General features: G+C 50.8%; 3 protein-coding genes across 4 annotated transcripts in view; 1 reads left to right on the top strand and 2 right to left on the bottom strand.

Moving 5' to 3' along the window:
- LOC100338042 (serine protease 52) overlaps positions 1-10,503 on the bottom strand; it is an 11,947-nt gene extending 1,444 nt beyond the window's left edge. Inside the window, exons 1-4 of the mRNA XM_051831710.3 lie at positions 10,422-10,503; positions 4,203-4,398; positions 3,135-3,382; positions 1,783-1,925 (exon numbers count right to left, since the gene is read on the bottom strand). Coding sequence (XP_051687670.2) covers positions 1,783-1,925; positions 3,135-3,382; positions 4,203-4,398; positions 10,422-10,503 — 669 coding nt within the window. The remainder of the gene's footprint in view (positions 1-1,782; positions 1,926-3,134; positions 3,383-4,202; positions 4,399-10,421) is intronic.
- Positions 10,504-14,182: 3,679 nt separating this feature from the next.
- On the top strand, positions 14,183-51,780 carry PRSS55 (serine protease 55). 2 transcript variants are annotated; one of them, XM_008248975.5, is made up of 5 exons: positions 36,252-36,306; positions 39,689-39,878; positions 41,117-41,367; positions 43,005-43,147; positions 48,975-51,780. In XM_008248975.5, exons 1-5 carry the CDS (start codon positions 36,252-36,254, stop codon positions 49,290-49,292), a joined length of 957 nt encoding a protein of 318 aa, XP_008247197.2. In that variant the 3' UTR covers positions 49,293-51,780. The 2 variants fall into 2 exon arrangements, 1 of the variants encoding a protein (XP_008247197.2); XR_016229901.1 differs by lacking the exons at positions 36,252-36,306; positions 43,005-43,147; positions 48,975-51,780 and adding an exon at positions 14,183-14,687 and having other exon boundaries at positions 39,689-39,759; positions 41,117-41,253.
- Positions 18,684-30,196, bottom strand: PRSS51 (serine protease 51). Its single transcript, XM_051831692.3, has 5 exons — positions 29,925-30,196; positions 23,561-23,753; positions 21,803-22,062; positions 20,819-20,961; positions 18,684-20,634 (listed from the first exon to the last, which is right to left on the bottom strand). The coding sequence occupies exons 1-5, from the start codon at positions 29,983-29,985 to the stop codon at positions 20,338-20,340; spliced, it is 954 nt and encodes a 317-aa protein (XP_051687652.3). The 5' UTR covers positions 29,986-30,196; the 3' UTR covers positions 18,684-20,337.
- Positions 51,781-69,886: the final 18,106 nt, after the last annotated feature.

Here is a 69,886-nt window from a genome sequence, read left to right as displayed (position 1 = left end):
TTCATTGTACACACATTGTACCACTTGAAATTTTTTTACCATGGATTCAAAGAAACAAGTGAAATCAACAACACTTCTAATTCCACTCTTGTGGAGGAAATTTCTATTAACATCTTCAAATAAAACTTTTCCATTTCTCTATGTGCAAATGTGCACACATCCTGGTTTTACAGAAATAGAATCAGGTCGTACATATTGTTTCACAGCTAACAAAGCTGTATTTTGGAAATATTATGTGACATACAAAAAGTTTTTTAAAAAAAGCCACCACCACTCGTGCTAAAAATCTAAATTCAAAACAAAACAAAACAAAAAGCCCTCAAAATAGAATAGGCTTATTTGATGTTTTAAAATCAAATTGTTATCATGAACACATTGCTATGTCCAACAACTTACTTCCAATCAAACTGTTCTGTACAAAATGCTTTGAAGTCATTGGAAAGTCAGTGATCTTCCTTTAAAATGAAGAATTCTAATGACTTCTCTGGAGAAGGGGAAGCAGTGTGAAACACATCACAGGGGACAGCGATGGCCAACAGACCTTGGTCCAAACTCCAGTGTGAATATTTGGTTGTGTGAATTTTGAGCATTTTTCTCAAGTTATTTGAGGGCTCTGATTGTATGCAGATAACAACAGGATGGCTGTGTGAGTGAAAGGAAGTGACCAAGTCCAGAACCTGGTATCTAGCAGGAGTTTGCTCAGTGGGAGCCCCTATTATTTTTGTGGTTGTCGGATCAGGCCAATCTGGCATGGTCAGGTTGGGTGGCTTATTTTACCAGGACCCAAAAGTTTGGTGGAACCCCAGCGGCCAGAGTGCCGTTGGTAGGATTCTGGTCTCCTCAGCAGCCTCAGTTTCCCTGTATGAGGTAGGTCTGTGTCACAGACCTGATTCACAGCGCTCCCATGTGTGTGTGGTAACAGTGTGTATTCTACTGGGGACTGATAGGTGTAAAAGTGGTGATGAAAACAACAGCTGTAACATTCAGTGTTACCTTACTTACAGTACTTCATGTGTGTTCATTCTTGTCATTCTCACAGTGGCCCTAAAAGGTAGGAACTCTTAGTATTCTCATTCTAAAGATGAAGAAATTGGAAAAGTCCCAGGCACAGGAGGAAATCACTTGCCTAGATCACAAGAACAGTGAATAGAGGAGCTGGGAAGGGGAGCCAGGGCACCTGATTTCAGGGCCCGCACCCCTCATCACTACCGCTTGCTGCCTCCTTTTGGTTACAGAGTATCTGTCCTTGTAGGATCTTACAGAGCACCTGTACTGGGCTGAAAACCATCCTCCCCAAATCCATGTCCACTTTGAACCTCAGAATGTGACCAAATTTGAAAACAGAATTTTTGCAGATGTAATTAGTTAGATTAAGATGGGGTCATAATGGACTAGAAGGAGCTCTAATCCAAAGTCTGGTGTCTGTATAAGAAAACGGGGCGGGGGGCACACCCATAGGGGAGAAGGCCATGTGAATGTTGAAGCCGAGATTGGAGTGGGGCAGCTGCAAGCCATAAGTACCAAGGATTGTCAGCGACCTTCAGAAGCTATATGAGGCAAGGAAGCACCCTCCCTTAGAACCTTAAGAGGGAGTGTAGGCCTGATGACATCTCCAGAACCATGAGAGAATAATTTCTGTTGTTTCAGGTCACCTAGTTTGTAGTCACTTCTTATGGTAGACCTGAGAAACTAATACCACATCTAATCCCAAGGAGACAGAGGGGAGTGAAGTATTCTGGAGGTGTTGGCCAACCCTCTACAAGCACAGGACAAGTTCATTACCTGGCAGGAATCCTTTCCACCTTGAGAATTCCTGGCACACAGCATGTTCTTGGTGAACATAGGCAAAACAGAGAAGCACGTGTCCCAGTGCATTAGTTTGAGGTCAACTTTCTGTAGCTTTGAAGATGGAGCACCTATAGATTCTGACTCAAAGGAGAAGCAAAGGGAGAGAAAGCCATGAGCCCAAAGTGATCCCTTTAGGTTGAAGTCAAACATCTGCCCACGTGGGTGCTCAGACCAAGTGAGGAGGGAGTCGGAGGGGAGCCCACCCTCTCTGAAGCCAGAGCCCTGTCCTAGATCTGGGTCCTTGCTCAGTCTCAGCCAGAGTCCAGTTCTCACCACCCTGCTGAGGGTTCCGGTCTCTAGCCAGGATTCTGAAATGATGTATTGTCCAGCCCGGTAAGAATGCAAGGAGAGGCCTTGGCCAGTTACAGTCCGGGGTCTGTGACAGGTAAAGATAAGCTTGACTCCGGTCAGGGTAATTACAGCTCTCACTGCCAATTGAAGAGGTGAACCTGACACCTAGCGTATTCGTTCCCCAGGTGCGTATTACCGAATCCCCAAGGTCTAGGACTCCTGGGACAGAGAAGAAGTCCCATGAATATGTGTTGAGTGAAGTTTGAGGAACTCTTAAGTTAGGAAGGGAACCTCTTTTTGAAGCTCAGGGAAAGTTTCTGTGGGCAATTCCTAACAAGCTCCGAGCTTTGGGGTCACCCTGGATAAATGGTCAGCCATTTGGGGGCCTGCTTGGAAGAGTAGCACTGACTGGGATGTGTCTTCTCTATCTGTTGATTATGGGGTGAGACACATTTACAAAAAAGACCAAAGACCAAAGGTTTCACTTTGTGCATTGACTGGGAGGGGACAGCAAAGTGCATTGCAGGTTGACTGTGTAAGAAATGTTTATATTCAATTCATCCCCTTCTTCTTTGGCCTGGATCTGTGATTTTCAAATCCTTGTACAACAAAGGCATGGCAGGAGAGCAGGGCTGGCACCAGCAGTGAGAACAGAGCTGTTCTGGCTGACACCAGGGCCAGAACCCAGTCCATAGTGCCACCTCTTTGCCCATTAACATGTCCCTGAAAATTCCTCCAAGTCCCCCCACCCCAGGCTTGGACAGTTTCTGCCAGGGTTATTTCTGAGGACCTCTTTAGGGTTCCTGGTTCACAATCTGGGCATATGGCTTCCTACAGCAGTCCAGGAAGGCCCAGAGAGTCTGGCTGCCCTCTGGACTGAGGACACGAAGTCCCCAGATCTGACAGATTCCCCAGGGCCAGCCAAGCCTCCAGAGCTGGCTTCCCATTCCACACATCAGCTAGATGCCACCCCACACTAGTTGGTAGAAACTCACTGGCACGGGTAACGCCCCATCCGGTCACCCAGCAGCCACTCCACTTCCGTATGTTAGTGACCTTTGAAAGGCAGATGGGTGTACTCTTGACATCCAACCTTAATGGGGATTTGAGCAAGAGCAACGCTATGTCATTATCCAAGATCCAGCTGTCAAAACCAGAATGCATAATTAGCTTGTCCACCTGCACCTTCTTCAAATTCGTGCTATTGAAGTCATCTGTGCCGTGTACGATTGACAAGTTGGATCTTATTTCAAAACAAAAGAAAGAGAAAAAAGATAGGTTTCAGAAGGGCCAAAGGTGAGCCCTAAGAGCAAATAATGCTAACAGTTTGAGGCTGTGATCACTAGCGGTGGGAGTGTGGAGGCATCTGGGGTCATGTACACACCTAACTCAGAGAGCCAAGGAAAGAGCCCCACCTGAGCACCAGGAGACGTGAATTCTGGTCCTGCCCCCTTGATAACCAGCTCTCAGCCCAGTGGTCTCCTACCTGGGTGAACTAACTTGCACATTTCATCAACCGTTGTCAGGACGTCACGCTATGCATAAATAACCAAGGGGTCTTGACCTTGACTCACAAGGACTGGACTGGTTATGGGACAAGCACCTGGGAAACATCTTTAAAATTGTGATTTGTGGACTTGGGCACAAAGCAGGAGCCTCTCTGGTTGATCAGGCTGGAGGCCTGCCCTTGGGTCCCGATTCCTTCGAGAACTCTGATTCCAGGGGCATAGTGAGCCAACTAAATTTCCAGGTGAGACATATGCTTAAGAAAGTACTTGCCAGACATTTGAACCAGGATCACATGGACTTAGCAATAAGCAAAATCCAAGGAATGTTTTTTTTTTCTGCAAGTTAGGAGACATACAACAATGTATAAAACACCCTAGGAGGAGAGGAGCTCACCTCCCATCTGTAAAGTAAAGTATTCAGCCACGCTGGCCTGTATTTAGAAATCTGGTATTTTATTTCATAGCTGACAAATGTAGGTGCAGTTTTCAGGAAAGGGAGCACTTAGGGGAAAATTCTGTACCACACTGGTTAAAAATTCTGTTTGAAATACTTACTTGTTTGCTCTGATGAAGCAATGAGATGCAGTTAGAATCCACCACTCACTGAGGATGGTGCCTCCACAGAGATAATACCCTTGGCTAAGAATACCCACCTGCCATGGAAAATCTGTAATGCTTGCAGGTTCCCCGCCTATGACTCCAGACATGTTTAGCTTCTCAGATTTGGCAATTATTCTGCGGCCACATATTGCTAAAAAAAAAAAAAAGGAAGAGGGAGGAAAAAGCCAGAGCCCAATAGTCACTGTTAGTTGGCTTGGAAGGAATTTCAGTAAAAGTTCTCCTCTCCCTGAACAGACAACAATGGCTTAGCCAGGTTAACAGCATCCATCTGACAAATGTGACTGTGTCCCCTCTATGACTGCAGAAGGCACCACCACTGTGGGGTCTGTGCCTGTGAGCAGCCATGGTGGCATCTTGGAAAGGTCCCCCCTCTGAGAGCCTGAGGGGAAGGACTCTCCAGCACCAGCCCTGGGCTCACATCTTGCTGTTGTACCCGTCAGGAAACCAAGGTGAGAGCATTCATTTATTTGAAATTAGGCCACACCATCATATGAAAAACAGAGCCTCAGGATGGTGTTGGCATGAACCATGCAATCCTTCTCCTTGGCTCTGGACACATCTTCCTGGGCCTTTCCAAGAGGATATCTCTAGGACACCAGACATTGCACAGGCGAAGGGAAACTGGTCACCTCCCACCCCCACCCCGCCGGATTCCTCTCCTGCCTTTCCTACTGTCATCAGGGGACCAGCTTCCGTCCACTTTTAATTCTAGGGGTCATCCTATCCATAACATGAGGGGGATAAGAATTTTGGCATTTCCTGTGTGAGGGGGTTATTTCGCCATCTTCTAATGTCTTTCTCTTGCTCCTTGAAAAATGAGAAATATAAGTACAATAAAAATCTAAAATGTGGAGCATTTACTATTTGCTGGGCACTGTTCTGTTTTATCTGATTTAATTCTCACACAAACCTCATGAGAAAACTGAAATTGTCATGGCCCCATTTTAAAGGAAAGATGACAGAGGCAAGTTTAAGGTTGGGGTGTCTGGCCAAGACACAATGGCAGAAATACACCTGAGCTGAGACTGGAGCCTAGGCAGTCTGGCTCCAGAGTCATTGGCAATGATACTCCAAATTTTACATAAGCTTCTAATATGAAGAGGCATTTCAGTTCCAACCATCTTCACATGACGCATCACAACCACCTACTTGTTCCATCATCACCTCTCACCATGGCTGTACAACCCTAACACTACAATACCACCAACTCACAATTCTGCCACCACACAACTTTATCCCTTACACACCTCGCTGCTGCACAAGCCGTCACAAACCTCACCACCACACAAGACCAGTAGCCCACAAACCATCACCACACAACCCATCACACAATCCTTCATGACACAAACCCACAACTACACGACCCCACACCACTAAACCTCGACACTGCATAAGCCCGTTATCACAAAAACAATCATCAGATACCCTAGCGTCACACAGCCCTACCAGTGCAGAACCCCCATCACAATACAAACCTACCAGGACACACTTTACCACCCAACCATATAACCTCATAACCCCACCACTACACCTCCATTCACATATTCACCATACAATCCTGCCACCACACATCACCCCATACCCCACGCACACCACCAGCACCACCACCACCACCAATCACAGCCCTGTCACCACTCACCTCTGCCCGTCAATTCCTCTTCCAGTATCACTGGCCACCTTTCAGCCCCCAGAAATGCCCTCCTCCTTCCTCGGTCAGGACCCTTGTTACGCATGCCTCTATCGGAAAGACACGCCTCTCCCTGATCCGGCTCACCCCTCTTCGCTTATATAATTCATGTGTTTCCTTTCCACCTTAGCTCAATTAGAAAGTCACTTTAGAAACGGGCCATCAAAGAAGGAGGTACCTTTCTCTGAAGGGAGGAGAGAACTTCCACTTTGACTATGACCTTGTCTAAATAAGATCGGAGTCGGCGAACACAAGAGGCTTCCATAGCCTTGGCAACTCATGACAAGAGCCTAGGGTGATTCTGACACCATAAACAAGAGTGTCAATTGTTAAGTCAACAACAGGAGTCACTGTGCACTTACTCCCCATGTAGGATCTCTGTCCTTAATGTGTTGTATAATGTAAATTAATGCTATAACTAGTACTCAAACAGTACTTTACACTTTGTGTTTCTGTGTGGGTGCAAACTGATGAAATCTTTACTTAATATATACTAAATTGATCTTCTGTATATAAAGATAATTGAAAATGAATCTTGATGTGAATGGAATGGGAGAGGGAGCGGGAGGTGGGAGGGTTGCGGGTGGGAGGAAAGTTATAGGGGGGGGAAGCCACTGTAATCCATAAACTGTACTTTGGAAATTTATATTCATTAAATAAAAGTTAAAAAAAAAGAAAGTCACTTTAGAAATCTTCCTGGCCTTTCAAGATTCTACCAGGAACCCCCAGTATTACTTTGACATTAGATACTGTCTTCCCCCTGGGAACAATTATAGCAATTACTGATTAAACACTTGTGACACTGTTAGGTTAAAATCTCTTTGCCCGATCTCAAAGCATCACCCAGATTAGAAGCTGGTACATTGCAGGAACCCAGCATGTACTCATGGAGTAAAAGGATGGATGGATGGGTGATGGATAGGCAAAAAGACCCTAACATCAATGGTAAGAATTCCTTGACCAATCAATAACCTGTCTAAGTAATCAGGGAGTTGATGAACTTCAGTCAAAAGCATCTGCTCTTTGAGTTCCTGAATCAGGAAGCCTGGGGTGGGGGGAGAGTAAGTGGACTATAGTGGTCTCGTCTTATTACAAGATACAGAGTGAACAAGTAGCTGGTGCCCAGGAAAACCTGCCTCACGCTCGTGGCTGATGTCAAAAGAGACATGCTTTGGCTTTCCCGTTGGAAGATCACACAGTGTAAAGCACATACAACCTAATCACAAATGGTCTTGTCTTATTTTGCAGGGCCAACAATGGAACCTTGGAATTGAAATTTAGTGAAGCAGTGTTGGTCCCTGGGAGATGTTAAATATTTAATTAAAGTTATAATTTGTGAAAGTTTAAACAAAAAGTTCTGGTTGGATTCCCAATTAGAAAGCAGCATCATATTTGTCCCAGTTTTATTTTTGATACATGACACCTACCCCCTGCTGAGCATCCACTTGTCTTTATATCGTGTGTGAGAGACAGATATTTAATAATCCCAGCCAACCTCCAGCATGTATTTTATCATTCTCTTTTTACAAATGAAGAAACCATCTCTGAGAGGTCGTTTAACAACCTTGAGATCATTCAGCTCATAAGAGGCAGATTAGAGATTTGTCAGTCAAGTGTGTCTATTTCTGTTACGATCTGAACAAAATTTGGCTCCCTAAACTCATGCAGATATTTAAACCCTTAACGTCTTATGTTAATGGATTAATGGTTGGTGGATTAGGGTGAAGGCTTGTCTCAATAATGGTGTCTGGAAGTAAGGCTTTGGGAAATGATTGGATCAAATTATGTTGCTAGAGTGAGGCCCCAGGATCAAATCATAACGGAATTATTAAGGAGAGGCCACACAGAGGGAGGAAGAAGAGCGTGCACACCACGCGATCATTCCTCCACTGTCCTCCAGCCTCACCAGATGCCTGAACCAACGGGGCTGCCCATTCTTGGACTGTGAACCTCCCAAACTGCAAGCCAAGTGAAGCTTCCTCCCTAAGAATCTAACTAATGCAGAAAATTGGTACCAGGAGTGGCGCTGTTACTATTAACTATAGCTGAAGATGTAGAGCCTATGGAATTCGTTTACTGGATATAGTTGGAAGAGTTGGAGAAATGGGCTAGAGAATGTTTAGAATGATTTACGCAGAGCACTGTGGGTGGTATCTGATGGGGGTTCAGTAGTCTGTTGGCAATTTTTGCTGAAGGTTAGGAGGTGTCTGCAAGGTTTATGATATCAAACCCATGCTAGCTCTACTGGATGCCTTTCAAACTTAATGGATAAAAAGTCATCTTAAGTCTTGAAAAAAGTGCATAACAATGCATGCTGTGAAGCTGAAGAAGCATTGATGTAGGTAACAGAAGCTAGATAAAAATAATAATAATCTTGCTAGACCTGAAACTTGGGTCTGAAGCATCCATATCAAGCATGAAAAGCAATAGTCATTAAGAATTGAAACTCTACTTAGAAAACAGTGAGCCCAAAGCTTGAGACTGTGAAAGGAGCATTGCCTTGGAAGATCTGTGTAAGCAAATGCCAAACACAATGGTGGATGAAGGCACCTGACTGCTGAGGCCTCACGTCATAGACTGCAGCTCCTGAATGGTTGTCAGTACTGGGCCCCAAGGGGTTGGGACTTTGCTGAGTAACCAGCACACCGGGAAGAACATAAAGGGAAGAAGACTCAATGGGCCTTCAGATCCCTGTGGGATGTTCTTGAAGATGAAGGATCTGGCTTGTCCAGACCCTTTATCCGTGGTGGAAACACGGGTTAGCAAGAAGAAACCCACAGAAGTGTAAAGATCATAGCAAGTTCTTATGTTCCACTTGGTTGGGAATGACAAAGAAAGAGACTGATATGGACCATCTGAGCTCTGTGGTTCTCAACTTTAGGGAATTCCCTGCGAGCCACAGGCATTGGTGCATTCTTTAATATCAAAATGAGCTTTGTGGAACTTCCCTGTAGTGAAACAGGTTATCTCTAGGATCTTCAGGAGGACGTTCAATAGAATCATCTTTGAAGTTCTTTCCAGTTCTAATACACTGTACTTTTATAGTTCAAAATGGTGAGAGAAAATATTTCTACTTAAATCACATTAATATAAAATATAATTATTTAAATTCTTGTATGTATATAGAAACATTTTAAATTTTAACTTCCTATTCCCTTTTTGAATTTTAATTTTTGATTAACCTGTAGCACTTGTTGATTTTGACTTTCAACATATGTACACAGTGGAAACGGATCAATCAGGTCACTAGCGTTTCCATTTCCTTATCTTTACTTTTGGAGCCTAGGAGCTCCTCTCCTCTTCAGTCTATCAGGAGCCAGAGGCTCTTTCTAGGTCCCTCTCATGTCTCGCTCTCTGATGGCTTCACTGTGAGCAGAAAACACTCAAAGTCCTTCCTGTGTCTTTACAAAGCCTGGCAAGACCTGGGCTCTGCCCACCCCACCCCACCCCCGAGCCCGTCTCTGTTCAGTGTCTCCTGCCCATTCACCTCGGCCATTGAGCTCATTCCCTATGCAGGGCCTTTGCACTCGCTGCCACTTCCACGTGCAAAGGTGTCGCCTCAGCAGCTAGCTCTAGCCAAGTCTTGTTGTCTCAGAAAGCACCTATGTGATCACCTCAGTGGGGGCCGGTGCTGTCGGCCACCCCAGACCTTCCGTCACACAGGCCCCTGGGGTCTACTCCACTCCACCCAACGGGAACCAACTTTCTCTACTCATGTACTTTTCCGCTTCCTTGTTTAAGGAAGTACCCCCTGACTAGCTAGTACAACTACTGCTGAGGTCGGAGTAGAAACTGCAGGGGACATTTTCTGCTGTAAACCCAGCTCCTGAAACAGCGCCCAGCAGAGAGTTAACGGTTGTTGACCGTCATATGAACTGACCGTGAAACAAGGCTACCTCAATTCCCAAGACCCAGTTGATGAGCCCATACTAGAGATTACTACCATGTATGGTGTGAGGGTTTGCTGGAGACCAAGCGGGCTCCACGGAATACTTTAGGGTGTTTCCAAAGTGAAAGCTATAGGAAAACACCTTTGAGGTGCCTACACTGGCTTTCAAGCTGCCCAGCGTGGCTAATGGGCCTCCGTTCCCTGGCTGAGCAGCTGGTAAGCTCGCTCCAAGGATGTACTGGCCTTAGGCATTCACTCTGGAAATCTCTGCTACCTAGCACAGAGGCTGAATTCTCTCTCTTTCTCTCTCTCTCTCTCTCTCTCTCACACACACACACACACACACACACACAACCAGGCTTCTCCAATGGTAACTTTGTCATGGGGAAGCATGGTTGGAATCTGGTCAGGGACCACCTGCATCAAGTTCACCAAGTTCCCCAGGTCCCCCCGCACAGCTGCTGAACCAGCGTCCCTAGAAATGACGCTGGACACAAACTCCCCTGTTGATCCTCCTGCCCACAGAGGATTAATGCCCCTGGTGCGACACATCCACAAGAATCCCACAGACACCTACGTTCCAGGGAACCATGTGCCCAGGCCAGCTGCAGGGCCACCCACAGCAGAAGTATGGCTCTTCCATCTCGCCATCCTTTCATTGGCCCTGGTCTTTACATCAGTGGCAGAGAGGCTCCAGGGAGGGTAGAGGGATGAAGGGCAGGGCTTGCTCACAGGTTCTGCGAGCCCACAGTCCAGCCTCACTTCTGACATCACAATAGGACCCTGGGTGGAGCTGGCACCATCCTGGCAAAGCAGCCAGGTGACATCCCGGGTCCTCTAGGGTGTGGTGGAGCTGAGGTTGAGAGGTGAAGCAGGGGCAGACCCTCGGCTGGTTCTGCTCCTACAGGTGGCTCAGGTGCGTGAATGTGTCAGGACGAAAGAGCAGAAGGCTCTCCCCGGGAGTAGCCTCAGTTAAGGGGGAGGAAGCCGAGGGCTGATCAGCATGGGTCAGGTGACACTGCAGGGAGTATGACAGGGATGCACACTGGAGAAAGCTCCCCTCGTCACCCTACAGGAGTCACTCAGAGCCTCCGATGGCTGCTCTGTAGAGTGGGGGCAACAGCACATCAGGACATTGATGAGAGGATCATGAGTGAATGTGGGCTGGCGTCACGGCTCACTAGGCTAATCCTCCACCTTGCGGCGCCGGCACACCAGGTTCTAGTCCTGGTCGGGGCACCGGATTCTGTCCCGGTTGCCCCTCTTCCAGGCCAGCTCTCCGCTGTGGCCAGGGAGTGCAGTGGAGGATGGCCTAAGTCCTTGGGCCCTGCACCCCATGGGAGACCAGGAGAAGCACCTGGCTCCTGCCTTCGGATCAGCGTGGTGCGCTGCGGCCACTGGAGGGTGAGCCAACTGCAAAGGGAGGACTTTTCTCTCTGTCTCTCTCTCTCACTGTCCACTCTGCCTGTAAAAAAAAAATGAGTGAATGTGTATATTCTAGCAGTAACAAAACCATAATTCTAGTTTATTTTTCAATGTTTATGGATTTATTTATTTTACTTGAAAGATGTATGCGTGCACACACACACACACACACACATCTCCCATCCTCTGGTCACTCCCCAAATGCCCACAACAGCTGGAGTTGGACCAGGCTGAAGCCAGGAGCCTAGGACTCCATCCAGGTCTCCCACATGGGTGACAGGGATCCAGGTACTTGAGACATCACGTGCTGTCTCCCAGGGTGTGTGCGTGGGGACCCAGCCCCTTGAGCCATCACTGCTGCCTCCCAGAAAGAGTGTGTGTTTCTGTAGGAATCTGGAATCGAAAGCAGAGCCAGGACTTGAACCCAGGCACCACAGTCTGGTATGCAGGCATCTCAGCTGCACCAAAGCCTATGACTTCAGTTCTGTAATTTCATCCATACTAATGTCTTCTGCAAAGGAGGGCACCTCGACCAGCAGTTTCTATGGCTAAGATGTGCCTGAGATAGATGCGCGCCCAGATCCCCTGCAGGGTGGCTTTCGGCCATGCATTTCTCCCTTCATTCACGAGGCCACTCAGCATTTCACGGAGCTCCTTGTACGTGCCCGGCATGGAGAATGAGGCAAAGGTGAACATCAGATGTTCCCTGTTTCCCCTGAAGCTCATAGTCATCTATTAGAGAAACGCATAAGCAACGAGACTAGCTCAATACAGCTGGGAAGGCGAGTGGTGAGTGGTGGGTGGTGGGTGGTGGGTGGGAGTGGGAGTTCTCAAGGACTTCTCTAGGAAGTGAGTTCTGCCTGACCACGTCAACCCACATGGCCTTGGGGAAGCGTGGGAAGGTGTTTCTATGTTGAAGTCCTAACCCCCAGACCTCAGAATATGACCTCGTTTGGAAACAGGGTCATTGCAGATGTAGGTAGATGAGGTCATGCTAGAGTAAGATGTCCCTCTCTGGCTGATGTCCTTATAAAGGTGGGAAATGGACACAGCCACCCACACAGGGAGAAACTAATGCAAAGACTAGAGTTGTGCAGCCACAAGCCAAGGAGCTAGCTAGCAACAGCCCGCAGAGAGGCCTGGAGCCCAGCGCCCCCTAGTGCCTTCAGAGGGAGCACAGCCTGGACCTCCAGAACACCAGACAGTGCAGCATGTTTGCTGCTCTAAGCCACCCAGTTTGTGGGACTTCGTCACAGCGCCCTTGCCAAGTAATACAGCATTCCGGAAAGCATGTGCCGAGACCTGGAGATATGGGGACTGCAGGCCCTTTAAAGTTAAATCAGGGAGTGCTCAATAATAGTAGAGTATTGGCAACTTTGAGTTGTGACAATGGACAAGTGTGAGTGGCAAGCAGAGGATCTGTTCATTGAATGAAGCTCAAGTATGAGGACGTAGCCTTCCCTGCTTGGGGCCCTGAGAAATCCTCATAATAAACTGTCATGGATGTGACAGGTGTGCTGTATGCGCACCAGCTATGGTCACTGATCATCAGCAAGGGACTGTAGTTGTAAACATTTTCCAGACTTGTGGCACAATTGATTTCCGTTTTAAGGAAGATGACTATGGGAATTTTTCTTTCACCATCTATTTTGTGGCTCTGAAATTTATCTTCACAACTCTTAGAAATATTCCATTAGAACAACTTCAAGACAGATGAAACAGTAGGTAGTTGGTTCGTATTATTGGATGCGGGATTCTATCACCACGAACATCTATTTCTCAGAGCTGTCAGCAAAGCATTAGAATTCATCAACCAACTCCTATCTTTTCTCTGCTGGGTGAGGTCTGAAATGAAAGTCTCCTTACCTCTGTTTTTTAAAAAACATCACAAGTTAGAGTAAAATGTCCCATTGGGTCTACAAATGTTTGCAAACTCTTGGGCGCTGGAGGACAGGTGTGTGGTTGAGAATAGATGAAAACTCTCGGTGTTACTCACATCCTGCCCTGCTGGACCAGAGCTTCCATGGATCACCCCGAGAACGCAGGGTGAATGTACCAGTGCATTCTCTTCACGCAGAATCCAGAAATTTCAAAAGCCCTCCAGCACATCAGTGGGTGAATTCACAGTTTTATCACAACAGCATTGTATGAAAATATATATCCACACCAGAACCTGTACCCAATGTTTGTAGCGGCTTTCCTCATAATTGATAAAAACTGGTCCCGACCTCATTATCCATCATCAGGTGAGTGGCACGTCCACTCTGCAGCAATACCTTTCAGCAACTGGTACCAACAGCAACGTGGACCTCAGATGCATCATGCTGAGAGGGAGGAGCTGGGTGCAAACTGTCACATAGCATACGACTGCATTTATATGGCCTTCTGGAAGAATCCAAACTACAGGCACAGAGAACCCTTGAGTTGTTGCTGGGGTGGGGGTGTGGAGAAGGGCCTGGACCATGACGGGGGACGTTTGGGGATGATTAGAATGTTCCAGGTCCTCATTGTGGTGCTGGTTACATAGCCATTTGCTTCCCCCAGAATTCACAGAACCATCCACCTTGCAATGGTGAATCTGCTGAGCAGACTTTTAAAAAACGCCTTTGCACTTGGACTTGCCACTGATGTGAACCATGAAGGAATCGCTCCATTTATTGAAAGCATTTTTAATGGAGCCTCAAGGGTGCACCATGTGGGGAGAAATTATTTTTAATGCTGTCTTTGTTGCTCGGGCTGTCATAACAAATACCATAGACCAGGTAGATTAAACAACAGACATTTATTTTCTCACAATTGTGGATGCCAAAATTGCTAAAGTCAAGCTTTCTGGGTGCGAGTGCTCTCCTTGGCTTGCAGATGGCCGCTTGATAAGGACGCTGTCCTATCAGTCAGGACGTGTGACTCCAGTTAACTTACAGTACTTCCGTAGTGGTTCCACCTCCCCAGACAGCCACATTGGGAATTAGGGATTTAGCAGGTGAACTTGGGAAAGGGGAGAGGAACACGAAGCCTGGCCCTGCACCCCCAGCACAGTGAGGTTTAGGAGCTGCAGGTGGGTGTTGTGCATAGCAAAAAGCTGGTCCTGCCAGGATGTCAGATGTCCAGAGAGAGAAAGGCACCATCAGGGACCCGGTGCCGGCCAGAGGACTTCTGGGGAGCTGGAGCGGAGAACAGCCGAGGGTCCTGGAGGACCAGACTCGGCCCTTCCCAGCTGGGTGCTTCTGGTCAGGCACTCACCTCGCTCTGCGTCAGCCGACTGGGAAATGAAATCAGGTGTGGCCCAGGTTTTTTGACTCTGTAGTTTGTGCTTCACCCACCACCTGACTGCGGCCTCCGTGGCACGTTGGGAGCCCAGATTTGGACCCTGGGCGTCTATTGGAAAACAGTCCCAGAACTACCCCCAGCAAAACTGCAGGTGAGCGGCTTCCTGGCTGCCAGAGGAAGAAAGGGCATCCTTGAGCTGTCAGGAGCAGGGCTGCAGGGGGAGGGGGGGAGGGGCGGCTCAGGAACAGGCCCCAGCCCTCTCTGCGCCTCTAGCGAGTGGACACCCTGCCCCGATGCCCTGGCGGACAGGGACTCAGGTGGGGCCTGGGCTCTGGACTCAGGCTAGGGACTGGGAATCAGCCAGGTCGGGGGAGGACGTGGCCCGAGGGCTGCGGCAGCTCCTCTCCGGCCTCTGTGACCTAGTTTGAGCGCTGATGGCATCTGCCGCCCGCCCGGGGAAAAAGCACATCCATCCACCCCGGCGCCGGCGGAGAGCAGATCTATCTGGGGCAGGAGACGGATTAGGAAACAGCCATTGCTCCCCGTGGATTTTAGCCCGTTCCCTTTCCCTTTTGGATTTCAGCGCTGCCCTAATTCTCGCTCGTACCGGGCCGGTCGGATCATCACATTCCATGGAATAGAGAGGTCCACCTCCAGAGGCAGTGATTCCGGTCTGGCCAGGGGTGCCTGGCGTGGGCCCTGCACACGTTGTCGGCCGGCAGGGCTGTTTGATGAGAACGGGAATTCATCCATGCGTGTGCTCGGAGGGTTTTTGGCATACCTGAGGTCTGAATGAAGACAGTGCGTGTTCTGCGCTTGTGCGGGAAGGGCTTGTGTGCCCACAGCCTTGGGCTCCTAGAGATGAAGCTCTCCCTGCGGCGGGAAGGGTGGACCCGGCCTTGCTCAGGCTGCCTCGCTTACCCCCCTACCCCGACCCCCACTCCCTGCTCGTGACTCCCTGAGTTCTCGCCCTCCCCTCCAAGGCAGAGCGGAGGAGGCTGATATCTTAATCTGGTAGGCACAGGTGTCAGGAAGGTGACTGGGGTGTATCAACTAGAGAAAGTTCCAGAAGGAAACAGAATTCCATGCTGAACACTCAAACGAAGGTATCTGAATGAAGGGCAGGGGTTACGGGCCTCATAGAGGGGCTCAGCGAGGAGAAGACGGCATCCAGAGACTGATGAGAGCGGAGGTGAGGAGGGAAAACCGTGTCCCTGGAATCCAGTGGGACTGCAGGCCTGGCTGCCAAGTGGGACAAGTGAGTCAAGCAGGGGCCCAATCGCTGGCTGCAGGATGGTCCCGCAGGCCAGGGACAAGGCAGAAATATCTCAGATCTTCTCACTTCGTGCCCTTGCACCTTCTCTCGGTGTCATTTGGGGTCCCGGGAAACACAAGAGTTGACCTACCAGGACCAGGAGGTGCAGCAAATGGGTCTGTGGTGGAGCAGTGGGAGACGAGTGGAAGGGAACAGCTCTGCACCGTCTAGCGTGGAGGGTACACGGCTGTGAGCCCTGCTCACTCTGAGGTTGATACAGAATCCAAGCTCCCTGTGATTGAGCCTTAGCATGCAAAACAGCGCGTGCACTGGACTTGGCAAGTGTCGCCCCACAACCCTCGTGACAGCCCTCTGAGAGGATGACTCCACTTGTTTTCTAGGTTTAATGGTCGATACGGCAGATACTGGATGTCGATATTTAGGACCTGGGCAGCTCTCGCAGGTATCGTGCAGGCCGAAAGCTTAGAAGCCACATTTCTCAGAATCCCAGTCGGCTTCCAGTTTAGATTCTCGGCCAAGTTTTAGGAGGTGGAGAAAAGGGAGCGTGGCAGCTGTGTGCAGGTGCACAGGTTTCGGCCAATGGCGGCCGTGAGGTGTTGCCATCAGCCTTGCATCTCCTGCAATCAGCTCTGACGCTGCAGACAGCCATTAAGATCTTTTGTGGTGGATTCTGCAGTTTCCTCAGCTCTTGAAAGCACGCCTCTGTTTCCTGACCTTTGCACTCAAGGCTTCTTAGTGATTCTTTAAGCATAGGTTTCCACATTTTAAATCCCTCTCTGCTTGAGCGTTCTTGCCTCACGCTCTCTCCTTCTCCATACAAAGAACATAACCAAGCACAGAGTTCCAAGCTCTGCCTGCCTAGCGATTTCTTCTCACTACATCAACTCTGCATGCCTCTGTACTGCAGCACAGTTTTGATGGGCCTCTGCAGGCCCAGGACTGAAAGGTTTTCCTCTCTTGTCAGCTGGAATAAGGACTCTCCTCAAGTGCTAATGCCAGTGGAGAAGCTGTCACTGAGGGAGGTGACATGGGAGTCTGGGCCACCTGTCCATAGACCTTCCTTTGACTTGCCTGAGCCCAACCTTCAATGTCCATCAGAAGGTGGAGTTTTGCTGGTCTGCCAAACCATCCTGCTTGGCAGGTGATGGCAGGCAGCTCCAGTCACACTGTCCTTTGCTGCCCCAGGGCTCAGAACTCAGTGCAGGAGGCACTGTTCTCTCTCTCTCTCTCTCTCTCTCTCTCGACAGGCAGAGTTAGACAGTGAGAGAGAGAAAGAGAGAGATAAAGGTCTTCCTTCCATTGGTTCACCCCCCAAATGGCTGCTATGGCCAGCACACTGCGCCAATCTGAAGCCAGGAGCCAGGTGCTTCCTCCTGGTCTCCCATGTGGGTGCAGGGCCCAAGCACTTGGGCCATCCTCCACCGCCTTCCTGGGCCACAACAGAGAGCTGGCCTGGAAGAGGAGCAACCGGGACAGAAGCCAGTGTCCCAACCAGGACTAGAACCCGGGGTGCTGGCGCCGCAGGGGGAGGATTAGCTTAGCGAGCCGTGGTGTCAGCCTAGAAGGAACTGTTCTACATACAGTAATTCTGTACTGCAGAGGGTAGCTTGCTTCATATCTCTAACCATCGACTAACTCTACTATTCTGACTTGCCAGAGACTCCATATACCGTCAGTATCTCCCATGGTCTCGTGGACGCACACAGACATCAGGATTAGTTGGGTGGTAGGGGGTAACTTATAGCAGGGAAGCAGTGGGGCACACACAAGTCCCTGAGCCATCATTAGTCTAAGCTGGTCACAGATGGGCTGTAAATAGCATGGCCAGTGTTCCAGGAGGCAGGACCCCTGTCCCCAGAATGCTGCTCCTATTGTGTGTGTATTGTGTATGTATTGTATGTATTGTGTACGTATTGTATTATGTATTGTGTATGTATTGTATGCATTGTGTATGTATTATGTATGTATTGTATGTATACAATCCTATGTATTGTGTGGGTGAGAGCAGGGAACATCTCTGAAATTACATCAAAACAGAAGCCTCATGGGGTGGGAAAATTGCCTCGTCTGTAAGGGGGCACTTCAGAGACTCCAGAGCCCAGCAAAGTGTTAGTTTCTTCTTCCACTGAGCTAATCGGACCTACCGAGTCAGCTAAGGGAAAGGCCAGTATGTCAAGTATCCCAGCTGGGAAACAAACCCCTAGGCAAGCAGCAGAGCCCTGGGGCCCAGAAGAGAACTGTAACCCAGTCTCAGTGGCCCGAGAGAAAGGAGCCCACAGACCTCTCCATCCATGGGACAAAGAGCGCCAAATAGAGCAATGAGGGGCAGAGCTCCCTCTGACCAGTTCATGTTTGGAGTATGTTATTTATCTTTTTACTTTTATTTGAGAGGCAGAGACATACAGAGATCTCCCATCCATCTGCTGGTTCATTCCCTAAAAACCAAACACAGGACTGAGCCAGGCCAAAGCTTGGATCTGGGAAACCAGCCCACGTCTTCCACACTGGTGGCAGGGCCTCTGCTGCTTGAGCCATCATCTGCTGCCTTCCAGCAGCAGGATCAGGGGAAGAGCCTGACTCAAGCCAGGTACCACTGATACGGGATGCAGGCGTGTAATTGCTGGTTTAACCAAGCCGAATGCCTGCCTCTGGAATGTGCTACATTCTGTTCAACTCAAAAGACTGTATTCCTGCACACTTTTGCCAAGAATTCCATGAGATGAGACTTTCAATGCCAACTTGGTTAGGCTCTGGCAACCAGTTATATTTGGTCAAATGCCAATCTACATGTTGCCGTAAAGGCAATTTTTAGATATGATTAACTTTTTAAAATAAACAATTTTATTTTTAAAATTATGTTACTTTATTTAAGAGACAGAAAGAGGAACAGAGCACTCCCATCAGCTGATTCACTCCCCCAGATGCCTGCAATGTGCAGGCATCTGAGACCAGGATCCAGGAACGCAATCCAGGTCTCCCATGTGGGTAGCAGGAATCCAACTACTTGACTCACCACGGCTGCCTCCTAGGGTCTGCACTAGCAGGAAGCTGGAGTCAGAGCTGGCGCCAGGAGTTGAACTTATCTATAGAACACAGGCATCTTAACCACTGGGTCAACTGCTTGCCCCATGATTAACATTTATATCAGCAGACTGTGAGTGAACTAGACCCCCTTCCACGTGTGCATGGGCCTTTATCCAATCAGGTGAACATCCTAAGGAGAAGGAATCTTTGCTCCCAGGTGGCTTTTGTATTCAAGACTGCAATATCACCTCTTCCCTGGGTCTCCTGCTTGCCAGGCCACCCTGCAGACTTGAGACCAGCTGGCCCTGACCACCATGGGGTCCAATGCCTTCTAATAAGTCTACCTCTTCATACACACCCCCACATTGCCTGAAAACCTCATTTTGTTGCAAAACATTTGGAGATCCATGCACTTTTCGTAATACATATTTTCCACAAACTTGAGAACCCATGTGTGCATACATGTGTGTATAGAAATGACAGTATTTTATCATTTTATATATAAATGAAAGAAAACTCTGTATATACCAGTTGCTGATTAATAGAGCCCTGTGAGGAGATGCACAAATTTGGATGTAACATATATACTTGAAGTCATGAGCTACCCATAGCCACATTCCTATATCCTTCCAACACCTGATACATATCCAGTGCTCACATATCTGAGTGAAGGCGTGCGAGGTGGACTTAAGCAACAAGAAACCCTGAAAAGACTCCACGACCAATCCCTGACTTCACTCTGTAGCACTGGTCTTTAAAAACAATCTCCCAGTTCTCTAAAAGGGAAGACACTATCACTTCCTTCAGGCCACCTTTTTATCCAAACTTTCTATATTTGGATCTGTTAAAGGGAGGGAAAGAAAAATATGGTCTCAAAGTCCCAAGTCATCATCTCCCCACTTGCAGCTCCAAACTGGACATAGGACTCCTGACCCCAATTCTATTGCAGTGTTGCTTCTATGTGTAGGCTGGGGGAAGAGCACCTGTGCCTCAGATGGGGCACACTCTGTGTTGTTAGTGGTGTTTGGGTCTCTGTTAAGTCCTGACCTGATAGAGTTAAAGCTGTTCAATAGCTATTGTGTCCTATGGGAGACATACAAGAAGTTAATAGGTGTAACAGAGTGTTGCTGTGCTGTAAGATCTTAGAATGCATCGCACTGAATCTTTTTCATAGATAAGGAAATCCAGGACCAGAAACACATCTCTCAGGATTGGTTTTCCGGTGCATTCCTGAAGCACTGACCTTGACCTCCCTGTTAGAAGTTATCGTTTTCCCTCTGGGATCCCCTGTGAACTGCTTGCACCTCTCTTTTTTGCACTACGTTTGATGTTCCTTCGTTGGATTGTGAGAGTGAGGAGAAGCGAGTCTGTGTTTACCTTCTGGAGCCCGGGGCAGAGGCCATGGCAGGGTAATGCTCCACAGGTGCTTGTGTAAGGAGGGGAGGGGAGCAGGGACGAGAGAGAGAGAGAGAGAGAGAGAGCGGGCGCATGAGTCCACAGCCTAGAGATCTGATTTATCTCCAGTCAACATGGCGGCAAGCAGCATTTGAGACCCCAAGCCTAGAAGGAAGGGGTACTGTGGAGCTGGAGTCAGGGAGCTCCTCGGGGCTGCTGAGATGGTGAAGGCTTTCCCCTCTTTCTGCGTCACTTCCTGGATCCATGGAATAAATTGGGCCACAGACACAAACAGACCAGGTCTTCCCCTGGTGCCGGATCTTATGCCCCAGCTGAAGACACCCACTTGGAAGAACCTCTGAGTCCCACGCATAGAGCAGACCATGGGCGCCCCACTGTCTCCCTGCAAGTGAGAGAAGGAAGAAGCACTCACCTGCAAAGCAATCAGCAGTACCTCCAACAGAGGATGTGGTGGGAGGTGGGGGTCCTACTGCTATCAGTTTGGGGCCTCCCTCCTGGGCTTCCTCCTAGGAACCTAGAAAGGGGTGGAGTGTTGGAGGGGGAGGGGCTAGGCAGGGGCTGCGTACCTGGCATTTGCCATTGGTGCCTGGTTCCTGCCAGGCACAAATCATGTTCTTGGAGAGCTCTTTTACTCTCTTGAGGCATTCTTTCCAGTCAACCTGTACCACCCTCAGCTTTTTCAGGTGCATGTTTAAGCCATCGTAGTGGCCTGGGAAAGTGAGGAAGTCAGTGTGAGAATGAGCGCTGCATTGGCCGCAGACAGCGACGGGTCCATGGATGATCAGATTGGAAGTTCTAGAATGGGTGGAGGGGGGAGCCTTAGAGGGGACCTATGTAAGCCCCCACTCAATAGCCTCTCCAGTCACTCCAGCATATGGTCCCTCTGCTAAACGTGTCTCCCGGGGGAACTTCACTGAAGCCAGCCCCTGCAATGAGCTGTGTCTCCGCTGTCTCTCCAAAGCCTGAACAGAAATTCAAAACAGCACAACCTCTGAGTCTGCCATGTCAAATGGAGAAGCCAGGAAGAGGACACACCTGGAGGTGCCATCTTGTAGAAAGGAATTGATCATGATGCTAGAGCAGCCCTTGGCTTTCTCTCTATCCCACTCCCCCCTCCCAGAGGCCCTTCCCTAGCCGGCCAGCCTGGTGCCCTGCAGGGAAAGGAATGGGAGTCATCAGTGACTGAACTCAGCTCAAGGTCACCTTGGGATGGTGGTCTGCGTCAGGTGGTCTACATTAGATGCTTCTAGGTCCTCAACAACTATCCTTACCTCTCACGTTTTGAGATCCTTCTGTCGCAGGATTTTACTGAGGACCTCACCTGTATAATTTCATGGAATTTAATCCACATAATTCACTTAAGGGAGAAATGGCTGTTATTCCACAGATGCGTAGAGGTGAAAAGGAGAAGCTGGTCCAATACTGAAAAGCCAGCAAGTGGTCAAGCTGAAATTCAGCGCTGGGTCTTCCCACACCCAAAGCATCAAGCTGTGCAGCCCAGGGCAACCTACATGGAAGCCCTCTATAGGTGACCCAGGGAAGGCACATACCATACCCATGAACCGACACCCACTCTGCCATCCAACACCGGTCCCAGATCCTCTCTCTCTCCTGCAGGCAGATGGGCATTTTGAAGTTGGTGAAATTTACCGGTGTGGCAAGCAGGAGCAGAGCAAGGTCACTGTCGAAGAGGGGCGGCTTGTAATCCTGGTGAATAATGATCTTCTGCACGTGCTTTCTCTCCGCATGGATATTGCTGTATACTCTAGTCCCCATGATCACAGTGAAATCTGTTAGTGCCGTTTCCAACCTAAAGAATGAGTATAAAGATGCCAGTGCTAACCATAGTGTGGGGAGCAACTCGGACTAGACTAAGTTACTGGAATTAAGACTTATTCTATGCATCTGCTCTCCCACAATATGGCGCTGGGAGAGGAGTAAACAACTTCTACACAGCTGCCTCCAGTTCGACCAATAACCTGCAGGAGCTGATCCTGCTCCTGATTGGAGGAGAGCAGCGTACTCGGCGTGTGGGTAGCAGAGTTGGGATTGGTGGAAGAGGACTATAAAGGAGGAGAGAGACAACATGCACCAGGAACATCTAAAGGGAACATCCGGATAACATCTGAGCAGCCCCCGAGAGAGCCAGCCGGCGGTGGGCCACTCCCCCGCAGAAGTGGGGAAAGTGGCAGGGGGAACCGCCCTTCCACGGAGGTGGAAGGGACGGCAGCCAACCCGGGAAGGACCAGCAGCAAACCCGGGAAGGGCCGAGCAGACAAAAGAACAGCACAGGGTCCTGTGTTGTTCCTCCGCGAAGAGGGGGAGCGACACCATAGTTGTCATGTGTTTCACACTCTCAGACGCAAGTGTAGGATTTACAACTAAATACTGGGAAATTCAGAGTAGTGGTTGTATTGCAGTGGCCTAGAGAGTAGATAGAGATTGGATAGGTAGGAGTCATAGGCCAAAGCTCAGGGGAATCTCTGAGCCGAGGAACCATGAGCCCAGGGAAAACCCTCTTCCAAAGGAAGTGAAATGCATCCATCCGAAGGAAGAGCATTGTGCTCTCCTTGGTGACGGGGCGCTTGGCTCTCTTGTCAGCTGCTATAGTCCAAGCAATTAGAACAACACATAGTAGATACTCAGTGAGTATGTGAACAACAAGTGAATCCAAGATATTGTCTTCATGTAGTGAGGACAGGTGAGAGACGCCTGCACTGATCTTCCAATATGGAGTGCGTGGTCACAATGAGCAGCCCACCTTTGGATATGGTTGATTAAATAAAGAGGAGAGAGTCGGGGCTGGCGCTGTGGTGCAGTGGGTTAATGCCCTGGCCTGCAGTGCCAGCATCCCATGTGGGCGCCGGTTCAAGACCCGACTGCTCCACTTCCGATCCAGCTCTCTGCTATGGCCTGGGAAAGCAGAAGAAGATGGCCAAGTCCTTGAGCCCCTGCACCCACGTAGGAAACCCGGAGGAAGTTCCTGGCTCCTGGCTTTGGATTGGCACAGTTCCAGCCATTGTGGCCAATTGGGGAATAAACCATTGGATGGAAGACCTCTCTCTCTCTCTCTCTCTCTCTCTCTCTCTCTCTGCCTCTCCCCTCTCTGTGTAACTCTTTCAAAATAAATAAATCTTTTTTTAAAAAAAGAGGAGAGAGTGGCAGTAGAACAGAGATTTTTGGGGTCTGAAACTAATTGGAACCTACTGGGTATACAGTTTAGCACCCCGATCCCATTGAATGACCTAGCCCCAAAAATGACATGGATAAGATATGAGGTAAACTAAGACAACACCGGAGACACTTACAAGGTCCTTGGGAAGCAATGTGCAGCCGTCAGAACCCACCACCGATGTATGATGGAGCCTGCACAGAGGTGTTTCCCAGACAGCTGGATACTCACTTGCCACGGGAACTCACCATTCTGGACTTCAAGCAGTTCTTGAAACGGCAACCAGATTGACTTCAGAAAGGCAGGTCGGTAGCCACACTGAACCTTATCTGCATGAGAATGAAAGAGCCACCTGTCACCATGAAAAGCACAGAGAAATCCTCTTCCCGTATTCTCGGCATCTGCCCAGCTCAGACCAGTGACAAAGTTGAGTGAAGTAAAAAAGAGCAGGCCTGGTGGGGACAGATTGTGGAAAACACCAGCAAATCACACTCCCATTCATGTCAATTCCTGACAAACCCAAAAAGTTGTGCTACCTGGGGAAGTGGGGGAAGAGCTCCATCAGGCAGGGCATCAGCCTGGGGTGGCAGTGGGGACACACCAAAGATAGGCAGGAGACAGGAACCATGCAGTAATTTGAACAGGGAAAGTTTAGCATGAAAAATCAAAAGGACTAACTACTAAGAGTCAAGAGGATTCTAAGCAAACCTCAGGGCTAGGGGAGAGTACCTAAGGAGGAAGCAAACTTGGTCTTGGGCATGCAGAACCCACTAGAGAAGGTGTGGTGTGTGTCCAGCCCAGTGGAAGGCAGAGAAGTTTGCTAAGGGTGACTTGGGCTAGAGCTGGTAGCTGCTGCTCAATAAGCAGAAAACCCTTTGAGGTAGGTGGACAGAGAACTCTGGCCAGAACTGGCAGCAAGAAACACCTGCTGGGTGTAGGTGTTCAAATGGCAGCACACAAGTGCACAGAGGGAGTTTAGGTGTTGGGAGCCTGCCTATGTCCAGTGGTGGCAAACCTAGGGTGTCTGTGTGTCTGCAGTGGGACAGCTGCAACAGGAGGAGGTGTAGATGGTTTGTGGGGTTTCAAGTTTGATTAAAGGGAAAGAAAGATGGGAGCAGAGGTGGCGGTAGCACAGCCAAACTTTATCTGGGGGACGCTTTGATAGATTGGCAGGCAGGCCCTTTATGGCATGAGACCAGCCAGAGGCTAAGGCAGGGGTGTGTGTGTGTGTGTGTGTGTGTGTGTATTGGGGGGGCGCTATCCAGAAGACGACAAGGAGACTCCCAGGGGAGAGAGGAATCAGAGAAGGGGTTTGTGTGTCTAGGTGATGTTGCTCACTAGCAAGGTGGGGAGTCTCTGGGCCCGGGAGCTCCATGGGCAGTGGCGGTTGGAGGTACAGACTTTATTTTGTCTATGGCTGCAGATGCTGGGTACAGTTTCATGCAATGTAGGTGGGCTTGTGACGACTAAAAATCTGCTCATCGCGTGATGTTTATAACAACCGGATGTGTTGACAATTGAGTTTTGCATCTGTTGTATTCTAAGCTAATGGGTGTAACTTGCTGTGAAGAAATCAGCAAATGTGGGCCAATATACAGAGGCCACCCTTTTACTCATTTGTATATGAGAAGGTCCCTAAAAGTAGGAGCTCGCTAAGGGATGAGTAGCTGTACCCGAACACTATCACATGTGTCCCCTCCCCTTGCTGGCAACCATGCAATAAAAGCCAGGCACGAAGCCCACTCCCTCTGCAGTGTCCCCAGAACCCTCTCCTGAGAGTTTCATGCTGTGCTTGCTGCAGAGAAAGGTTGCTTGCAGAGTCCAGCCCCTCTGTTGCAGCACAGATGATGAAGGGTGAATTTGGAGCTGAGAGGCGATACAGTGAGGGATTCAATTCACAGGGACCGAAAGAAGGCATGTGGGGGATTGGGGACCATGGGAGGGAGCAGAAAAGATAAGCAAAGGACAAGGTCCCAGTGGCCACCAATCTCCAGCAAATAGCCAATCCCCAAGGGAATCTTTAAAAACCGTCAGCTTGGGAAAATGAGACTTAAAAGGCATTCGGCACAAAAATAGTAAATGTTCTTCATTTAAACAGAGTAAGAGAGGAAGCAGCAAATTTTGCTAGATAGAAAATACTACCCAAAACAAGGGAAAAATCTGAACAAACATTTTGCTATAAATTTTAAAAAATAAAACCTTATAAGTATCTCTATGAAAGCAGATTATAAATCAGAAATTCAAGGAAGAAGTTAGAAGAAAGCAGGTGGAACATGAGCCAGCAGATGTCAAGCTAAAAACAGAATAAAATGAAAGAATACCTGAGGCAAGACAGGGAGGGATAAGGAGGACTTAGCTTAGAAAAGTTAATGAAAATTAAATAGAATTAAAGAGTTTAAAAGGAGATTTTTTGTGAATGTGATTTTCATTTCTCTAGGATAAAAATCCAGATAGAGACTCCTAGGTCATATGGCAAGTCCATGTCCAGCTTTTTATAAAACTTCCAAGTTGCTCCCCTGTCACTCCCCGTCTTCGTGGAGGAACGACACAGGACCCTGCGCTGTTCTTTTGTCTGCTCGGCCCTCCCCGGGTTTGCTGCTGGTTCTTCCCGGGTTGGCTACCGTCCCTTCCACCTCCGTGGAAGGGCGGTTCCCCCTGCCACATTCCCCACTTCCGCAGGGGAGCGGCACACCGCCGGCCAGCTCTCTCGGGGGCTGCACAGGTGTTCCTTCAGATAGATGTTCCCCTTAGATGTTCCTGGTGCATGCCGTCTCTCTCCTCCTTTATAGTCCTCCTCCGCCAATCCCAACTCTGCTACCCACACGCCGAGTACGCTGCTCTCCTCCAATCAGGAGCAGGATCAGCTCCTGGAGGTCATCACTCAAGTTGGCAAGAGGCAGCTGCGTAGAAGCTGTTTTCTCCTCTCCCAGCGCCATATTGTGGGAGAGCAGATGCATAGAATAAGTCTTAATTCCAGTAACAGTATAGTCCGAGTTGCTCCCCCCCCCCCCAGTAACTGGTACTGGGCCAGATCAAATCCAGGTCTCTCACATAGGTGGCAGGGATCCAAGCACTTGAGCCATCGTCCCCTACTGCTCTCCCGGGGTTTGTATTAGCTGAGAGTTAGAATCAGCAGCAATGGAGCCAGGACTTGAGTCAGCCACTCTGATATGTGATGAGGGTGTCCCATGTGGCATCTTACCCACTGCACCAAACACCTGCCCCAGGGTGGAAATTTCTGGTCCCATCTCTTGCCTGTTATATTCAGACTTTTTCTGAATGTCACAATTCCACACTTGAAGTATTAGATTTGAAGGGCCTTGCTCCTTTCTCTCACCTCTACTCTTGGTTTGCTCCTCTTCTCCCTACTCCCTGCATTGCCCTCTCCTCCCCCATCCTGCCCCTCTAGTTTCTCGAATTCCCAGTGACCCACAGACACACACTGGCAAGCTCTAATGTGGGACAATACTTCAGCACAGCTATTCTGGGTGTGTTTTTTTTTTTTTCATTTGTTTCCATTCTGGTTGTTACATTGAAACTGGGAAGTAGGCATGACTCCCACATGCCCTTGCTCTAATAGAAAAAGAGACAGCCACTTCTTAAATGGGAAGGTTTAAAACAGATCCAGAAAGTGCATGCCATTCTCAGAGACTGCCACCACCACCTTTAGGCATCTGTCAGATAACTGGTTATTCTGGTAGAATAATTTAACTGTCTTGGCCACAGCACTCATGAACACATCACAGCAAATAGCATTTGAACAAGATAAACATTCAGTCCGTGTTTAATGTTTAAGTATGGTTTGCCAAGGACACCAAGTTCATGACACTCCACTGGTGTTTATTTTAGGAAGTGTCACTTTCCAGAGAGTGGCACTGTCGCCTTCTCCCCCGCGTACCCCACTGTCACAGCCCTGTCAGAACACTCGGAGCTAGGTGTTCTCAGCACGGCTACGCCCCCTCAGCTCAGCTCTATGTAAATCAGGAATAGGGAACGTGAATTAGCATTGGCCCATCTCCCCTTGAGGGATTCTCCTCCCCACTGATGCTGTCACTTCTTCCTCACGGTCCCTGCCACTCTGACAGCCACTCCCGGAGACGCTGACACACAGACATGGCAGCACGCAGGCCCTGACTGCTCCCCCACCTCCACGTCTCCCCTCAGGACTGTGGAATCTTCTCCCTGCCGTCAGCGCGGACCCCTCACTGCCCTGGCTCCACCTCCCACCCCGCACCCCGCACTCTCAGTTCAGTTCCCCTTACTGCGCATCAATATGATCTCACTCATGTTGCGGGGCGGGGTGGAGGGGGGACCTCTTCAGTGGTCTCTTCTCAAGACCCAAGTCACACAGTCATGCTCCTTGGAGTATAGGGGGAAAATACGAACTAGCTCTTCTCTCCCTCTACACACACACACACACACACACACACACACACACACGCCTCCCACTCCCTCACTGTGATGGACAGGATGTTTCTCCCACGCCAAGCAATTCTCCAGGGGAGCCAACTGGGTGTCCCACACATCATTTCCATTCTGACACCAACTGGAATTAGTGTAGACACCACAGGTTAAGAGCTCTGTCCCACAAGACTGTCCCCACTTCAGCAGCCAATCACAAGTCGCAGGTTCTGGAATTAGCCACGCCTCTGTCTGACTTGACTACCAATCAGGGCTTCCCATGAGTCTCTCCTTGGGTCTGTTCATCTGCTAAAGCTGCTCACAGTTTACCTCCTGCTGCTGACTTGCCACACTGGGACTTGTCAAAGGGCACGGATGAAGAACCGGGTGCAAAGAAGGCGAGGGCTGGGCGTGAGGAGACCGTGCAGAGCTCCCAGGCCCTCTGCAGTCCCCTCCTCTGTGTGTGCCACAACCCCGACTTGCTCTGAACCCTGCCCTCCGGGATTTTCATGGAGGCCCCGTTACGTAAACATGATTGATTAAATCATTGGCCGCTGGCAATCAGCTCAGCCTTTGACTCCTCTGTGGTCCCAAAGCACCTGAAAACGTTTCAGTAGGGGCCCTACCACGTTATATTCATGATCTGTTAGCAAGTTTCTCTCCCTGACTACAAATGTCTTGATCAGAGGCCGTGTCTCACCCTCTCTCCATTGCCAGTATTTAGCAGAGTCTTGGAACGTGTTAAACTCCAATAAACACTGGCTGACTAAGGGGGTGAACACGAAAAGCTAACCATTTCCTGGATGTTTGAGGCACTACATAATTTCAGCTTATTCAACTGTTTGGAGTAATTGTCCAGGAAGATTTACTACCTTTCTGATTCTGTTTGGTATTTTCTTTTACACATCCCAATTTTAGCCTTTTAGGTCTCCAAATTGCACTCTGGGTGTGTGCTGAAGGGGCTTGAATTGGAATGTCTTAGTTTCTCAAGCATGAAGCCGTGGAAACACCCTTCACTCTCAGGGGTGGTTAAACCTGGGCAGTAACACAGACCTATCAACTCTTTGCTCCCTGAAATATTTACTGAGAATCTGCTAGCTATAAGGTAGTGTATGACCTCAGAGACAAATTTATATTTGAAACCCTAGGCTTCCCTCTCCTAGCTCGCTGCTGCTCTTCCACATGCACTGTCCATCCCATCAGCCCCTTCTCAAGGAGCCTGCAGAGCAGGGCAGTGCGTACAGGAGCCCACCCCTGTCTGCCGGGGACATGTGCCAAGACCCCAGTGGATGTCTGGAACCGTGGGTAGTACCAAACACCATGGACAAGGTTTTCCCTGTGCATGCATACCTTTGATAAAGCTTTAAGGTACCAGTTAGGCACAGTTAGAGATGAAAATCATAGCTAACATAAAGAAGAACAATTATAACAACATATTATAATAAACGTTATGGAAAGGTGGTCTCTCTGTCTCTCCTTCTCAAAATATCTTATTGCAGTTTTCACCTTCTCACTTAAAGGAAGCACTATGATAAAATGTCAGGGTGTTTAATATGTGGATAGCCACTGTGGTGCCACAGAAAATGCACCGGTTGGGACACTTCCAAATATGCCATAGAGCTTTGTCCTGTGGCGCCTTGCACAGGACTGAAGCTGCATCACTCATCTGGCTCCTCACCTTCTCACAGCAGCCCTGGCCTGGTCTCCACTTAGAGAGCACGTGGTCTAACACAGGTGTTCTAAATTAAAGAAGCCTGATTCCACCACCACACAGCTGCCTGTCCCAGGGTGCTGGGCCCAGAGAGCCTACATGCTTTTGCAAAGAGGAGAGTGGAACCTAGAGAAGCAGTCAGTTGCTAACTTGTTGCTCCAAGTACCCTTGCTTCCAGATGTCTGGGTCCAGACCCCAGGGATCATTATAGATGCTGTCTTCACTGAGCACTGTATGTCTACTTTGATTCATCAATTATAATCCCTGCATTTCCTGGTCATTGGCTCTAAGTCAGCAGCCCCCATGCCACTCAATCCATTCTACAGGTGGCGGGTACCAAGTAGCAAACATTCCCCCATCCTATGCTCTGGGTGAGCCTGGCACAGACCTGGATTGTCCTGGGCATGTCCCTTGAGTGCCACAAGCAGTGGAATTAGTAGCCAGAGCATCTTGTTTGTTGCTTGAGTCCAGGGTGGCTCAACCTTTGCCTCCCATCCAGGCTGATGAAATGCCAGCTGCAGCTGCTTCAAGGTGGGGCTTCACAAATGCAGGGCAGTGCTGGACCCAAGTGACGTCACAGTGAGCCCTGGGGCTAGGCAGCAGGCATGAGATGCAAGTTAGCCTGGCCTCGCTGGCTCTGCACAACCCAGTCCTTGCCTGTCTTGTGATCCCTCCGCAGGGGTAGCTCAAGGGACTCCCAGGCAAGTAGTGCCTGCAGGCTCCCTTTCCACCCCCTGTGTATCTCAAGAAGCCCTGGATTCCACTGTCTGTACTGGCATTGAAGGATGTGGTGGTTTTGGGGGCTTGGGGTGAGCTCTTACAGTCTCTGGAACGAGGTCTCAAAAGCCTGCTAGACTTTGTTAGGAAATGACCATGAGATTAGTTGAAGGTGAAGGGATGGAGTGAAAGCAGATCACATGGTAACATTTGCATTGAAAGATTTGTCTGGGCGAAACATGGAGGTTATTCTAGAGAGGATGACATGGGAAGCGGCTCCAGTGACAGAGATGACAGACAGTGGTGGCCTGGAGTCAGGAGGAGATGTGGGCACTGATGAGAAACAGTGCAATCGAGAGAGAGAGGAGACAGGTCCTGTGGCTGCTGGGCTCTGTGGGACGAGTAGGCGGGTGCAGCTGCAGATCTCAGGTTGGGGGCAGAAGGGCAGGCAAGAGAGTGGTCAGCGCCTGAGGCCTTGGGGCTGGAGGAGAAGCCTGGGGAGAGCGTGTGCTGAGATGAGAGGGGGCTGAGCCCCGAGAATCCATCCACAGAGACGTGCGGAGAGGAGATGGAGCTGGAAGAGGAGGCTGGGAGCATGGACAACTGACCATGGATGCTCTGGGCGCAGGGACGTCCCTGAGCATGGACAGTTCCTCCATGAGCGCCAGTCTCTCCAGGTCTCTCCACGTCTCTGCCACGGGCCTCACACCCTCTCCCTCGGCCACACTCTCCTTTGCTTTCACATTCTCTTCGGCAGTCTAGGTATTTAGGTCTTGTCACCTTAAGACCTGCTGTACAACCCTATCCCCTCATCAGCAATAGCACCTGTGTTTCATTCTTGAGCATGTGATGGCTGAATGAATGAAGCTCCCTCCACCTGAAGCAGCAGTTATCCACAGGGCTCCCAGGTTCCAGAAAAGACCCTGCCCCCAACCTTCACTCCTGTGCCCGTTTCCTACTCTGTCTTCTCCATTTCACTCATGAAGTCAGCCTCTGTCATCAGTACACATTCACTCTCTGTCGCTCTCCCACTGACTGTAAACTTAATGAGGGCAAGGACTTTTTTATTTACTCCTACACCCTCAGTTCTTAGAATGGCACCTGGTCCATATTAGGCACTTAATAGTTGGGTCGGATGGAAGGCTGGATGGATGCATGCGAGCCCTGGGGAGACTTGATCTCACTCAAGCTGGAGGTTGACCTATGATCCTAAAGCATTCAAGCTCTGGCTCCACCCCAGTGAGTTGCATTATATTGAGCAAGTCATTTAAAGTCTGTGTTTCATCTCATCTCCTAGATATTTTGCAAAGATTAGGAAAAATAATGTAAAAATTGGATATGATTGGTTGGCTGAAAGCCCATCAGGGGAGCAGCATTGCCTACATGGGTTTGAATCCCGGCATGCCAATCAGTAACCTGGAAGGCTCGCCCAGTCTCTGGACTTGTCAGCAAGAGTTTCCATCTCCACGGACAAGCAAGGGCCTAACCTGATCCAGCACACAGAATTGCTCTGCACGTTAAGTGTGTCTGCAGACGCAAACACTGAGGCGCACAGGAAGGCAGCAGACTAAGTCAGTGTCCTGCCCTGTCAGCTTCCCGGCTACCTCACCTGGAATCACAGAGGGTCTCGGGGGAGGATGACCTCCGAGGTGGTGCCGAAGAGACAAGCCTGTGGCTGTGACCTGTGCCAGACCAAAGATGCCAACCTAGAGGCTGAGGCTGTGGCCTGGACTTCAGAGCTCACCATCATCGTGGCAGCAAACACATGGGTGCGTTCGTTGTTGTGTACTAGACCCTGGGACCCAGCCCACCCTGCTGTCAGCCCTGACTGGTGGCTTCTCCTCTTCCCACTGGGCAGAGGTAAGCGAAGCTCTGAGAGGCTCAGCGGCCTGCCCGAGGCCCTTTGTGGGAGTGCCAGAGCGAGATCTGGAGGTGGAAGCATCTGTACATCTGATTCCAGAGCCCCCTCTCCAATCCAACACGCAAATCACTTCCTAGGTCCTGCAGTGCCCATCTGAATACGGGGGCAGCTTCCGGAGGAGGCGAGTCCCCGCACGGATTGCAGTCAGGAGACAAGAGGCATCCTCCCAGGGCGTCTGGCTTTGGTGCTCGCTGGGTGTTGGTGAGGTCCTTGTGCCTGAAGGGTTGCAGTCCCGCGATGCGGCTGGGCTCCACGCAATGCCAGGTACCGGCTGCCCACACTGCGGCACCCGAGGAGATTCGGAGGCGGAGCCTTAGCGCAGCGTGATGGAGTTCCGTGCAGTGGCCGCGTCCGTTGTGAGAGCTTGTGGTGGGGGATCTGGTAGAGCGAGGCAGTTGTACAGACCCGCGCCAGGGGCTTGCCCCGGCTAGGATGACTTACTAGGTTTTCCTACATGGCCCTGCTTGGCAAACTGCTGCAAAATGGGAAAAGCACAGGGCTCCAACCAGACCTCTCCCACTGCCGATAAAGGAAAACTAAAGCAAAGGCACCGCGGAGCAGAGCGGACAATCTGAGCTACACATGGATTGTGATCTAACCCCGCTTTATTCTCATCTCACTGCCTCTTTAAAAGCCATTCCATGGGCTGATTAGTCTGGCCCAGATAAAAAACTTTTCCTGAATGTTCTTAATAGCCTGCAGCCACTTGAGTCCAAACCCAGTAGCCATTTGCAGATTGGAAGAGCCAAGCCCTTGGCACACTCCAGACGCTGGCTCAGTGCCAGGCTCCCGCCCACAGAATGGGCCTGGAGAAGAGCATTGCCCTTCCCTCCGCCCTGGCTCTGCTCCCCTGCGCCCCAGCATCACAGTTGCCGAGAGGCCCCAGGTCGCCGGGAACTCAGCTCCCACCTCCCAGGCCCAAGTGGGGTTACTTCTACACTGAGGTCACTTTCTGCTCCTTCTCGCCCCTGAGTACCTGGTGGTATGTCCCCAGCCTCTTGCTTCTGAAGTCTTGGCGCACTCCAGGAGGATTCTTTTTTTTTTTTTTTTTTTTGACAGGCAGAGTGGATAGTAAGAGAAAGAGACAGAGAGAAAGGTCTTCCTTTGCCGTTGGTTCACCCTCCAATGGCCGCCACAGCTGGCGCGCTGCGGCCGGCGCACTGCGCTGATCCGAAGGCAGGAGCCAGGTGCTTCTCCTGGTCTCCCATGGGGTGCAGGGCCCAAGCACCTGGGCCATCCTCCACTGCCACAGCAGAGAGCTGGCCTGGAAGAGGGGCAACCGGGACAGAATCCGGCACCCTGACCGGGACTAGAACCCGGTGTGCCGGCGCCACTAGGCGGAGGATTAGCCTAGTGAGCCGCGGCGCCGGTCAGGATGGATTCTAAGCATCTCTCTCAGCATCTGACTCCCTGTGCAGCGCACACTGGGCCCCTACCCAGCAGCAGCTGTCTCCACTAGGCCATGCTGATACTTCTCAAAATGGTCCGGAGATGATTGACACTGACTCCCAGCATCCGAGAGCTGCTGCTAGAAGTGCTCAGTGCTGCTCCCCAGCCCCCGGCCCCGCCAGCCTCAATCCACTGAATCGGGATCTGAACATAAGACCTAGAAATCGGCCTAAGATGGCCAGGTGACGCAAGGCACCAGTTATATATGAATTTGCAGATAAACTACATTCTGTTCAGTATAAGTATGTCCCAAATATTGCATTGGCCACACTCACACTAAAAAAAGAAAAAAAAATTTTTGCAGCATCATCTTCTGAAATGAGCTTCAACTTGGCAGCCTATATTCTATATTTTTATTTGCTAAGTCTAGGAACCCAAATCTACACTGAACAAGGTCCAGTCTGCACACCAAAGTCAGTGGCATAGTTTCACTATGACCTCTCCAAAGTGTACGTGCTGGAAATGTCATTCACCGTGCAACTGTGCCATGAGGTAAGGCCCTTTGGAGGTGTCTGGGTCAATGCCACGTTACCAAGGCTGCAGGAGAGCCCTTACTCTCTTCCACACGGGATGACACAACATCTCTCTCTCCTGGAGGGTGCAATAAAGGTCGTCTTGGAACCGGAGACCCAGCCTTGACCTTGCCTTCGGCTTCCATGGTGCAGCTCGGTGAGAGAGTACACATCTGTTCTTTATAAAGTTCCTACTCCAGTATTCTGTCGTAGCTCACAAGGGTCTGAGACAGCCAGAAAACCACTGACCAAGGAGAAAGCCACCCTGAGGCCCTCCAGAGTATGAGTCTGGCAACAGCCCTGGACATCCCCTCTCACCTGGCACCTGCTTTCCTCTTCCAATTTCTGAGGATGCCTTCTGCAGCACTGACACTGCTCTCCCCACCCTGGGCCCCCCGTGTCTGTCCGAATCTAGGAGAGCCTTACCTCTTGTAGCCTAAAAGGGTGGTCCCCTCTGGAATTGTGCAGGACACAGGCCACGTGGCCGAGCAACATAGTTGTCCCCACCCAGCCATCCTTCCACTAGTTGCAGTGCATCGTCTTTGGAAAGCAGCAGTGGACTACGTCTGAGTCCTGCACAGGAAACGGGCCCGAGTTCGTGGGCACAGGAGACACATAGAGCCCATAGGATGGTCTTCGAAAGGCAAGAGCGCCTCCCCTCAGCGTGCTGTGATTTGGTTCAGATACTTCCCAGAAGCGAGCAGCAGCTCCCAGCGGGCACCTCTGCTGTCCCTGCCTCCCCATGCATGAGATCAGCTCTCATGCTCCATTCTCCAGACACCTGGAGCCTGGAATCCTTCTCCCCTCCACAGCCCCACCCCTGGCCCCAACAGACACTGAGCAAAGAAGAAGCCATTGGCATTCGGCAGGGGATGGGTGGCTGACCTGTGGCTAGGAGAGACCTGAGCCCTAAGGCTGGGCAGTGGGAAAACCAGGGAGTGTCCAGCAAAGGCATCTGAGGATAAGGAGGGAGCCTGTTTGGTGGGACCAGGAGCAGGTGACCCGTGTGCTTTGGGGCCGTCACCTGTAGGCCAGGGAGGAAGGCAGGGCCCATCATGAGGGCCAGGGCAGGCGAGGTATGATTCAGAGCAGATGGGGATAGTGCCAGCCCACATCCGCTCTACCTCTCCCATGGGTCCCCAGGGCCCAGAGCAGCTGCCTTCAGGAATCCACCAGTGGGGAAAAAATAGAAGAGCAAATTGATGAAGCTGCACCTCCCCAGAAAGCAGCTAGAGCCACACCCTTGGTGCAGAGCTGAGGGGCCACCTCCCCACCTGCAGGGCCTCGCTTTGAGAGGGGACACTGGGTCCCCCTGCTGCAGGAGAGGAAACTGAGGCATGAGGTTGGGCAGGGTGGACACACTGTCATCGAGGGCTGAAATGATCATGCAACTGGCTTCCAACCACTGGGCCTGGCCCTTGGCTAGCATGGCAGTTCCGAGACATTTGGGTCAATTCCACCCGAGTCAGCATGCAGAGGTACAAACTAACACATGTAGTAAGGTCCAAGTCCTGTGACTGCATTGCTGGCATCAGGTGAGGCCACGGGCTGCACAGCTCCTTCTGACTCCAATGTTTTCATCTCTAGGAATGGACAGGGACCCGTCGGAAGATTTGGGGAGCACGTGGAGTAAGTGGAGAGAGCGGGGATTGTTGCCTGCTGCTCAGGATGCGAGGGGAGGCTGGGACCCCTGAGCCCAGACCCTAAGCCCTACTCCTGGGGTCCGGGTCGGAGCCCGGAGCAGAGAACTAAGAGGGCCACTGTGCCACACAGGATGTTAAAGCTGGGAGCAGCCTCAGGGGCTCCTGGGTCCCCCTCCCTCCCCATACCCTGGGATACGGCCTGGAAGCCCCTGGCTCAGACCTTAGCCATGCATTCTCCGAGAAGGTCTGCTGTGGCAGGTGCTGTAGAATGGGAGGCTTCAAGGACAAGGCCCCATCGTGAGGCCACCGTAGAAACAACACAGCCAGAAAAGAAACCTGCGTGACTTCAGTCTGCATTCTCCGAGCCGTGCCCACTGTGACATCACCAGCAGGGCTGTGGCTCTAAGAATGCAGCACTATTCCCCTCTGCCCCAGCCTCCGTAACCTCCCAGGCCCACAGCACAGCAAGGGCCATGCTCCTGTTCTCAATTTTCCTGCTCCTTTCCCGGGCCAACGGAAAAGATCTCGGTAGGTGGACTCTTCTCCCAGGGGCCAGAGCAGCTGTCGCAGGCAGGGCTGGGCCTGAGAGCTGGCCTCCTCACCTCCCTTCGTCCAGTCAGTGGTGAGCGTGAGGACCAAAGGGACAGAGCTGGACACGAGCTCATGGATTTGCTAACTGGCTCCTTGAAGGCCAGGGCACAAGGACCTAGCTTGATGTTTTCCCATCCACCCCTCCTTGAAGCCACTTCTCTCTCTCCCCTAATGCCCAGCCCAGTGTTTCCCCTGTGTGAACTTGAGTCTTGGTTTTGAATCCCAAGGCACAAGGGAGTGCATGGAATGAGCTAACCATCAGTCCTTCAGCTCAGAGGGTGGGGGTCGTGGAGCACGAAGTCTCCCAAGAGCTACAGACTCAACGCAGAAGCGTAGCTCACCGTAGTCAAGTTCAGGGGCACTTCCGTTCTCAGCAGTCAGCTTTCCACAGCTGCCGGTAGGTCCTTGGTCTCGCTAAGGGATGGCCAAGGCTGGAAGGAGGCTGGATGACTTAGAAGCAGCCGTCATTGGCCAAGCACTTTCCCACAGGCAAATGTCCACACCACCACAGGGTGGGGATCCTGCTCTTAGCATTGGAGCAGGACAGGCTCAGGATTTGTCCAGAGTCACACTGCAAGAAATCGGCAGAGCTGTGACAGGTCTTCAGAAAGTTCATGGGCAATGTATATTATAAGATCTATGCATGTATTTTGAAAATATTTTTCACACCAAAATAAACACATGTAGCTGCATGTATCTTCCCACAAACTCAAGTCCCCTTTGCCTGGTGAGCACCCGGCCTTTCCCCACTGTGCACACTCCCTTTTGCCCAGAACACGGCCTGCGCAGCGGCTGGAGAAGGTACTGCGCCCCAAGCACTCTGTGAGGACTTTAACACCAGTTATCTCATCCACTCATCTGTCTTATGGGACAGGGTGTTATGCCCATTTCAGGATCGAAGAGAAGGAGAAGGTACTGCGCCCCAAGCACTTTGTGAGGACTTCAACACCGTTATCTCATCCACTCTTCTGTTTTATGGGACAGGGTGTTATGCCCATTTCAGGACTGAAGAGAAGGGTTCGCAGCTTCCTCCAAATGGTTTACAAGCAAGAGGCTCGAGCTGTCTGACTGCAGAGCCTTGTGCTCTTAGCAGGTGCCCTGTTGTGCATCTCAGAGACAAATGGAGTGGACACTCATGCCAGCCGCCCACCATGCAACCCGGCTCACAATTGCCTCTTGGTTTTGATGCATTTTCTCCCACACTTCCACGTTGAGATTTTTAACCTGATGAAATCGTGAGTTTTAAAATATGGTTTCCTCCTGACTTTTTTCACTCAACTTTGAATCACAAGCATTTTCCTGCATCATTAGAAACTCCCCACGAGCATAACTTGTATGGCCGAGAAGCGGTTCCTCCTCCTATATTTTAATCATGTAATCGTAACATTAGGTTGTTTTCAATTTGTCTGTTAAGAAGTTTATGGCAGTGCACCTCCTTCAAATATGTGTGTTTGGTGCATTCCAGAAGTTTCCTTTAGGCTGAGTGTCCAGAAGTGGCATCATGGAATCAGAGGGCCACTGTTCTGTGCCAGGTGTGGTCCCAGGCCTGAGGACCCAGCGCGGCAAGACAGATGATGCCACCTTCCCCTCGCAGAGCTGCATCCTGGGACCAGGGCCAGGAAACAAGGACCAGGGGTGGATGCGTCCTCAGGGCGACCAAACAACGTAGAAGCGGAATGCAGGGCAGCAGATAAACAGTCACCAAGGACAAGAGGGGCTCTGGTAGACACAGATCCTCTGGAGACGCCTCTGGGGAGGGGCCTGAACAAAGTGAGGGAGTGATGCAGGCCATGTGAGAGAGAACCTTCCAGGCAGACGGCAGCATTGGGTAGCAAGAGCACCAGCTCTGATGCCAGACTGTCTGGTTCAAGTCTTGGTTTAGCCTTGACCTGCTGTGTGACCTTGAGCAAACTACGTGAGCTTTCTGTGCCTCAGTGATGCCAACCGTAAAATGAGAGTGCACGCAAGAGTACCTACTCCTAGTGTGGTCCTAACAGTGAGGTGCTTGTAGCTGTACCTGACGTACAGCGAGCAAACGCTCGGACGTGTGATTGGGACATCAAATGGAGGAAGTGCAGATCCAAAAGTTGTGGAGTGAGCATGTATGCACAGCTGAAGGGTCTTCACACACAGGGCTGAGTTCTCATCCCAGGTCTCTGAAGCCAGCAGTGAGTACCCCTGGCTCACTCCAACCCATCCTGCAAAGTCCTCAAAGCTGCTGCGGAGCTGGTATTGGGAAAACCAGAGAGGGAGGGAGGGGGAGAGAGAAGACGGGGTCTTGGGCTCTTTAGAGTCAAACTTGTGCCTTGTTCCAGAACATACAGCGGGCATGCAAGTCAGCAGCTTTCAATGCATGTGTCCTCTGTGGGGTTGAGGAGCTGGACCGGGCCTCTCTGGACGGTGACTCTCTCTCCTTGGCTCGGGCCGCTGCAGTCTTTGTTCCCAGCCCCCGGGGATGGAGCTGCTCCTCATGGACAGCCTGGACCATTCAGGACTTTGCAGGAGATTCTGGCACTTCCTGTGCCACCCTTGTGGCTTCCTGGGAATAGTCATTTCCAGGGCTGCTGTAACACAAGTCACCACAATTCTCTTATCTTACAGTTCTGGAAGGTGGAATGCCAACCTGGGTCTCCCAGGGCTGAATTCAAGGTGTCGGGGCCCATTGGGGAGGCTCTGGGGGAGACTTGGCCACGGCCTCTCCAACTTCCAGAGGTTGCTCTGGGCCACCTGTGTCTGTCTTAAAGCCAGCAATGTTGCCTCTCCCTGCACCTTTCTTCTGCCGCACAACGGATTCTGATTGGCTTTTCTTCTAACTCTTCCCCCACATCCTGCACATTTTCCCCATATTGGGATTGCTTGATTAGAAACCTTCATTCCGTCTCCTAGGTCCGTTGTTATCTGGCAAAGTTACACATCGTTTCAGGCTCCTGAGCAGGGCCCGTTAGCATGCGGACAGCTTTGGGAGCGGCTGCTTTCCTGCCTTCCCTGTCAGAGCTGCCTCTGGAGAGCATCCTCTCCAATGTGTGCCGGATGAGAGCAGAAGCTCAGAGACTCAGCTGAGCTCACAGTGCCGGGTGGAGTCCAAGCCGGTGCTTCAGACCCTGGTCCTGAGCTCAGAGCAACCAAATGAAAGCATCTGTCAGCTCCCTCGTAGCGGGAGGGACGCCTCGCTGGACCAGCCTCTGTGTCCCGTTCTCTGTGGTGGGGATGATGCTGCCTGCCTACAACCCTCATCTCCCCCCAGCCCAGGGCCTGACCCGTACTGGACGTGGTCTAAGCCGTGCGTCTTCTCCCTTCCATTCTTCTCCTTTCCCTCCAGGGTGCGGTGTAAGACCTGTTTTTGAGCACGGAACTCAGCATTCCAGAATCATAGCGGGGACGGAGGCTGAGGTGGGTGAGTTCCCGTGGCAGGTGAGCATTCAGTCAGGAACTCACTATTGCGGCGGCTCTATCCTCAGCACACAGTGGATCCTCACGGCTGCTCACTGCGTGTCTTCTGAGATGCTAGTGTGAGTACCAAGGGCCCAGCCCTGGGGCATGCACACACTCAGCCAGACCTGATGGCAGAGAGAACTCTTAGCACTGTTCCATGCAGAGTTGGACACATATAGCTCCCACCCATGCCCTCCTGCCTTGGAGACAAGGAGGCAGCCAACCTGAGGCTTTGCCTTCCTTATTGACCCCAATGGCCAATGACCACAGCTGCCCCGAGGTCACACCTTTCTGTTGGAAAACCTGTGGCTCGATGGAACTGAAGGGTTTGGTCCATCTGCCTCTCCCAGGGTGTGCGAGTCCTTCTAGGAGGAAATTCGAATTCTAGAAGCCTGGCTTTGTGTGCCATCTGATTGCCTCATTCCCTATTCCTTGTGAAACATTCTCTGTGCTCCATGAGATTGGTGGACCACCTAGCATTTACTGATGACGAGCCAAGAGCAGGGGACCCTGCTGAGCAAGTTTATGAATTCCTTGAATCATACAGTGGCCACCTGAGGCTCATAGAGTGAATCACTAATTTATGGACAGGGAAACTGAGGTCTGATAAAGTTAGATGATTCACCCCCAGTACATTCTTAGTAAGTAGACATAGAATTCAAATTCTGGCTCCAACACCCATGCTTTCTGCCACGTCACCTCCAGAAAGTTGGAATATACACAGAAAGGCTGACTTTAAAGGAGGGATGGAAACTGGGCACAACCAAGGGCCCTTGTGGCACCGGCTGTCAGGCAAGGCTGAAGAATCAGCTATGGGAAAGTTCAAGGCCATTCTGCCTGGAGGGGGGCCCAGGATGATGACTTATCCCCAAAGGCGCTTTCTGCTTTATGCAGCAGCAGTTCTAAATTAAACCCTGTCTGGGTTGCTAGGTGGTTGGTAGACCAGTTGATGCAAATAGAGGGATTGGCGTTTTGCCCTCCCAAAGGTTCATTTGGCCTGTGCCAAGTCATCTTTTATGAGCTCCCCAGAGTGCCCTAATCTGAGCCCTGACTCCATTAGACAGGAGGACCCTGTTCACGTCTGGCACCCCAGAGGCAGCAGTAAGCATAGCTGTGGTCTGCTCACTGGCTGTTTTGCCCTCTATTTTTTTTTTTCAAATTCTCACACCTTTTGAGTCCTGGTCCCAGCAGGATCAGCCCTGAAGGCCCCCAGAATGGTCTGAAGTTTAGGTTGGGGCTGGGAGGAGGGGCAGAGCAAACTTTGCACACTTTTTGACTTCCCTTCTCTCCAACGCCCCCTCTTCTACACCATCAGAGTGACAGACCTGAAAATCGTGATGGGGACCAATGACTTAACCAGCGCACACCGGGAAGAAAGGAGCGTCACCAGCATAATTTACCCAAAGAACTTTCAAAGAGACAGCCTGGACAACGACATCGCCTTGCTGCTGCTGTCCTCACCCATCACATTCAGTGACCTGATAGTGCCCATCTGCATGCCCACGCTGACCAGCCCTTCCAAGTGGCATGAGTGCTGGGTGGCAGGCTGGGGCCAAACCAAGGCTGGTACGCTACAGTTGAGCGTCTCCCAATAGCTGTTAGGACGAGCGCTAAATCCAAAGGAGAGAGGCGGAAAGTGGACAGGAGAGACAAGGAAAGGTGGGAGGAGAAAGGGACTTGTGTTGAAGCCAGTCCCCGTGCTCTCTGCTGCCTCTGAGTGCCACGGAAACCTCTGAGATGCCAGCTCTGAGCCAGTGCCTGGGTGTGGCCTTATTCAGCCAACTCAGAGCAGTCTTATTTGATCAGAGTCAAACCTCAGTTAGCCAGAGATCCGTCTACTCTTTCTTCTCGAACGTCCCCCTTGGAGTTGCTCATTGCTGTTTGTCAGTTGATCCCTGCAGGCATTCGAGAAACCTACCCTGGGCTCGGCTTTGGCTAGCTCAGAGTGTTGCCCAGTTTTTCTTCAAAGTGCATCTGTTGTTGCTGGCTGTCATGTTGATACTTGACCAGAATAGGACCAAGTACTCCTAGACAGGGAGGTGTGATGAAAGGCCCCCTGAATTCTGCCCAGAGAAGACTCCATGAAATCACACATACGGGAGGGGAGCAGAGCACCAAGTCAGACCTAAGTGGGAGTCTGGACCCATAGGGATGTTAGCAGTGAGCTGGGGCCTCGAAGACTGCAGGTGTTTCCAGAGCTTAGCAACCAGGAGGAAACTGGTAGAACGTGACTATGGGCTCCAGGCATAACGCACAAGTTAAAAGCAGGAGTGGGCATCTGGCACAGTGGTGAAGATGTCCTTTGAGATGCCTATAATGCACATTGGAGTCTGGGTTTGCTCCTTATTCCAGCTTCCTGCTAACGTGCACTTTGGGGGGCAGCAGTTGATGACTCAATTATTTGGGTACCTGCTGCCCACATGGGTGACCTGGTTAGAGTCCCAGGCTCCCAGTTTCGACCTGGCCCAGCCCTGGCAGTTCTGGCCATTTGGGAAGTGAACTAAATCTTTGGGAAGAGAGAAGATCTCCCTCTCCCTCTTTCTCTCTCTCTCTTTCCCCCCTTCCTTTCCTTTTCTCCCCCTTTCAACTTTGCAAATAAAAATAATTTTTTCAAAAAAATTAGAAAGGCAGAGGGTGCATACTTGATTAAAAATACTCAGTAAGGGGAAGGATTTTGAAATCTCTGTGTGGCCAGAATTAATGAGATAAAGAGAAGTCCAGGCAAATTCCTGGGACCAGCAGCCGAAGTGCCTACGCTGGCTGGAGGACTAAAGTGTTTTCACTAGGGGTGCATAGCCCCTGTCCACGGCCCTGTGTGAGTGAGCCACCATGCTGATGCAATGGAAAATGCATGGACGAGGCAGGACTATGCTGAGAAGTGGTCACCAGCCATTGCCACGGAGAGGTTGATCCTCTAAGGGCTGGCTGGGGTCTTAGCTGGAAACCTTCCTGGAAGTAGGCATATGGCTTGGAATGGGAGAAATAATTCCAGTAGGTGAGGAGTTGTTTGGGAAAGTTTGGGGTGATGGAACAGTAAACTTCTGCTCTGGGGTTACCTAAAGGAAATGGAGAGAGGGACGCTGAGGAATGGGAAGGGCCGTGGGAGGGGCTGCTGCAGGGCGGGCTGAGGCACAGCCAGCTGCACCATCAGCACGGGGACTTACTGCCAATGGCTTTTCTAATGTGCTTTCTCTCTGGGCCAGGTGACAAATACTCGATGACGACGGATATGATGAAAGTGCCAATGGTCATCATGGATTGGGGGAAATGTACCAAGGTGTTTCCAAAACTCACCAACAATATGCTGTGTGCTAGATATGATAACAAGACTTATGATTCTTGCCAGGTAACTGAGGAGCACCGCTCCCTCACCCTCCAGGCCCCTGTACCAGGGCTGCTGCAGCATGGTATCCTCTCTCCACTGGGGACAGACAATCAACAGTCTAGAAAAAGAGTGGGAGAGCAGGGCCTTTCGGCAGGGGGTGGGAAAAGGGATTGTGGAGACTCTGGGTGCTCGTTATGGGAACAGCATGCTTGGAGCTATGTGTGCACACCTGGGAGTCTCTGGCACACATGGTTCTGGACTTCTTCAGGGACTCTAGGGAAACACATAAGACTATTCCCATATCTGAGAATGCTTCAACAACAAAAAGCCAAGGGTGATTTGAGGTCCATAGAGGAATCATATGGATCCCCAAAGAAATTTCTGGCTCCTGGCTTCAGCCTGACCCAGCCTTGGCCTTTGCAGCTATCTGGGGAATGAACCCATGACTGGGAGATTCTCATTTTCTGTCTCTCTCTTTCTCTATCCCTGTCCCTCTCCCTCTCTCTCTGTAACTCTAACTTTCAAATAAAAAAAAAAAAAGTTGACACCCCCTTCTGCTATTCCATTTTCATGAGAGTCCTGTTAGAAGATTTAAAGAGGAAACAGTCCTGTAACATAATGGCCAACATATCCAGGATCTATCACAACTGGAATACAGAGTTAAACTATTATACCTGGATTCAATTTATTGATAAACATAGGAAAAATAAAAAACTAAAATAAAAATAAGGAGAAATAAAAAAACTCTAGCAAAGAGTGCTTTATAAAAAATTGAGAGTCTTTAATTCGTAAAGTAAAAAACTCATTTAAAATTTAACTCAAAATATATTATGCACTTAACTGTAAAGCTATAAAAGCATTTAGAAAAAAAACACACACACACAAAACTGAGGGCTACGTAAAGAATTCTTAGACATGATAAAGTGCAATTCATGAAAGGAAAAACTGGATTTGACCAAAGATAAAAGCTTCTGATTCTGTTAAGAGAATTAAAAGACAAGATACAGACAAAAAGAATTTTATGTAAAATATTTAAAGAACTCTCACCTTCAACAGAAAAACAAAAACAAAGAGGAAAAGATGTAATCCAGTTAGAAAATTGACAAAATACATGAACAGGCATTTCACCAAAGAGAATATGTAAATAGCAAATAAGAATATGGAAAGATGATCAGCTTCAGTGGTCATCAGAGGGATGCAAAATGCAAATTAAAACCACGTTGAGGCATCACGACACATATCTGAGAATGCCAAAAATGAAACATGGTAACAGCAATGCTGGCCAAGTTGTAAAGAAACTAGGTCATTGCTGGCAGGATTTTACAGTGGTCCAGCCATTGTCAAAAACAGTCTTTTAGTTTCATAAAAAACTAAACATCTTACCCTGCATTCCAGAAAATGTCACATTTGAACTTTATTTTTTAGAGAAATAAAGGTTTAGATTCATATAGTTCATATAAAAACCTGTACAGGAGTGTTTATGTTAATAGCCAAATATTGGAAACAAATGTCCTTCAGTGTGGCAGGTTAAACAAACCGGTATATCCATACCATGAAATACTATGCAGCAACATGAAGGAAGAAAACTATTGACCCATGCAACAACATGGGTAGATCTTCAGAGACAGACTACTGTGTGAAACAAGCCAAATCCCAAATAGAATCCAACAGTGTATGATTCCAATCCCAGAACATCCTTGAAATGATGAAATTAAAGAGAGAACAGACTAGTGGTTGCCAGGGGTTAAGGAGCTGGGGAAGGGAGGGTTATTGGTTATTGGCTACAAAAAGGGAACATGAAGGATTCCTGTGGTGATGGAGATGTTCTGTGTCTGGGCTGTGTCAAAATGTAATTTTGTGCTGCAGTTTTGCAAGATATTATTGGGAGACACTGAGAGCACGTGAGAATCCCTGTATTCTTTTTCTTTTTATTTAAGATTTATTTATTTATTTGAAAGAGTTACACAGAGAGAGGAGAGGCAGATAAAGAGAGAGAGGTCTTCCATCCAATGGTTCACTCCCCAATTGGCTGCAATGGCTGGATCTGTGCCGATCCGAAGCCAGGAGCCAGGAGCTTCTTCTGGGTCTCCAACGCAGGTACAGGGACCCAAAGGACTTGGGCCATCTTCTACTGCTTTCCTAAGCCATAGCAGAGAGCTGGATTGGAAGTGGAGCAGCCGGGTCTCAAACTGGCGCCCATATGGGATGCTGGTGCTTTAGGCCAGGGCATTAACCCGTTGCGCCACAGCACCGGCCCCTGCATTATTTTTCATGACTGCTGTGGATCTACAATTATCTGTACAAGTTCAATTATCTTTGAAATTTAGAATTACAATTATATTTAAAAGTTCAATTAGAAAATAACTTTTAAGTGGCACAGCCAAGCAGAATCTAAAGTCAAGCACATGTGCAACGAGGAATGTGAAACTCCACAGGAGTCTCTCCTGGTCAGTGGGCATCACGGTGGACTTGTAGCTGCCCATGCTCTTGAGTCACTCCAGCTTCAGCAGACAGGTCTTAATGGTGGGTGAATTTCTGGTGCCTAGCGCAGTGTCCAAAAAGTGTTGGTCAAATAAAAGAACCAAACAAGCCGGCTGTCGGTACCTGTCAGCCAAGCAGCCATTGAAGAGGAGACATCTGTGAGAGACCCTGAGGCATCCCAAGAGTCTGCGGTTGGCAGCCACTGGGTTACTGAGCAGTTTGGTTATAGGACTGCCAAGCTGACTTGGATTGGAGACCTGGGCTTCTCCTGAGAACATTGTCTTGAACACATCGCCCGTGACAGCTGGATGAAGTCTTGTTCTACTCCATGGAATCCCAGACTTTTAGAATTACAGACATTTAGAGCCAAGAAAGAATGTACAAAGCCATTGAATCTAACTCTGCTTTACAGATGAGAAACATGGCTTCTTTATTCCTTAGTCATTCCATTCACTGTCTGGAAGGATGAGAAACACTGTAGTAACTCTATAGCTCTTTGGCTATATTCAGTAATTTTGTCTTCTCCTTAACCCTGTGAGATAGGCCAGACAGGTCTCACTCTCCCTGTAGAACAAATAAGATAACAGGGATTCAGATTATACATCATTTGCCCAAAGTTCAGCATCCAGTAGTGATGGGGCCAGGCTTGGAAGCCAGGTCATCCACTTCTACCCCAGCAGGACAGGAGTGATCGTGTGGGGCAATGGATCTCCCAGCAGTGGGCTTGGGAGGCTCTTGTGATTTGTCAGCAAGTTTCTCCCAGATTCGTCCCTGGCTGATGGACTTAGCCCTTGACTCTTAGCCTTTTGGGGCAATCCTCTTTCTTTCCATGGTACGTATTTACAGATGGCCCTCTGCACCAGCAGTCTGTTAAAGGAATCTGTGTTTCCTGAATACACAAGTAACACTTGTCATTTGCAAGGGTAAAATAATAACCCTCCATTTCTGGAACATTTACTACATAGGCCCTGTGCAGAGTGATTTATAGACGGTTTTCATTTCATCTGCCCACAGTCTTGGGATTCCACGGAGATTATCTCCATTTTAATGATGTGCAAACTGAAGCTTATAAAATTAACTTACCTACTTACCCAAGGACAGTCCTCTTCCTGATATGTAAAGAAATGAAAAATCAAAGGCAATATTCTAATCATATTTTTATAACATGCCTTCATAAGATGGATAACATGATGAAAACAACTTTCATGGAAGGAGTATTTGAGTGGAAATTCCATTGACTTTGTTCTTGCCCCATGACTTTGAAACGGAATTAGCGCAAAGAAAAGAACACATGCACTCCCACAAAAAGCAGATGAGTGTCAGAGGCAATGTTCTATTCTGGAAAAGGTAATTTTGGTTTGGGCTTACCTTGCTAAGCTTCCTTGAGCAGCCTCAAGCCACAGCTTGCTGCAGATACCCAGGACGATCTGCTGCCCACCCCCCCAGTGGTGCATTTCACAATCAAGCCACAGTGGACTGGAACACCAATGACTCATTGTCTTCTCCTGCATTTTATCTCCATTCACTGCAGCCTATAGCCTTGGAATTCATCCTCACCATCCGTGCCCAGTGTCCATCCATGACCGGCGACCAGGTCCTATTGGTTTCTATCCACCTCTCTCTCTGCACTCACAAAATGGAGGTCAAAATGCCCACCTCACAGAGCTGTTGATGAGGGGAAGAATCCAGGAGCTGACACTGCACCTGGAGCATAGCCAGGAAATGTCCATCGTCCTTGGCTGCCATTGGAAATCATTGGCAGACTCCGTTCTCTCTAGCCACCATTTTAGGGTCATGGAAAGGGAGACCACCTCTCCACTGATTACAGGCCACTTGCAAGGCTGAAACTGCCCAGGTCCTTCAGCAAGAGAGTAGTGTTGCAACAGCGGAAAGAGCAGGCACAGGCTTTAGCATCGGAAAAGTCCTGGCTTCCGGCTCTAGCCCAGCTACATATAACCTTCAGCAAGGCCACTTCTCCTTGGTGCTCATTTTCCTCCTATGAGAAAGGAAGCCGTACGTGTGTATGGTACGTGGTAGGGACTTGGTACGTAGTCTCTGCATAACTGGATGATGGTGTGAGTCACAGAACCACGTGGTTCCATCCTGCAGGGCCATGTATTCCAGGAAGCTTAGCTGACTTGCCCCTTGCAAACACCCACACCCAAGAATTTCAGAGAAATGCCATTCCCCCCATGCCCCTGGAAGAACATCAAAGCAGACCCAATTCATCATCCTAACCACGTTTCTCATATTCTGGTTTTTTTTTTCCCCATTCCTTGCAATGCTTTCCTGAGCTGCTGATTTGTTAAGACCCACAGAACAAGTCTTCACTCTTCCCTCTGCCTGCAAAACATTGACTCCCTTGTCCCACCCTGCCCCTTGTGCTGCCCTGAGGCTGTCTCTCACCAAGCCCACCCTCTTCCTCTTCCCTTTATAGTCCTGTCCCATACACAGACACACACTCTATTGGTTTATTATGTTTTAATGTTGGTAGTCTTTTATATTTTTATTGAATTAGTTATTTTAAAGATTTATTTTATTTATTTTGAAAAGCCGAGTGAGAGAGGGAGAAAAAAAGAGAGGCAAAGATCTACCCATTGGTTCTCTCCCTGAATGGCTACAACAGCCAGGACTGGCCAAGGCTGAAGCCATGAGCCAAGAACTCCATCCAGGTCTCCCACATGGGTGGCAGGGGCCCAAGCACTTTGGATCATGATCTGCTGCCTTCCCAGGTGCATTGGCAGGAAGCTGGATCTGAAGCAGAGCAGTCAGGCCTCGATTCAGCACTCATGTAGTATGGAATGCCAGTGTCAGGTGGCCACTTAACCCTCTGCACCAAAATATCTGCTCCCATTTTATTTATTGATTTTAAAAATTTATTTTATTTAAGGGTCAGAGAGATAGTGAAATATAGGGAGAGAGAGAGAAAGTTCCCACCCACTGATTCACTGCTCAAATGCCTGCAATAGCCAAGGCTAGGCCAGACTGAAACCAGGAGCTAGGAACTCAATCCAGGTCTCTTAGGTGGGTGGCAGGAACCCAACCATTTGAGCCATCACCTGCTGTCTCCTGAGATTTGCATTGGCAGGAAGCTGGAGTCAGAATCCAGAGCTGGGAATTAAACCCAGGTACTCTGATATAAGATACAATTTGTGCAACTGGTGGCTTAATGACACCTCCATACTCTACAACCCACAACTCCCAAAGCGAATTTAACAGCAGCATGTTCCTCCCAAGTTGCTGGGATGGGGTGGACACTGGCAGTCTGGAGTAGGGAAGATGAATGAATTATCTTCCACCTAATGGGCTCAGCTTCAGATGGGTAGTTTGGAAGAAAACTCACTCCTGACCTGTTCTCTGCCCACAGGGTGACAGTGGGGGACCTCTTGTCTGCACCCAAAGTCCTGGGAAGTGGTACCAGGTGGGTATCATCAGCTGGGGCAGGAGCTGTGGCGAGAAGAATGTTCCAGGAATATACACCTTGTTGGTGAACTACATCCACTGGATCGATAACGTGACCCAGCAGCAGGGAAGTCCCTTGGATTCTAAGAACCAAGAAAACGTCCCTAAAGAGAAACCAGCGGGCTCTCAGGCCTCCGAATCCCCAGCGCCAGGTTGCCTCAGGTTCTGGCTCCTGTTGTGTCTTCTGTTCTTCGGGTTCTTGTTTGGAGCCATTTCCTGCTGAAAATAAAACAGATTCTATTCTCTAACCGAAGGAGGCTGCGCCGAGAACGTGCTGTCGGCACAAGGACTGGCTACCACGCAGATGAAAGGGCCAGGACCAGAGGCTGAGAACAGGAAGATCAGAAAGTCAGGCGGGAGCCCCAGTGTGGGGCTGGGCTGCGGGTCACTGCATTGTCAGGGCTCTTTTCATTCCAGGCGACTGTTAGCCGACTCCGACTGGTTTAAGTCTAAAAGAGGTATGAATAGGTACATGCAACAGGAAACAAGCAAATGGATGAACAGGGGTGATATGAGGACTTTAGGCCCTTCTGATTCTAAGATGTTGGCAGGGAGCGTTGACTGTGGCTATCACCCTCGAAAGAGTTTCGAAGCAGTGGCCAGAATGACCACCAGTACCTCCAATTTGCATCCTACCGGCTTAGCAGCCCAGTAGAAAGTGCAAGCCCTGTGGCAGACAACTGTAGCATGGGCTGCAGCCTTGCTCTCAAGAGGCATAAAGCCCACAACCCTTTGCTGCTGCAAACGCTGGCCAACAGCGATATTCTGTTAGGGTAGGCCCGACTCACATGCCCACCCCAGGACCCAGCAGGGGCCATCCATTCAGAACTATGTTGACATGGGAAGGGGGGGGGGAGAAGATGCTTCCCCAAACAGAAATCAGGGCGCCACGAACAGAAAAGGGGAACGGACCCCGAAGGTGTCCTTCGATGGTGCCCGTCCTGGATGGTTGACCTCCCCTGAGCCTGCCTGGCTGGTGTGCTTGGGAAGCCAAGTCCCAGGTTCCCAGGAGCTTCTGGAAAGAGGACTTGTGGGGACTGGTACTGTAGGATCACTGGAGCAGTAGGGTTAGAGTGGGGAGAAGGAGAACAGGAAGTCTCTTTCGGAAGTGTCAGCTGTGCTGTAGGTCAGGCAAGAGTCCACACTCCCATGGAAAGCTCTGCATTTCCTCAGAGGCCCTTTGGTGGGAGCCCAAGCATCCAAACCCAGAGGAGAGAGGCCCAGGGCAGCGCTCAGCCTCAATGAGCAGAGGCAGGAGCCTGTTCCCCAGGTGCTGCTTGCACACGGTGATGCAGAGGGCGTGGAGCAGCTGGGAGCGAGCATTGCAGAACACACAGGGGGGCTGTGCCCTGGCCAGAACCCAGCAGGAAGTGAGCCACAGGGAAGCAGCCGCCGAAAGGAGAAGCACGCCTTTCTGGGGATGAAGAGAGCATGGGATGGGCCAGTTGGAGGAGAGTGTTATCAGTGTGGCTCCAGGGTGAGCCAGGAGAGAGGACTGGCAACACGTAGAGAGCAGAGGGAACAGAGTAGGCCTGTCTGCTTCAAAAGAGAGGACTTCAAAAAAAACTAGGATCCAGAGGAAAACTTAAGGTTGCATAATTGGAAGACACAAGTTGTCCTTAAGGGAAGTGTAAGCACACCATCAGTTCTGCCGTGTGGGAGGAACTTAAGCCACTGTGTGAGGGTGCCTGGGGCTAATTCTGTCTGTCGTCCTGGGGGCAAGGGTGTCTTTGGATGAGATGAATATTAAACTCAATGAACTTGAATAAGCAGGTTGCCCTCCATCGTGTGGATGGGCCTCATCCAATCAAGTGGAAGTCTCAATGGAACAAAAAGACTGTCCCCCGCCCCCCACTGCAGAGAAAGAGGGAACTTCCCAGCAGACTGCCTTTGGATTTGTAGCTGCACCACTGACTTTCTGTGTCTCTGCCTCTGGCCTTCCAGCTGGATCTGCGGCGTTGGCTCTCCCAGGTCCTGAGCCTGCCAGCTCACACAGCAGAGCTGCACCTGCCAGTCCCCATAATCAAGTGAGCCAACTCCTTATTAGACATATAATTAATAGGATGTGTGGATATGCAAGGAGACTTCAAAACATTCATGGAAAATGGAACTGAAAGCCAAGCTTATTTTGGTCCAAAAAACTTTTGTTGAAATCTACCCACAGCTTATTCATAGTACATATTTTCTGTGGAGTTTTTGAAGACTCCTCCTATACACACTTGTGTACACACATCCTATTCATTCTGTTTCTCTGCAGCACCCTGGAAGGATTGTATGTTGTATGTTGTATGTTGTATGGGCTACTACCATAGTGAGGTGGGATCAGTGTTGCCATTTTGCATTCAACCATGGCAACGCTTGACCACGACAAGGGGGTTGTAAGCTTAAACATTATGCAGTGAATGAGTCCTGTCCCCCAGTGATCATGGGTGTCCCATCAGAGTGTGCCCACCTACAGCCTCAGGGGTACCTGCAGTTCCCCTCTGTGCACATCCACCAAGACACAGAGCAGTTCTCTGACCGCTGGGATTGACACTCAGTGCCACCTAAGCCTGGAGCTTCCGAGGCTCCCAGGGGAGGTGACTTCCCTGAGAGTGAAGGCAGGGGCACAAAGTTTTCATACACCACCTCTTTTCTTTTTTCTTTCTTTCTCTTTTTTTTTAAAGGTTGGCATTATGTTAAGCTACTGCCTGGGACACTGGCATCCCACGTTCCCACATGAGCTGCTGGGTTTTGTTTTTTTTTTTTAAGATTTATTTTATTTATTTGAAAGACAGAGTTACAGAGAGAGTTAGAGACAGAGAGAGAGGTCTTCTATCCGCTGGTCCACTCCCCAGATGGCCGCAACGGCCGGAGCTGCGCCGATCCAAAGCCAGGAGCCAGGAGCTTCTTCCGGATCTCCCACGTGGGAGCAGGGGCCCAAGGACTTGGGCCATCTTCTACTGCTTTCCCAGGCCACAGCAGAGAGCTGGATCGGAAGTGGAGCAGCCGGGACTTGAATTGGCGCCCATATGGGATTGCGGGCACTTCGAGGCCAGGGCTTTAACCTGCTGTGCCACAGCTCTGGCCCCGCCACCTCTTTTCTATCTCCCTCAAATCCCACTGCTATTAACATCTTGCATTAGTAACAATGAATCAACTTGGATATATTATCATTAACTAAACTCCACAGTTTATTCACATTTCTCTAGTTTTGATGTCCTTTTTTTAATTCCAGGGTCCCTAAGATGCAAAAATGACACTCAGTTGTCATGTGTCCTCGGGCCCCTCTTGGCTGTGACAGATTCTCAGATTTTCCATGCTGTTGCTGTCTGTTTTATTTGAGAGAGACAGAGAGACAGAGATCTCCCTATCGACTGGTTTACTCCCAAAAGGCCCACAACAGCCAAGGCTGAGCCAAACCAAAGCCAGGAGGTGAGAACACATCTGGGTCTCCAACATGGATGCATGGACCCAACCACGTGAGCCATTCCCGCTGCCTCCTAGGACGCACTTTGGCAGGAAGCTGGAATTCGGAGCCGACCTGGGATTCAAGTCCAGGTACTCTGATATGGGCTGTGTACATCCCAAGCCATGTCTTAACACTGCTGCAGCAAACGTCTTTCCCAGACTTTCCTTGTTTTTGATGACTGTGACAGTTCGATGGTGTTCTGATCCTTTGTTGGAACTTTCCTAATTTTTCTTATTATGTTGGAGTTACGGGTGTGGAGGAAGCTCACAAGGATTAAGTGCCAATGTCATCACATCAAATGACAGATAGCTCCCACTAGCAGGACTTGACAGTTGCTGGGGTTGACCTTGCTCACCTGGGCAGGTGTTGTCTCTCCTAGAGAGCTCCTCATTCTGCTCGTCTTCCACTCTGTATTCTTCGACAGGCGTCACCGTGCATTGCCCACGTGAGGGAGTGAGTTATGCTCCTCTTCCTTTAGGGCAGAGTATCTATATAATTTATTTGAAATTTTTCCCTGTGGCAGACTTGTTTCGTCTCTCACATGTGTCACTTAATTCAATCAGCCTTTTCTATCAGCATGGATGCATGAACATTTATTATTTGCTTTGGGTTTATATATATATACACACATATATATATATATTTTTTGTTTGTTTGTTTGTTTTATTGTTCAACTTGTCCCAGGCTTGGCCATTGAGTGCTCTTTCAGTGGGATCTTGTGCCCCTTAGATGTACCCCTGTCAGTGTGGTGGTGGTGTGTGTGTGTGTGTGTGTGTGGTACCCCTGTCTGTGTGGTACTGTGTGTGTGTGTGTGTGTGTGTGTCATACCCCTGTCCATGTGGTACTGTGTGTGTGTGTGTGTGTTCGAGCAATTCCTTCCTTTCTGGCACTACAAGATGCACAGGTTCTGTACACAGAAGCACAGGTTTTTAATTACCAGTCAATGAAGTTCTCTTTATTAAACTTTGCTTTCTGTGGCATGTGACTGGAAGAGTTCTGAATGATGCATAGAGAATCAGGCTTACCCTTTAAAAAAATATTTACTTGAGAGGCAGAATTACAGAGAGAGAGAGAGAGAGAGAGAGAGAGGTCTTGCATCCGCTGTTTCACTCCCCAAATGGCCACAATGGCTGGAGCTGTGCTGATCTTAAGCCAGGAGCCAGGAGCTTCTTCCTGGTCTCCCACGCGGTTGCAGATACCCAAGCACTTGTGCCATCTTCCACTGCTTTGCCAGGTGGATTAGCAGAGACCTGGATTGGAAGTGGAGCAGCCAGGACTCAAACTGGTGCCCATATGGGATGCCAGCACCACAGGCGGATGCTTAACCTACCACACCAGAGCGCCGGCCCCCAGGCTTACTCTTGCACACTTTAAACTCAGAGGATTTTCCCACGACATTGAGCTGCAGACAGAAAAGCTCGTGGGTGCTGTTAGTCTGGTAATGGGTGACTGGACAGCCTTCCAAGATTTCTGAGCTCACAGAACTCCAAATCTGAGCAGGGGCCTCACCAGCCCCACACCCCGTGCCTGCTCTCTTTCAGGCCATCATTTGAGCATCTCAGGGGTGGAGCTTCTGGTTCCGCTGAGATAAAAGGAAGAGTTGAGACCGTGACATGCTGAATTTAAGCTCTCCCTGGGCATCCAGCAGAGATGTTGAGTAGTCATTTGCCTGTACGGTTTTGAGCTCAAGTGACTGGGCTGGGCCAGGAGATAACAGATTTTAGAGTCACTCACATAAAGAAGGGAATGGAAGCCATGACAGGAGACAGATTGTCCGTCAAACTGATGGATCGAATCTCTTGCCCAGTATCAAACTTCCCTAATAATTTCACCGATACAAATATTCCAAAGGCACGGCAGGGTCTGAGGCTGCCAGTGCTGCTTGCCGGGTCCTTTATGGCTGCAGTGAGACTCACTCTGGCCTGTATTTATCATCTGGGATCTCCAAGCCATGGCCGTGGAAACGTCACTTAGAAGAGCTGTTTCCGAGTCAGAGATACCTCCCTCTTATTGACAAACAAGGACTTGATTTCCATGGTGTCCTCACCAGCATCATGCTATAAATCCATAGCTCCAGGTTTGTTTACCATGAGCACTGTTAGGTAGACCAAGCATACCCTTCTAAACACTGTTTATAGCAAAGGTTATTCCCACTAAAGAATTCCATTAATGCATTTTCTAAGAGGTCTGGCATGGCTACAGGAGATTGCATGAAGTCGTCATTAAGGGAGAAAATGGATTTCAGGCCCCTTCCTCCCCAGGGATGGAAGATATTGGTGGAAAGAGTATAAATGAAAAAGAAAAAAAGGGGGCTGGTGTTGTGGCACAGCAGGTTAAGCTGCCGCTTACAATGCCAGCGTCCCATATCAGAGTGCTGGTTTGAGTCCTGGCTGTTCCGCTTCTGATCCAACTTCCTGCTTATATGCCTGGAAATGCAATAGAAGATGACTCAAGTGCTTGGGCCCCTGCCACCCACATGGGAGACCTGGATTGAGTTCCTGGCTCCTGGCTTTGGCCTCAGCCTTGGCCCAGCCCTGGCCATCACAAGCATTTGAAAAGGTAACCAGTGGGTGGGATCTCTCTCTTTGTCTGTCTATCTCTTATAAATAAATAAGATAGACATCTTAGTGGTTACCAGACCCAGGATTAGGTCATCAAGTGAAAGATCTAGAAGGCCCAGTAGGTGTTTGCCCTTAGAAACTCACGGTGGAACATAATCCACAGTCATATTGATGGTACTGGAGGTGGATTTTGGGGCAGGTCATTAGGATTAGGGCATGAGGGTGGGATGATGGAATCAGTGGCTTACAGAAGAGGAAGAGAGACCCAGGCTAGTGCCCCTGCTCTGTCTGACTGTGTAACGCACCACCTTGGGACTCTGCAGGAGTTTCTAACTGCAGGAAAATCCTCACCAGATGCACCTGATCTTGAACTTCCCAGTCTTCACAACTGTGGGCCACATAAACCATCAGTCTTCGCACATGACACAGTCTGTGGTATTTAGTTATAGCAACAGCAAATGAACTAAAACAGACCCCTCAGAGCAACCTGGCCAACACTTAACATTTTGCAAAGGAGACACCTAAGGCCCAGTGAAGGCAGTGATTTGCCTGAGGCCAACCAACTACTTGGTGGCAGGATCGGGGTTGAACTCAGATGTCCTGATTGCGCCATGGGTCTGCAAGCTGTGGGAGGGCATGGTGGCTGCAGGAAGGTGGGCAGCGGTCATGAGCTGCAGGGTCGCACAGCTGGATGCCAGCATCGTGCCTGGCGCAGAGAACCCGGCGGGGAACACAGTGCTCCCCCGTCCTCCAAGTTCCTGCACCCAGCCCGTCGCGCTCCCAGGGTCATGGAGCTCACCACGTGCTCTGCAGACTGTCTCAGCCACTGTGCTGCTCAGACCACCAGTGGGGAAAGGAACCAAGGCCTCTTTGTTTTGTTTTGTTTTGTTTTAAATGTCTAACTTATAGCAAATCAGTACTTCTGTAAAATAGAAGATTGAATTACTCCCCAAAAGTGAAGTAAACAGCAAACATATAAAATGCAAGCTCGGGGTGGTGGTGGTGGTGGACATTTGGATTTGGTCTAGTGGTTAAGATGCACAGTTAGGACGCCTGTGAGTGCCTGGGTTCATTCCATTCCTGACTCTGGCTCCTGAGTCTCGTTTCCTGCCGACGCAGACCCTGGGAGGCAGCAAGTGATGACCAGAGTGGTCGGAGCCTGCCACCCACTTGTGAGTTCTGAGTTAAGTTCAGGCTTGGGCCTGGCTTGCCTAGTCCTGGCCATTGTGGGCATCTGGGGGAGTAGACCAGAGTATGAGCATTCTCTCTGTTAATTCTTTCTCTTTACCTCTCTCTGTGTATATCTGCCTCTCAAATTAAAAAAAAAAAAAGTGTCAACTCAATTTTATTACTAGATTCAACTCACATAAATCACTATTAAATTGCTAAAAGGTTTCTAAGCTTTTACTCCATTTCTGTACTTATCTCTTCATGGGCTGGTGACAAGCATTCTGCAGGCTAGGTCCATGTGCCGGACTTCAGGAAGCTATTCCCTAGACAATGTAAAGTATTCTTTGTTAAGGTTTTTTAAATGTATTTATTTGAGAAGGAGGGGGAGAGAGCGAGCGAGTGAGCTGCCGCTCACTGGTTCACTGTCCAATGCCCAAATGGCTCAGCCACTGGGAGGATCAATCCAGGTCTCCCACATGGGTGGTGGGAACCCAGTTCCTTGAGCCATCACCCCTGCCTTCCAGGTCTGAGTTGCAGGAAGCTGGAACCTGGAATCGCACCCAGGTGCTCCAGGTTGGGACATGAGGATGAGGGTTGTCTTAACCACAAGGCTAAATGGCTGCCCTAGAAGACGCAAACTTGAATCCCCAAGAAGCACAGGGCCTGGGCTCCAAGCCCAGGCAGCCTAAGGTGCAGGATGATGTAGGTCCACATTAGACTATGGACTGGAATGGAACCAAGCCGGCCGCCTGACGCATGAGTCACAGTTTGAGCTGAGCCTGCGCACATTCATGTATTATTCATTGTCTTGAGCAATAAAAGCACCCAACACTCCCCCGAGCCCGGGGCCAGAACAGCTTAATTGAGCCCCGCTGCTCTGCGATGAGGCGGAGTGGCTGTTTAATTCCAAGTTCTGCGTGCTTTTACATCAGAGCAGGCCAGCAAGAGGCATCTTCTATCTTTAGCGCTCGCTTTATCGCTCTTGGCTTGTGCGCCAGTGAATGGGGCGGGGAGGGGGGCAGCTGCAGGGCTTCCTGCCACGGTGCTGTCCTCAGATCACCCAGGGGTTCAGATGCTGGGGAGCAGCTGCCGGGAACAGATGGGGAGGGAAAAGGCAGCCCCTGTCGGGGGCCCGCGGGGCAGCGCAAGGCCCGGGGCGGCATCCTGAGTCACCTTTGAGAGCCACGGAAGGCAGGGGTCAGAAACAAGCTGGCCAGGGCTCCCGGCTGAGCCCCGCAAATATGGACAGCTGCGAGCCAGCTCCCTTGCCTGTGACACGCAGGGAACCGTGGCAGGGCAAGGCCACTGTGAGGTGTCAGGGCCTAGCTGACGCCAGGGGCGGAGGCCTCATGGTTACCCAGCTCCACAGCATGCGGTGCGAGCTGGGGGTTGGCCTGGGGGCAGGGCCTTACGGGAGGGGTTTGGGCCTCAAGGGCGGGGTCCTCAGGAGCCAGTGAGGCCCTTTCCCGGCTGAGCGACTTCCGCCTGCCCGACTTCCGCCCGCCCTCCCGGATGAATGAGTTACCTGGAGACCAGGCTGTTGCGAAGTGAGGTGTTGCAGGCGTCCGCCCCACCCGTCCCGTCATCCGCCAGGAGTTGAAGCAGCACGGCGGGGCGGGGCGGGGCGGGGACCTCATCACGTGACCTCACGTGACCTTGCACTTGCAGCCTCCAGGACTGTAGCACAAGAAACCTCTTTCCTCTGTGCATTGCTCAGTCCCTGGTATTCAGCCAGAGCCACAAAAATTGGAGCAGGACCCCCCCACCCGACCCCGGGCCCCGGGCCCCTGTCCAGGCCGGATCCAGTCCTGGTGGAGTGCTCTGCCTCAACCCCACCAACTCGTTGTCCTCCTTGAATGCCACCAGTGACAGGGGACTCAGCTCTCCTCAGCTCTGACGACCAGGACAAAGCCCGGCTCTGCTGCCGGGCCGCCCAGGCAGCCGTGCACAGGCCACACTCCGGCTCATGGCGCCAGGACTTCCCCCGCTGCACAGCTCAGCTCGCTCGGCGGCTGCATCTCCTCCTCCTGGCACCACAGTTCCTGCGTGGTCCTCACTCACCTGCGCCTCTGGCACCACTGCCCTCAGGCAACGCCCCTGCTGCTCCCAAGGTGCTGACCCCTTTGACCTTCCTGGGAACACAGAGCCCACAGTGCTTTGTGGAGCTGCCTCTGGCCTTGCCCCTGGCCCTGCCATGTCTCGGACCCTGCACCAGTCTTTCGGAACGCTGGGCTGTGGGAAGTCGTCCCAGTGCCTTCAGCCTCCTTCCTGACATGGACGCGCCTCTGCCTGATACCTGGGGCTCCTGCCCTCCCGTTCCTCCTTAGCCACAGCCACCAGCAGGCACCAGCCCACCCAGGACAACACCCAGGGATCAGTCTTGAGATACCATCTTCCCTCTCGTTCCCTTCCCAACCCCCACCCCTCCCTCCCCCTCCCCTTCTTCTCCCCTTCTCTCCCCACCCTCCCTCCTCTCCCTTTCCCTCCTCCTCCCCTTCTTCTCCCCTTCTCTCCCCACCCTCCCTCCTCTCCCTTTCCCTCCCCCTCCCCTTCCCTTCCCTTAACCTAAGGCACAGAGGGAGGTGAAGCCCCTTTTGGTATTCTCAGCTCAAGGGCTGGGAGCCGTGTTGGCCCCAGCTGCCTGGGAGCAGTGAGGGGGAGGGGCTGGCGGCAAGGGGTGCTGGGCCCCAGCCGGCTGAGGGGGGCGCCCAGCCGGGCTGAGCGCCAGATGTCACTCAGGGGCATGAGCTGGTGTGGGAAGCCAGAGCCCAGGCGAGGAGTCCTCGGGCGAGGAGACCTGGCCCCGAGGAGCAGCTTACGAACATCACTGGCAGAGGATTTAAGGCTGTTTGAGGCGAGCATTTGGCCTTGTATGGCCTTATATGCAGTGGTTAAGAGGCCCTCATTCCACATGGGAGAGCCTGGGTCCCTTATCTGCCTCTGGCTGCTGACTCAGCTCCCTGCTGATGCACACCCTGGGAGGCAGCAGATGACGGCTCAAGTCCTTGGGTCCTTGCTAACCACATGGGAGACCTCATTGAGTTCCCAGTTCCTGGCTTCAGTGTGGCCCAGTTCTGACTATTTCAGGCATGTGGGGAGTGCTTAGATAGGAGTGCGCTCTCTCTCTTTCTTCTCAAATAAATAAATACCTGTGATAAAGGGTTAAGATCAGGAAAATCAAAGGAAGCTGGAGGCATTGTCTTATACCTACGAGAACTTGAAAGATGTGATGACCCAAGGCCTGTTGTTCCGAACAGGGCCTTTTGCTAGAAAAGTCTCTGCTGGGCCATTTGGCAAAACCTGAGCAAGGTCTGAGAATCAGAGGATGGCAGGATACCACTGTCCATCTCCTGCTGTTGATGGTTGTGCCTTCTTTGTAGAACCACACACCAGAATATCCGAGGTACTCCTTAGTTTCTGTAGGTCTATAATTGTGTGGGAAACATTTTTCTAAAGTCTTCAGCTAGTGAGAATGCAAGAGGTGGCCCTGGAGTAGAGATGCTTAATCAAAGTATTTGTGAAATGGAGACCATCTCAGAGAGGTTACGTGACTTGACTGAGGTCACAGAGCTGGCAGCATCAGAACTGGGACTCCAATCTCACTGGCGGACTTGGTCCCAATCCTCCGTTTCACGGGCGAAGGACCTGGACAAGGGTCAAGAGACTTCTCCTAAAATGAGCTGAGCACACTGCGGGCCAAGTGTGGGGAGCATCTTGTCTGAAACTGAACTCTGCGAGTGCCTGCTCCCTCTGCTGTCCACGTGCAGAGCAAGTCCTGTTCCTGTCAGCCCTGAAGCCCCGCCTTTTGAGAGAAGGCTCCCCGCCACTTGCTCGGCATTTCGTCTTGTGGCTGGTCAAAGTGGACATGCTATTCAAAGCTACTCTGCCCTCTGAGGCTTCTGTGGCTTCTGGGGTGTTCTGTCCTCTCAGTCACTGACACCCGCGACCTGGCCCTTCCGTGTGCCAGTCGCTGGCCACTCTCCACTCTGACAGGCAGGGAGGCAGCTGGAGGCCCGTGGGGAAAGGAGGGGGGCACGGGCAAGGGGAGGAGAGCTGTGGGGCAGAATGCGGCTGTATTTGGAGGTAGGGGTCTTCAGAGAGGGGGCTCTGGGGAAATGAGGCCACCGAACTGGGCTCTACTCCAATCTGGCCGGTGCTGGTTGTGAGAAGAGGAGATGGGGACAGAGGGACGGGCGGGGGAAGGCTGGGAGAGGACACCGGGAGAAGGCAGCCCTCTGCGAGAGGGGCCGCCCCTCGGAGCTGTGAGGAAACACAGCCGCCCATGTGTGATGCAGTTTCGGAGCTGAGCTGGCTGACGCCAATGAGCTTCAGCACCCGCACGGCAAAATGCCTTCTCTTTTCCTTCCATTCCCCCTCCCAAGTCTCCGAGGCCCCCTTCTACAGTAGGGAGGGGGGATGCTGGAGAGGCCACCTTTCCACAGACGGCAGGCCCTTTCCACTGCCCGCCCACCCTGTAACCCTCCCTTCCCTCAAGCCCCCTGCGTGCATGGCCCTCTCGCGCTCTGGGTACTCATCAAGGAAAGCTGGGAACAGATTTTCTGTCTGGAGTCAGAAGCCCCAGAGCAGCCGCTCATGAGCTGGGATGCACAATGCCTGTTTCAGCCTTCCCAGAACCATGCCTAGAGGAAGCAGAAGCCCCCCTGGGTCGGTGCACATTTGGTGGTGTCCGCTCATTCATCCGTCAGACACTTGCTTAGATGTGCTGTGCTGGCCTGGCTATAGAATGCTGACAGTCTGGAGGCAGGGGACAGACACAGTACGCAGGCAGATGCTGAAGATCTCCTGGGAGCAGCCGTGCAGGGGAAGTGAGGGGCAGAACCATGGCTCCACGCGTGAAAGAGCATCCTAGGTGTCAGGCGCCTTTACCACACAGAGCTTCACAGAGCTTTGCAGAGTGAGTGGGGCTTCCTTAGGCAGGCGCCAACTTGCTGCTCAAGTGGCCCTGGCCAGCCAGGGGCTGCAGTTCCCAGACATCGTCAGCAGGTGGCAGAATGGCTCCGGACACAGTTGCAGGTGTCTGGGAAGCAGGTTCTTTGTTCCTGTGAGGACTTGGACAAGGCTCAGGACACCGGGGCACCCAGGGGAGTGACGGACACAGCGTTGGGATGAAAGGAAGATGAGATGTTCCTTGTCTGCTCAGTTTCCAGGAGCCGCTGTATTCCTGCAGCTCCCGGATTGGCTGAGTGCCGTGGTCCCTGGGACGCTATGGGGGAACCTGGCATGGTGGAACAGCTAAGCTCCTAGGAGCCGGAATGAGCTTTCCCTGGCACAGAGGAGGGCGTCCCCTTGGGCCGTTCACGTCCCTCTGTTAGTGAACCACGGCTGTGAACCCATACTTGGTCTGTGCAGCCTGGAGGCCATCCTCCCTCCAGCGACCATGGGGACCCTGTGGGCAGAAGACCTGCTTTGGCAGCACAGCAGCTGGAGCCTGTTCAGGGTGCCAGAGCGTTAGACCTGCATCCACAGGACAAGCACATCACTCCCCGGTGTCCCCTGGGCACGGCCCTCCTGTCATTCAGTCACCTGAAAACCCGTTCAGCAGGGCCAGCGCTGTGGTGTAGTGGGTAAAGCCACCACGTGCAGTGCCGGCATCCCATATGGGTGCTGGTTTGAGTCCCGGCTGCTCCACTTCCAGTCCAGCTCTCTGCTATGGCCTGGGAAAGCAGCGGAAGATGGCCCAAGTCCTTGGGCCCCTGCATGCACATGGGAGACCGGGAAGAAGCTCCTGGCTTCAGATCTGCGCAGCTCTGTCCATTGTGGCCATTTGGGGAGTGAGCCAGTGGAGGGAAGACCTTTCTCTCTGTCTCTCCCTCTCACTGTCTATATCTCTACCTCTCAGATAAATAAATAAAATCTTAAAAAAAAAAAAAAAGTAGAGAACTCGGGCCCAGGAGATGGCAAACCACAGCCAGCGCTCCTCCTGTCTCTCTCCGCGAAGCTGCACTTTCCCTGCCTGCAGGGTGGACGGGATCATGACCTCCCAGCCTAGCTCTCTGCTGGCTGCAATGACAGAACACACAGGGAAGGCCCGGGGGAGCCCGAAGGCCCGAGGAATCCCAGGATTGCCATCCTGGAGAACCACGTGGTGGAACCCCGCCGCACTGCCGCCGGCCGGCTGCCGAGTCCAGTTGCTCTGACGCAACCCCGTGGAGCCTGAGCCCACTCCCTGTCCCGTCTGTCAGTCCATCTCAGCACCAGCTCTGGCTCCGAGTCACCCGTCTGCTGTGCCCTTAAGCGCCAGGATGATCTGAGCCTGGGGACTTTCGCTGGGAATTCTATGAAGGTCCCAGGCTCCCCAGCTGGTGCCATTTTGTCAGCCTCGCCGGAGAAGGCTGGGGCCCAGGATTCCAACCCCTGCCTCCACACATCTTTTTTTTTTTTCTTAAGATCGATCGATTGATCTATTTATCTATCTATCTATCATCTATCTATCTATTTGACAGGCAGAGTGACAGGGCAGGGGTTGGGGGTGAGAGTTCTAAGGGAGATCTTCCAATCACTGCACTGCTTCCCTCCCTAAATGGCCTCAATGGCTGAGGCCGGGCCAGGCCAAGGCCTGGTCTCCCATATGAGTGACAGGGACAAGAACCAGCATCATCTCCCCTTGCCTTCTCAGGCACGTTAGGGGGAAGCTGGATCGGAAGGGGAGCAGCCGGGACTGGGACCGGGATACTGGTGTCACCAGCAAGTGGCAGCCGAACCCTCCCCACCTCTGAGCCAGGATTTCCTGCAGATTTCTCACCCAGCCTCCCCTCTGCCCCCCACCAACCTGTCCCCAGCAGAATGTGTGATCAATACAGAAATCGGGTGGGAAAACTCCCTCCATTCAAACAGGCACCAGAGACAGTGGAGGATCTCATTATGCCAGCGGGCTCAGCTGGAATCGTTTCCTGAGAACTGAGCAACAACCCCAAGTTTCTTACAACATTTATAGTTCCTCAGCACCACACGTTAGCTGGTACAGCGCTGCTGGGTTTAAACTGCAGCCTAGTGACTTAGGACCACACTTCCGATGGTCGGTGGGCCTGGTGTCTGTAGAAGAGATACCAGGGGCAGATTAATTAGGACAGATTTATGACTGGAGTCTACAGAAGCAGAACTTAGGACGTCTTCCCTCCCTAGACAAGATCGCAGAGGGCAGCAAGCAGCCACTTCTCAAGGTCTGCGTTGGGAGAAGGAGTTCGCTTTTCTTCCTTTGCCTCTGCTTGCAGCAGTATTTCCTCTACCTGAGGACAGCCATGCTATATGCAAATCCCAGCTACCCTGTTGTGTTCTTCCATCCTCTGTTCCTACAACAACGTGCCTGAGGCTGGGTACTTTATAAAGAAAAGAGGTTTGTGTAGCCCGGGCAGCCCCATCTGTGTGTGTGGGGGGGCCGGGCAGCCCCATCTGTGTGTGGTGGTGGTGGTGGGGAGCCCCGGGCAGCCCCATCTGTGTGTGGTAGGGGTTGGGGGGGAGCCCCTGGGTGGGCTGCCACAGTGGTTGGAGTGCGTGCAGAAGGGCTCCAGGCCCCTGGCTCCTCTGGGGAACTCACCCGGGTCCCTTGAGAAGTCCATTCAAGCCCTTAGAGGGCGGTGACCCCATGACCTCATTACCTTGCCCTGGGGCCTCGCCTCTTACATCAGCACACCGAGACCCAAGCCTCCAGACACAGAATGTTGGGGGACACTCGGGCCACAGCCCCCAGGGCAGCTTATCTTGGGTTTGGCTATGTTAACATCTTGGAAGAGCTGCTTCCCACTCAGTACTTATGCTGAGCACCCCAGGTCCTTCCAAAGCGGGTGTGTGCGTGCAGGTGCGTGTGCAGGAACACAGCTGTGTGGGGTGGAGGGAGGGATTTCTGCTCGGTTGTCGCAGTCACAGGGCCCCCCCCCCCGAAACTGCTCCTGCCTGGAAAGCGAACATGAACCCAGGCTTCCTCCAGGACCTCCAGCTTTGAAATCTGCTGCTGCTGCCACCCTCCCGTGGTATCTTCCTGCCTCAGAGTGTGCTCCAAAGGGCCCAAACGAGGGGGCTTTGAGCAGCGTCCAGGCCCCTTTCCTCGTGGGAGAGCAGTGAAGGATATCCTCTAAAAGCCCTCTGTGTTCAACAAGCAGTAAAGGTCGAGCTTCATAGCTGGAGGTCAAAAGGCACAGGAAGCAATCAGCACTCAGGACTTCGCGCAGATCTCATTTGCCTGGGCTCCTCCTGAGACAATGACCTTGGGAGGCAGAAACAGTCCTGGTTTGAAATGCACCCATTCATTCATTCATTCATTCATCCACTCATTCAGTAAATGAATCAGAGTCAGCGTCAGGTGCCAGGAGCACACAGCTGCAGCCTCGGGGGAGCCGGGCCTCAGTGTCACAGGCTCATGGACGTGGTCACAGGCTCATGGACGCGGTCACAGGCACGGACTGAGCTGCGTGCAAGTCCTGGTGGACCGGGGACCAGCTTGCCTGCGACACTGTGTGGCCCTGGGGTGTCTTGGCAAGTTAAGGGAAATTCATGGAGACCTCCGCCTCCTAACCCTGGCAATGCCGACTGGTGTGTCAGCAAGGGGGCGGTGGGGACAGCTGAGAGTGGTGGAACACTGTCCCCTTGTCCTGTGCTGACCCCTAGAGATTTTGATGACCAGGGAGAAGTCACCACGCCATCCGTTTACAAGGGAAAACAAAGCAGTCCGCTGTGTCGTGCCTGCTGTCCAGTCCAGGACCGCCTTCCCTGCGAAGCCCCTGGAGATGGTGCTTTGCCCCCCAAGTGTCTGTTTGACGGGCACCGCACACTGCTTCCAAAAGCAGACGCTTTGCGCACTCCCTGACTGAGGAGCGGTGAAGTGACAGAACCACGGCACTTCTGAGGATGCAGCGAGAGCCGCGGGGTGTGAGAACTCTTACAGAGGACGCTGGAGAGGACTGGGGCTCGGGGCTCCTTGCCCTGCCTCACCTCAATGAGCCATATAGTGCACAGTCCAAAAAGAGAGCTCTTCATGCATTAGAAGACAGGGTGGCGGCCGGCGCTGTGGCACAGTGGGTTAATCCTCCACTTGCACTTGCTGTGCAGGCATCACGTGTGGAAGCCGGTTCTAGTCCTGGCTGCTCCTCTTCCAATCCAGCTCTCTGCTATGGCCTGGGATAGCAGTAGAAGATGGCCCAGGCCCTTGGGCCCCTGCACCCACGTGGGGGACCCGGAGGAGGCTCCTGGCTCCTGGCTTCCGATCGGCCCAGCTCCGGCCATTGTGGCCATTTAGGAGTGACCCAGCCTCTGTCTCTCTATAATTCTGCCTTTCAAATAAATTAAAAAAAATCTTAAAGAAAAAATTAAAAAGGTGTTGGGAGCTACTGGCTGTGAAGAAGCGCCTCTTCCTTCTCATAAAATAAAGGTTAGGAACTATTTGGTTTAAGCCAGAGTGCATTCTAACTGACAATGCTTCAAGGTTGGGATTTTTGAGAAATTCCCCTCTCGTGGGTGTGTTAGTAACAGCGGAGCTGAGGATGGCTGGAGAGGCTCCAGGGGCCCTCGGCCCATGTTCGTCTGCCGCACCTGAGGCTGAGAAAGCAACGCTTGGCTCTGACCCCCAAAGAGCAGGTGACAGAAGGAAAAAGAGATGAGTGGGTTGGCATTAAACTAAAAAAGTTTCTGCACACCCTAGGAAATACTCAGCAGAGCGAAGAGGCATCCCTGGAATGGGGGACAATATTTGCAGGGTATACGACTGATAAGGTGTTAATATATAGAATAGGTAAGGAATTCAAACAATAGCAAGAAAAAACTTTTTAAAATGGACAAAGGATCTGAATATATATTTCTCACAAAAAGACACCAATGGCCAATACGTTTTTTTTTTAATGCTCAACATCATGAATCATCAGGAAAATGCAAAGTAAAACCAAAATAAGTTACCATCTCGTCCCTATTAGAATGGCTGCACGAGGGCTTCCTAATTTAGACAAGCCCTTCACCATGTTTATAGCTGAGAGAAATGGCCCCAGGTGTACCCACCCTAAAGTTGGGCCCACTTCTGTCAGGTGGCCTACGTCTCTAAATGGCTGTACTTAGTGACCACAGAGTGGCCTGGTGCTTAGGGGCAGTAGCTGCTATTGCACATTGGTGGAGGAACCCACCGAACTGACTATAGTGCAGCACCAAGTATAAGGGGTCCTAGAGATTGCAGGACATCAGAGGCTGATAGGAGGACCCCTAACGCGTGTAGACTCACCAGCAGTAACTCTGAAAGTGTGCCGAGACTTCAATCCAGCTAATCCTCTGCCATCTGAAGATACTGAAAAGCTGGCTCACTGTTGGGCAGAGAGCATAGAGCAGATCTATTCCAATCGGCCTGGCGACGGAAGAAACCCCAGGAGAACCTCTGTGACGAATGGTTCATTGATGGCAGTAATTTCATGAAAGAAGGGACCAGAAAGGCAAAATAGTAGATCTCATCCAAGTGGTGGAGGCCCTGGCATCACCACCAAACACCTTGGTTGCAAAGGCCAAACTCATCACCTTGACTAGAGCCGTGAGACTGGGAAACAGAGTCAACATTTATACAGACTCCAAACTTGCTTTCCTCATGTTACGTGCACACATGGCAATCCGAGAGAACTGACTACTGCTACTACTGAGGGGGGGATCCCCCCATTAACCCTCATCAGGAGATTTTGACTGTCCTCCAGGCAGCTTTGGCTGTTACTCATTGAAGGGGACACCATGGAGGGAATAGCCCTATAGTCAGAAGAAATGCATTGGTGGACAGGACAGCAAAGAAGGTTGCCACTAGGAGGTTCCAGAGTGTCTCGCATACCCTAGCCTGGCAGAGGTAGCTGGAAGTTTCCTCTCTGCCATGTCTGATGTGGAATGGGTCCACCAGCAAGGTTACACTAAAGATCCCAATGGGTGGGGGACTTTACATCATAAAATCATGCTCCCAGTGGTCCCGCAGTAGAAAATTATCAAAGAAATGTATAACCCTACCCATCTGGGTACAGAAGCCCTTATTCAAATAGCCTCATGTCTTTGGAGGAAAAGGACTACGTACTGTTATAAGAGAGGTTACTCAATCCTGTCCCCTCTGTCTACAAAAAAACCTCGGTGGCCTCTGGAACTGCTTCCCCTACTCACTGCCATGTACAAGACAGGAACCTACCCCAGTGAGGACTGGTAGATAGATTTCACTAACAAGTCCCCAGCAAACAGTCAAAAACATTTATGATGGGCTAGCATTGTGGGGCAGTGGGATAAGCCACTGCCTGTGATGCCGGCAAGTGCTGGCTCAAGTCCCAGATGCTGCACATCAAATCCAGTTCCCTGCTAAAGTGCCTGGGAGGGCAGTGGACGATGGTCCCTGCACCAAAGTGGGAGACCCAGATGGAGTTCCAGGCTCCTAGTTTCGGCCTGGCCTAACCCCAGCTGTTGAGGCCATTTGGAGAACGAACCAACGGATAAAGGATCTCTATTTTTCTGTCTCTTCCCTCTGGCCCCGTTACTCTTTCAAATAAATAAATAAATAAATCTTTAAAAAATATTAATTGGTCTTTGATACTTTCACTGGATGGATAGAAACCCTTCTGACTCAAATAGGAAAGGCATGAGAAGTATTGAAAGTCCTGCTCACAAAACGGTCTCACATTTTGGACTCACAATGTCCCTCCATGGTGACAGTGAACCCACCTTTGTCTTCACAGGGACTCAGCAGATTGCCACCACTCCGGGAATCTCCTGTCATCTTCACACCTCTTGGAGGGCCCCATCCTTGATCCTCACGACCCTCACGCAAGGTGGAAAGGGCCAATCATTGTCTTAGGAGCACTCTGGGCAAGCTATGCCAGAGACCCCGCAATCCTGCGTCAACCTATTGCCCATGGCCTGCCTGAGGATGATGATGGCACCTGAGGCTCCAGACAGCTTAACCCTACAAGATGCTAGTGGGAGACTCTTCTTCAGCTCCAAAGGCCTCTTTGATTCAGATACACAAGATCAAATGAAGCCTAGTATCAGCTTGGGTCAGGTGCAGGAGGCTCTGACACAATACAGAAACAAGACAGACTCTCCCAACACAAGGTTCCAAAAATTATGAACAATCATTCTCTACAGGGATCTAATTTTGTCAAAAATGTAGAGTGAGGGATCCCCTTCTGATCAATTGCAACCTCAGCAAAAGGATCTTACTGGGTGCTATTCAGCTCTCCTACTGCAGTGAAATCCTAAGGAATTTCTTACTGGGTACATCTGTCAAGAATGAAAATTCTAGGCCGGCGCTGCGGCTCACTAGGCTAATCCTCCGCCTTGCAGCACCGGCACACCGGGTTCTAGTCCCGGTCGGGGTGCCGGATTCTGTCCTGGTTGTCCCTCTTCCAGGCCAGCTCTCTGCTGTGGCCAGGGAGTGCAGTGGAGGATGGTCCAAGTCCTTGCGCCCTGCACCCCATGGGAGACCAGGATAAGTACCTGGTTCTTGCCATCGGATCAGCTCGGTGTGCCGGCCGCAGCGCGCCGGCCGCGCCAGCCATTGGAGGGTGAACCAACGGCAAAGGAAGACCTTTCTCTCTGTCTCTCTCTCTCACTATCCACTCTGCCTGTCCAAAAAAAAAAAAAAAAAAAAAAAAAAGAAGAATGAAAATTCTACCCCTTGAGTCTGCATAGGCGCACCCAGAGGATAACTCTGTCTAGTTCTGTGAGTCAGTTGAGGACATCCAGTTTATCTTCACATGGCTAAAAGATCAGTAAGATTCTTGCTTTTGCTGAAAGCTTCTCCCTAGAGAGAGAGAGAGAGACGTGAAGACCGCTGTCCTTCCCGGATGACACGCTTTTCCTACTCCTGTCTTTCTCAGGAAACTGCCAATGGCAGGAAAACTCCCTGGTAAACTTTTCCACACTAACAGCAGAGGGAGAGGATGGAGAACCGTCTGCTGCTCGGCCCAGATCAGTGGCCAGGCCCTAGAACAACTACAAGATTCTTGAGGCTCTGTGGATAATGCGATCATGGACAACGGACTAGCCCTGGATCACCCACTGGCTGAACAGGGTGGAGAAGCGCAGAGATTAACAAAGCCTGCTGCACCTACATGCACAACAGCAGGCTCATGGCAGAAGACACCAAAAGCATTTACCCTCGAGCCAAGTGGATCCACGGTTCTGGTAAGGGAAGTCCCTCAGATCCCACCACCTGGGAAGCAGCGAAAATCACTCTCCCTTCTCCAAAATGGCCCTTACTCTTGCTCCTTTTTGGCCCATGCATACTCATCCTAGTTGTTAAATTTGTGTCTTCCAGAATCCAGATTCCATGTAAAGATGATGGTCTTGCCGGGACTCCAGCCTTTGCCAACGATGATCGTCTAGCGCCTCAAGATCGGTCAGCAAGGAAGGGGCTGTCACTCCCTGGTTAGGCAGGGACACGGTGTGAAGTTACAGAAGAGGAACCTTCCTCCCTCGACCTCCCATAAATGTCAAGGGATGGAAGTCTTTGAGGGAGGGCGATAATGCAGGCAAGGGGGTGGCCAACAAGGAGGGGTTGAGGTCACCAGCTCCCTGCTCTGCCCCAACCCCTCCTTCCACAGGAAAACCACAGCTTCTGTGAAAACGCTGCTCATAACTGGCACCAGCCAAAAGCATCCAGCGTGACTGCTGACCACATCCCAG

The sequence above is a fragment of the Oryctolagus cuniculus genome, chromosome 2 (assembly GCF_051225735.1).
Source record: "Oryctolagus cuniculus isolate XC-2025 breed Fujian yellow rabbit chromosome 2, ASM5122573v1, whole genome shotgun sequence".
NCBI classification, from domain to species: Eukaryota; Metazoa; Chordata; class Mammalia; order Lagomorpha; family Leporidae; genus Oryctolagus; species Oryctolagus cuniculus.
The sequence above is the reverse complement of the archived record's forward strand: the minus strand, read 5'-3'. Positions and strand labels throughout refer to the sequence as shown.

Bases quoted from the DNA above. Each gene is read 5' to 3' on its own strand.
- PRSS51 (XM_051831692.3), bottom strand. From the start codon at position 29,985: ATGCTCTGGCTACTAATTCCACTGCTTGTGGCACTCAAGGGACATGCC. The intron at 23,754-29,924 runs GTCTGTGCCAGG...ATTCTCATGCAG, and splicing joins ACATGCCCAGGACAATCCAG to ATAAGGTTCAGTGTGGCTAC. The intron at 20,962-21,802 runs GTATGTGCCTTC...TCACTTTCCCAG, and splicing joins GGTGTCGGTTCATGGGTATG to GCCACTACGATGGCTTAAAC.
- PRSS55 (XM_008248975.5), top strand. From the start codon at position 36,252: ATGCTCCTGTTCTCAATTTTCCTGCTCCTTTCCCGGGCCAACGGAAAA. The intron at 36,307-39,688 runs GTAGGTGGACTC...CTTTCCCTCCAG, and splicing joins GGCCAACGGAAAAGATCTCG to GGTGCGGTGTAAGACCTGTT. The intron at 43,148-48,974 runs GTAACTGAGGAG...CTCTGCCCACAG, and splicing joins AGACTTATGATTCTTGCCAG to GGTGACAGTGGGGGACCTCT.